The following is a 72089-nucleotide window of genomic DNA, read 5'->3' on the forward strand; positions in this document are numbered from 1 at the left end:
TAAAGACTTAAGGGTAAGATTTGAAACTGTAAAACTACTAGAACAAAACATAGGGGCAAAGCTCCATCAGATAAATCTGGGAAAATTATTTTATGTGAATCTCAAAGCATAGGGAACAAAAGTGAAAACAAACAAAGGGGTTACATCACACTAAAAGGTTTCTGCACAGCAAAGGAAACAATCACCAGAGTTAAGAAGCAAGTTACAGAATAGAAAAAAATGTTTGCAAGCCATACATCTGATAAAGAGTTAATATCCAAAATGTATAAGAAACCCAGACAACTCAGTAATAAGCAAACAACCTAATTAAAAGAAATGGGCAAAGCACCTAATAGATATTTCTCAAAAGAAAACACAAATGACCAACTGGTATATGAAAAAATGCTCAACATCACTAATTATCAGGGAAATGCAAATGAAAGCAACAATGAGATAGCACTTCGCACCTGTTGAAATGGCTATTATTAAACAGATAAAAGGTAACACGTGTTGTTGAGGATGTGGAGAAATGTAAATCCTTTTACACTGTTCTTGGGAATGAAAATTGGTACAGCCATCATGGAAAATGGTAGGAGGTTTTTCAAAAAAAATTAAAAATAACACTACCACAGGATCCAGATATCCCACTAATGTGTATTAACCTAGAGAAACTTAAATTACTATGTTAGAGGGTTTTGCATTCTTATGTTCATTGCAGCGAAAAGTTAAGATAAGTAATCAACCCAAGTATTCATTAGTGAATAAATGGATGAAGAAAATGTGGTACATATACACAATAGAAAAATTATAGCCTTAAAAAAGAAGGAAATTATGTCATTTACAACATGTATGAGCCTGTAGGACATTATTTTAATTGAAATGATTCAGGCACAGAAAGACAAATATGGCATGATCTCACTTATATGTGGAACCTAAAAATTTAAACTGGGAAACAGAGTATAATGGTTGTTCCCAGGGGTAGACTGTGGTATTAGGGAGATTAGTGAAAAAAACCCAGAAAATTTTAGTTAGATAGGAGGAATAAGTTTAAGAGCTATGTAATGCTTTAATATTTTTTAATCTTATCCATTTTATTTCAACATGCCAACTATATTTAATAACAATGTATTCTTGATAGTCACAGAGTATATTTTAAATGATCTTACTGAAAAAAGAAATATGTGAGGTGATACCTATGTTAATTAACTCAATCTAGCAATTCCACAATGTATACATATTTCAAAACATATTGTCCGCAATAAATGTGTAGAATTTTTATTAAATATAATTCTCAGTTCTTACATTCAATTCTTCAGTCCATTTGTGGTTAATTTTTCATGGTGCGAGATAAGGATCTAATTCTATATTTTTTGGCATTTGGATATCCAGTTTTCCTTAAACCATTTATTGAAGAAATTATTATTTCTCCATTATTTATTTGTGGCAACTTTATCAAAGATTAGTTTGCCAATATGGGGGGCTTATTTCTTGGCTTTCTATTGTGTTCCGTTGGTCTGTGTGTCCATTTTTATGCCAATACCATACTGATTTGATTACTATAGCTTTGTAATATAGTTTGAAATCAGAAAGCCATATTTCTCCAGCTTGGTTCTTCTTACTCAAGATTGCTTTAGTTATTTAGGGCTTCAGTTATTTAGTTATTCTGGTTCCATATAAATTTTAGGATTGATTTTTCTATTTCTGAGAAAACTATCATTGAAATTTTGATAGGAATTGCGTTCAATATGTAGACTGCTTTAGGTAATAGGGCTATTTTGATAATATTAATTCCTTTAATCCATGAACACAGAATATATTTCCACTTATTTATGCCATCTTCAATTTCTAAAATTAATGTTTTATAGTTTTCTGTTTATAAATTTTTCACCTCCTTGGGTAAATATATTTTCAAATATTTTATTTTATTTTTTCATGGCTGTTGTAAATGGAATTGTTTACTTCGTTTCTTTTTTTATTGTTCATTAATAGCATATAGATATATAACTAATTTTTACATGTTCATTTTGTATTCTGCTATCTTAATGAATTAGTTAATTAGTTCCAAGAGATTTTTTGGTGGAGTTTTCAGGGATTTCAATATAGCAGATCATGTCATCTGCAAACAGAGACAATTTAACTTTTCCTTTCAGATATGGACACCTTTTACTTATTTCTCTTGCCTAATTGCTCTGACTAGCACTACGAGTCATATGTCGAATAGAAGTACCAAGAGTTGCCCTCCTTGCCTTGTTCCCGATCACTGCCGAGTACATTAGCTATGGGTTTGATTCATATAACTTTTATTGGATTGGGATACATTTCTTTTATAGCTAGTTTTTGAAAGTTTTTTCTTTTATGAAAGAATGTTGATTTTTTCAAATGCTTTTTCTGATCTAATGCGATGACTATATGATTATTCTTCTTCATTTTTGTTTGTTTTTTGAGACAGGGTCTCACTTTGTTGCCCAGGCTGCAATGCAGTGTCCTCCCACTTCAGCCTCCTGAGTAGCTGGGATTACAGATGTAAGCCACTGTGCTCAGGCTATTCTTCTTTCTGTTTATGTGGTATAACACATTTATTGATTTATGTTGAACCATCCTTGCATTTCAGAGATAAATCACACTTAACTGTGGTAAATGATCCTTTTTCACATGCTTTGAATTTGGTTTGCTAGTATTTTGTTGGTTATTTTTGCATTTATGTTCATCTGGGATATTGGCTTATAGCTCTTTTTTTTCTTATAGTGTCTTTGTCTGGCTTTAGAATTAGGGTAATGCTGGTGTTATAAAATGAGTTTGAAAGTATTTTTTGCTAAAGTTTTTGGAAGACTTTCAAAAGATTTGTGTTAATTTTTAAATTTTTGGTCTGAGCTCTTCTTTGCTGGAATGTTTTTGATTAGTGGTTCAATATCCTTAATCATTATTTGTCTATTCAGATGATCAATTTCTTCATGCTTCAGTCTTGGTAAGTTGTTTGTATCTAGGAGTTTATTTATTTATCTTAGGTTATACAATTTTTTGGTGTATAATTGTTTATAATAATTTCTTATGATCCTTTGTATTTCTATGGTACTGTGGTAATATCTCCTCTTTCATTTCTGATTTTATTTATTTGAATCTTCTCTATTTTTTCTTAGCTGATCCATTTGATTTCAAAAAAATACTTAATTTTATCTCTTTTGTTGTTTTCCTAGTCTCTACTTCATTTACTTCTGCTTTAACTTTTGTTATTTCCTTTTTTTCTGCTAACATTAAGCTTAGTTTTTTTTCCTTTTCTAGTTCCTTGAGGTATGAATATAGGTTATTTATTTCAGGGGTCCCAAACACCTGGGCCATGGACCAGCATTAGAGTCTCATAGGAGGGCAAACTCTGTTGTGAACTCTGCATGCAAGGGATCTAGGTTGCACACTCCTATGAGAATCTAATGCCTGAGGTGGAACAGTTTCATCCCAAAACCATCCCTGCAGATCGTGGAATAACTGTCTTCCATGAAACTGGTCCCTGGTGCTAAAAGGGTTGGAGACTGCTGGTTTATTTGAGGTCTTATTTTTCTTAATGTAGGTGTTTATTGCTAGAACTTTCCTCCTATAATTGCTTTTGCTACATACCATAAGTTTAGGTATTATGTGTTTCCATTTTCATTTGCCTCAGAATATTCTGTAATTTCCCTTTTGATTTTCTTCTTGGCCTGTTGATTGTTTAGAAGTATGTTGCTTAATTTTCACATATTTATGATTTTTTCAACTTTCTTCCTGTTACTGATTTTTACTTTTATTTATTGTGATTGGAAAAAATACCTGATATGTTTTCAACATTCTTAAATTTGCTGAGACTACTTTTGTGGCCTAACATAAAACCCATCCATGAGAATGTTCCATGTGTGCTTGAGAAGAATGTATATTCTGCTGCTGTTGGATGGATTGTTCTATATGTGTTTTTTAGGTCCATTTGATTTAAAGTGTTTTTTAAGCCCAATGTTTTCTTACTGATTTTTGTTTTTAATGAAACTATCAAATTAGCTAGTAGCTACTGTTTGTTCCCAGCAGCCATCACAGGCCTGGATAAAAAAGCACCACTTGAGAACCCACCTGCATGAGTCCCTTCAAATATTCTAAATTTAATTATATATTTACCTTTATTAGTGAGTTTTTTTCTCATATATTTTCTTTTCTTTTTTTTTTTTTTTTGAGACAGAGTTTCACTCTTATTGCTCAGACTGGAGTGCAATGGCATGATCACAGCTCACTGCAACCTCTGCCTCCTGAGTTCAAGCGATTCTCCTGCCTCAGCCTCCTGAGTAGCTGGGATTACAAGTGTGTGCCACCATGCCTGTCTAATTTTTGTATTTTTAGTGGAGACGGGGTTTCACCACATTGGCCAGGCTAGTCTCAAACTCCTGACCTCAGGTGATCCACCCACCTCGGCTTCCCAAAGTACTGGGATTACAGGCATGAGCCTCCATGCCCGGCTCATCATATATCTTCATGTATAATCAGTGTCCTTTGGTTTCTACTTGAAGAATTGTCTTCATTATTTCTTGTAAGGTAGATCTGGTAGTAATGAATTGCCTCATCTTTTGTTTGCCTTGGAATATTTTTTCTCCTTCATTTCTGAAAAACAGCTTTGCTGGGTATAATGCTCTTGCCTGACAGTTTTGTTTTTTGTGTTCTTGGTTTTATAGAACATTGAATGTAGCATTTCATTTTCTCCTGGCCTGCAAAGTTTTTGTTGCATGGGTTTACTTTTTTTTCTTTTTTTTTTTTTTTGAGAGACAGAGTCTTGCTCTGTAGCCCAGGCTAGAGTACAGTGGAGTGCAGTGGCATGATCTCACTCACTGCTACCTCCGCCTCCCAGATCCTGGTTCAAGCAAATCTTCTGCCTCAGCCTCCCAAGTAGCTGGGATTACAGGCACACAACACTATGCCCAGCTAATTTTTGTATTTTTAGTAGAGAAGGGGTTTCACCATGTTGGCCAGGCTGCTGTTGAACTCCTGACCTCGTGATCCACCCGCCTTGGCCTCCCAAAATGCTGAGATTACAGGCATAAGCTACCGCGCCTGGCAACATGGGTTCACTTTTATGTGATGAATCACTGTTGAATTGCTGCTCTCAAAATTCTCTTTGACTTTGAATTTGATAATTTGATTATAATGTGTCTTAGTGAAAGCCACTTTTAGTTTGACCATTTAGAAACTTATAAGCTTTATGTAACTATATGTTCATATTTCTTCTCATATTTGGAAAGTTTCTTATTTATTAGTTTACATAAACTTTCTTGCCCTTTGATGTTCTCTGTTCCTTCTGAGATTCACATAATGCACATATTGGTTTGCTTGATGATATCTCATCATTTCTGCATGCTTGCTTCACTGCTTTTAGTCTCTTTTGGTTCCTCTCACTGGTTTATTTCACATGCTCTGTCTCTGATGTTATTCTTTCTTTTGCTTGGTCAAATCTAATGTTGAAGCTGTCTATTAAATTTTCTGTTGAAACATTGTATTATTTATCTATATAATATATGTTTCATTTTTTCTTATGGTTTCAATCTCTTTGTTGAGCATCTCTTTTTATCTCCTTTTTTTCTGATATATTTAGTTGTCTATATGAGTTTCCTTAAGACTACTATTTTAAATTCATTTTCAGGCAATTTGTAGACCTCCACCTACTTGAAACCAACCACTGGAGCTTTATGTTGTTCATTTGTTGGTGTAATATTTTCTTGATACTTCATGTTCCTTTCATTGCTGTCTTTGTATTTGAAAAAGCAGTCACATCCTCCAGTTTTTACTGACTGGCTTTGAGAGAGAAAGGTCTTCACTAGTGAGACCAGCAAGAGATTAATGACATCTCTTAGATCTTTTCTATGGTTGCACCCACTCTACTCTTCTTGTTTTCTTCTAGGGGAAAGTTTTAGGATTGTGCGGCTCTCTAGAACACACAAAATTAGGCCCAGTGCTGTCAGTCTTCCATTTATTTTTCCTGAATCAGTGCCCTGAAATGTTTAAGGTTGTGAATCTTCTCCTCTCTGCTCCTGATATTTATATGCTATCTGTGGAACTTCATATAAGTTATATATAGGATTATGTGGAGAACTGTCCACTGTAGGTGACACCACTTGGTGTCTGTGACCCAGTTAGCAGAATCTGTGGCCTGCTGTTTAGAACTGCACACTGCCTGCTGTGTACTCCCACCCATTCTCTCTCTTTCTATCATCAGGAAATTGCCATACCTGAGACATTCAGCTTTGCTGATTCTCTCAGTGTTCTATGTGAGGGAAGAGACAGAAGTGGGCCTCCTGGATGGTTTCCCAAAAGACTGGGTGAGCTGGGCGCTCATTTTGCACTCACCTTTCCCTGTGGGAGAAATTGCAGGCCAAAGGGGCCTCTCTCAGCATCAAACTGTACCACCTTGGGGGAGGAGTAATGTGAGTAAAATGAAACTGCTCTGTTAACTAATACCTTTTTTATGTATTTAATCAGATTTTTGGTGCCACTGTGGTACTTAAAACCTCTAAGCTAGACCCCGGAATCCACAAAGTTATTCTTCGCAATGACTGGTTGTCAAAATTGATGTTTCCTTTAGTGTATGAGGCTAAAACCTATTCAACCATACTGCCCATTTCCCATAAACTGGACATTTTAGATAATTCATTAAAGCAACTCCATATTTTAAATTGTTTTTTCGGTTATTTTTATTTTTTAAGCAATTTGCCTGGACTTAAACTGCAAAATCTTCCTCCTCTCAAAAAAAGATAGCCCCTGCTATTTACTATTATTATTATTGTTTTTTATTTTTATCTCTTAGGCCAACTTTTGAAGGAGCACCCAATGTATCATATTACTTAGTTGTCAGCTAATGCTTTGAGCGGAAGTTTTGTTCAAGCTCATCAAACCTGAGAGGCTTCTATCTAATGCTGATTGATCTATCTGTGGGTTGAGAAACATATTCAAAATTCATCCAGTTCTTTAAAACTTATTTGACTTCAGTGTTACTGTTCTCTTCAGTGTCTTCCCTTTGCAGCAGTATAGTTTTCAAAAAACCAGAGATGTCTTAGAGCTTATTTAATTCAGTATGTATTCGTTTTTTCAGGCTACCATAGAAAAATAACACACTGAGTGGCTTAAAGATCAAACATTTATTTTCTCATAGTTCTAGGGGCTAGAAGTCCAAAGTCAAAGTATTGTTATGTTTGTTTGTTTATTGTCTCCTGAGGCCTTTCTCCTTCGCTTGCAGATGGCTGCCTTCTTGCTGTGTGCTCACATGGCCCTTTCTCTGTGTGAATACATCCTCTATATCTCTCCTTCCTTTATATGGATATCAGTCTTATTGGATCACGGCCCACCTATATGACCTTATTTAACTGTGATCATCTCTTTAAAGACCTTATATTCAAATGCAATCACATTCTGAGATGTATTAAAAGTCAGGACTTTAAAATATAAATTTTGGGAGGATACAATTCAGTCTGATACACTATGACTCTTCCTTTTTTCCAGGATCTCTGTCTGTTCCTGGTTGGTCCACTATTTATCCTAATCAAGGTCATAACTCTGGATACTAGAAGCACGGTGTTTTCCCCATATACTTTCTACCACTTTTAGTTGACTAAACCTTGGGCTTTTGCCTGCAACCCTCACGCCAAATTGAATCTGCACACTCTGGCAGCACAGCTGCTTGCTTTTGCAGCCAAATCTGCTCTTGGTAAAACTGTAGTTCTTCACAGTTTGGTGTGAGGATCAAGAATAGTAACAGGCCCCAGCAATGAATGAGCAGATTCCCATTTTCTCTTACCCAAAGAATTATCAGTTTCTTTTAAAATACTTCTACGTTTATTGTATGACTTTCATTAATTTCTAGAAACTTGAAATTTTTGTTATCAGAAATTCTGTTCCATTTTACACTTTTGTTTTCTTTTGTGTGTATGTTTTTCTCTCCTTCCCCACCCCCAATTTTTTGTGTGTGATAGGATTTGCCAACTTCTTTATTCCTTCACATTTGGGAATTTAACCTCCTGAGTTTTGCTTTTGCTCTAACAAATTCCTCTTGGGTTTAATTTTGTCTTTACAAGCATACATCTTTTAGTTATGATCTAGGAGGCTTCTGTTAACAAATTTTCTGAGTTCTTGGAGATCTTAAAATGTCTTCATTCAATAAATTTTGACCGGATACAGAATTTAAGACTAAACATTTTTTCTCTAGATATGAAAACTTTTTAATAATATATATAGATAAAGACTCATTATATTTATTCACACACCTAGCTTTTAATTCATTAAAATATTTAGAAATTGTACTCACTCAAAAATATTTAAGACACTGTCATCTATGTGTGTGTATATATATATATATATATATATTTTTTTTTTTTTTTGAGACAGAATTTTGCTCTTGTTTCCCAGCTGGAGCACAATGGCACAATCTTGGCTCACTGCAACCTCCACCTCCCGGGTTCAAATGATTCTCCTGCCTCTGCCTCCCTAATAGCTGGGATTGAAGGCATGCACCACCATGCCCGGCTAATTTTGTATTTTTAGTAGAGATGGGGTTTCTCCATGTTGGGCAGTCTGGTCTCGAACTCCCGACCTCAGGTGATCCGCCTGCCTTGGCCTCCCAAAGTGCTGGGATTACAGGTGTGAGCCACCTTGCCTGGCTGTCCTATATATTTTTAAATGTTCTTAAGGTTCAATAAAAAATATGTATCTATGTGCTATTTTTGATGCATGTGAACCTAAAGGATATTTCAATCTTCTTATAGAATCTCTTGACCTAGCCCACTTGTTTCCTATGAAGCACCTACACGTAGCAGATATTCTGCGGAGAAAACTGCTCATGCTAATGATTTCTATTTACCCTTTCTAGACCAAATCCTCTCCCTAGTCTGAAGAGACAAAAGACAGTGTTCTTAAGGAAAAGTGACTTGCAATAAAAAGCTTATCTCAGGACAGTCCTTTTTTTCATTAAATTTACTTCTTTTCCTCATTTTTTTCACAGCTCTCTAATGCCTTTAAAGATACAATTTTTTTAGATAGCCTGCTAGGATTTGCTGTATATTTCTCAGAAATAGAACTTATCTACCACTTTTTATTTATTATTAATTTTTTATTTTACCTACATATATTAGCAATTATGTGATCATAGTATCACGAAAGGTGACATAATCAATGTTAAATATTTTTGCTTTGTCTGTTTTTAAAAAGCTCTCCAAACTGCCTATTCAACCCTTTTAAGCCTTTGAAATTACCATTTGTTGAAGTATTTTCCAACTAACAATGTTCTCTGAACCAAATAATAATCTGGTTATTTTGTTTTTTTGGTTCTTTTTTTTGAGTTCATAAGTAGGCATATATATTTATGGGTTATATGAGATACTTTAATACAGGCATCAGTATATAATAATTATATCAGGGTAAATCGGGTATCCATCACCTCAAGAAACTATCATTTCTTTGTGTTATGAACATTTCAATTATACTTTTAATTATTTTTAACCTTGTAATAAATCATTGTTGACTGTGGTCACCCTGTTGTGCTATCAAGTGCGAGATCTTATTCATTCTATCTAATTATATTCTTGTACACATTAATCATCACCACCTCCTTCCCCCTTCCCACTAGCCTTCTCACTATCCTTTTTTAATTCTCTATGGCCTTGAATTCAAATGTTTTAATTTTTAGTTCCTGTACATGACTGAGAACATGCAAAGTTTCTCTTTCAGTGCCTGGCTTATTTCGCTTAAGACAGGGTGCTCCATGTCTGTCTATGTTGTAAATGACGGGATCTCATTTTTTTTTTTTATTTTTTGGCTGCATAGAACTCTGTTGTGTATATATACCATATTTTCTTAATACGTGCATCTGTTGATGGGACACTTAGGTTTATTCCAAATATTGGTTTCCATGAATAGTTCTGCAATAAACATGGGAGTACAGCAAAGGATATACTGAATTTCTTTCTTCTGGATATATACCTAGCAGTAGGCTGCTGGATTGTATGTTAGTTTTATTTTTAGTTTTCTGAGAAACTTCCATAATCTTCTCCATAGTGGCTGTAGTAATTTACATTCCCACCAACAGTGTATGAGGGTTCCCTTTTCTCCACACTCTAACCAACATTCATTATTGCCTATCTTTAGGATAAGAGCCATTTTAACTGGAGTGAGATGATATCTCATTGTAGTTTCAATTTGCATTTCTCTGAGGATGAGTAATATTGACCACCTTTTCATATGTCTGGTTGCTGTTTGTATGTCTTTTTTCAGAAATGCCTATAAATTTGCCTTTTTTTTTTTTTTTTTTTTTTTCAGAGGGAGTCTCTCTCTCTCTGTCACCAGGCTGGAGTCAGTGGCATGATGTCAGCTCACTGCAACCTCTGCCTCCCGGGTTCAAGTGATTCCCCTGCCTCAGCCTCCTGAGTAGCTGGGACTACAGGTGTGCACCACCATGCCCAGCTGAGTTTTGTGTTTTTACTAGAGACGGAGTTTCACCATGTTGGCCAGGATGCTCTCAATCTCCTGACCTCATGATCTGCTTGCCTCGGCCTCCCAAAGTGCTGGTATTACAGGCATGAGCCACAGTGCCCAGCCTCATTTACATATTTCTTAGTCAGATTATTAGATGTTTCCCTATTGAGTTGAGTTCCTTATATATTCTGCGTATTAATCCCTTGTCAGATAGATAGTTTGCAAATATTTTCTTCCATTCCATGGGTTGTCTCTTCACTTTGTTAATTGCTTCCTTTTCTGTGCAGAGCTTTTTAATTTTACATGATGTTATTTGTCCATTTTCATTTGGTTGTCTGTGCTTTTGAGGTATTACTCAAGAAACCTGTGCCCAGACCAGTACCCTGAAGAGTTTCCTTGATATTTACTTGCAGTAGTTTCATAGTTTGAGGTCTAAGATTTATGTCTTCAATCCACTTTGATTTGATTTTTGTATGTGGTGAGAGATAGGGGCCTAGTTTTATTCTTCCACATATGTATACCCAATTTTCCCAGCACCATTTATTGAAGAGACTGTTTGCCAATGTATACTTTTGGCACCTTTATTGAAAATGAGTTCACTGTAGATGCATGGATTTATTTCTGAGTTCACTATTCTATTGTATGTATCTGTTTCTATGCCAGTACAATGCTGTTTTGTTTACTATAGCTCTGTAATACAAAGGCAAGAAATGTAATTTCTCCAGTTTTGTTCATTTTGTTCAGAATAGCTTCAGCTATTCCAAGTCTTTTTCAGTTTCATAGTAATTTTAGGATTTTTTTTCTATTTCTTTGAAGAATGTTATCAGTATTTTTATAGAGAGTGCATTGAATCTGTCAATTGCTTTCAGTAGTATGGGCATTTTAATAATATTGAGTCTTCCAAATGATGAACATGAAATATTTTTCCACTTTTTGTGTCCTTTTCAATTTTTTGAATTTATGTTTTTTAGTTTTTATTGTAGGGATCTTTCACTTCTTTGATTAAGTTTATTCCTTGGCCTTTCATTTTAACTGTAGCTGTTGTAAATGGGATTACTTTCTTGACTTTTTAAGATCGTTTGCTGTTCGCATATATAAATATTACTGATTTTTGTATATTGATTTTTTATTCCCCTTTACTAAATTTGTTTATCAGTTGTAATGGAGTTTTAGTGGAGTCGTTAGATGTTTCCAAATATAAAATAATATTATCTGCAAATAGGATAATTTGGCTTCCTTTCCAATTTGGACGACGTTTGTTTATTTCTCTTGTCTCATTGCTTTACCTAGGACTTCCAGCACTATGTTGAATAATGATGGTAAAAGTGGGCATCCTTTTTTGTTCTAGATCTTGGAAGAGGCTTTCATCAGTTTTTCCACAGTCAGTATGATACTAGCGCTGGGTCTGTCATATATGGCTTTTATTTTGTTGAGGTATGTTCCTTCTATACCCAGTTTTTTGAGGGTTTTTATTATGAAGGGATGTTAAATTTTATCAAATGGTTCTTAAGCATCAGTTGAAATGATCATATAATTTTTGTCCTTCATTCTTTTGATACGATGTATCACATTGATTGATTTGTGGAACCATCCTTGCATCCCTGGGATGAATCCCATTTGGTCATGATTAATGATTTTTTTAATGTGTTGATGAATTCAGTTTGCTAGGTTTTTGTTGAAGATTTTTACCACAATCTTCCTCAGAAATATTAGCCTGTAGTTTTGTTTTTTTTGTATGTCTTTGTCTGATTTTGGCTTCATAGAATGACTTTGGAAATATTCGCTCCTCTTCTGTTTGTTGGAATAGTTTGAATAGGATGGATATATATTTTTGTTAGTGTTTGGTAGCATGGAAGCCATCAAATTCTGGCTATTTTTGTTGGGAGCCTTTTCATTGTAATCTTCAATCACTTTGCTTGTTATTGGTCCATTCAGGTTTTAGATTTCTTAATGGTTCAATATTGGTAGGTTGTATGTATCATGGAATTCATTCATTTCTTATAGGTTTTTCAATTTATTGGCATATAATTGCTCATAGTAGTCTCTAATATTCCTTTGAATTTCTGTAATATCAATTGTGATGTCTCTTTTTTCACTTCTGATTATATGTATTTAGGTCTTCTCTCTTAGTCTGCTAAAGGTTTGTTGATTTTATTTATCTTTTCAAAAGAAAACCAACTTTTCATTTGTTGGTCTTTTATGTATATTAATTTTATTTATTTATTCTCTGATCTTTATTATTTATTTTCTTCTACTAATTTTGTGTTTGATTTGCTCTTGCTTTTTTAGTTCTTAAAGATGCATAATTAAGTTGTATATTTAAAGTCTTTCTACTTTTTTGTAAGTGCTTATTGCTATAAACTTTCCTGTTGGTACTGCTTTTGCTGTATCACTTAGGCTTTGGTATGCTGTGTTTCCATTTTTATTTTTTTCAAAAAACTTTTTCGTTTTCTTCTTATTTCCTTTATCCACTGATGATTTAGAAGCATATTGTTTAATTTCCATGTATCTGTATAGTTTTAAAATTCTTTGAGTTCTGGTTATATTGCATTATGATCAGAGGAGATATGTGAGATGATTTCAAATTTTTTGAATTTTTTTAAACTTTTATGTGGCATAACATAACGTCTCTCCTTAAGAATAATCCATGTGCTGAGGAGAAGAGTACACATTCAGCAGCCGTTGGATAAGACCTTCTGTAAATAGCTTAGGTCCATTTGATCTATAGTGCAGATTAAGTTCAATATTTCTTTGTTGATTTTCTATCTGGATGATCTTTCCAATGCTGAAAGTGTGGCATTGGAAACTCTGGCTTTGATTGTATGTGAGTCTATATCTCTCTTTAGCTCTAATAATATTTGCTTTATATATATATGGGTACTGCATTGTTGGATGCATATATATTTACAGTTGTTATATGCTCTTGTTGAATTGACTCCTTTATCATTATATAATGACCCTCCTTGTCTCTTTTTATAGTTTTCTTCTTGAAATCTATTTTATTTGATATAAATATATCTACTCCTTCCTTTTGTAGTTTCCATTTGCATGGAACGTATTTTCCATCCTTTTATGTTCAGTCTTTGTGTGTCTTTATTCATGAAGTGTGCTTCTTGAAGGAAGCAGATGGGTCTTGCTTTTTTATTCATCCTGCCACTCTGTATATTTTGATTAAAGAGTTCAGCACATTTACCTTCAATGATATTATTGATAATAAGGACTTACTCCTGCCATTGTGTTATTTGTTTTCTGGTTGTTTTGTGGTCTTCTCTTTCTTCCTTCTTTCCTGTATTCCTTTTTAGGAAAGTGATTTTCTCTGATGATATTATTGAATTTCTTGCTTTTCAGTTTTTGTGTATCTGTTGTAGGTTTTTATTTTTTTTAATTTGAGGTTACCACAAGACTTGCAAATACCATCTTATAATCCATTATTTTAAACTGATAACAACTAAACTCTGATGCAAAAATTAGCAAACAAACAAGAAGGAAAAACTAACAGAAACTCTACATATTAACTTCAGCTTCCTCCACTTTTAAACTGTCTTTGTTTCTGTTTAAATGTTATTATACTGTCTATGCCTTAAAAAGTTGTCATAGATATTATTTTTGATAGGTTTCTCTTTTTGTTTTCCTACTCAAGATATTAGTAGTTTAGTTTACACACTACAATTACAGTGTTATAATATGTTGTATTTTTCTGTGAGTCAAGATTTCACATTTCTACCACTTAATTTATGCTAAATAGTTTTTAATCAGTTAATAGAAGTTAGTTGTATACATAACTTATTTGTGTGGGGCTAGGGTATGGGAAATATGAAAAATAATAATTCATATAGTGAGAACAAAAGATGACAAAACCTGGAGGTGGAGATGCACATGAGCTAAACAAAACTAAGGAAACGAAAGTATGATGGTGTGAAGAATACAGGCTAATGGGAAGCATGGCATGATATAAGGCTGTGAAATAAATTGTAAATTACATTGAAACTTTGAAGTTGTTCTTGTAGACTATGGTATTTATTCTTAAAGAATGAGATTTTGTTTAATACATTGATTACCCATTACATAAAATCTATGTACATAATAACACACCATATGTTAATCATGGGATTGACTTAGGTAATTTGTAATGGTAAAATTATTCTTGCCACAGTATATAGAATATAGTGGAATTAAGAATAATTCATAAAGAAGTTAGCGCTGTATTACAGGTGATTGCTGAAGAGTATCAAATGGGAAAAGTATAAGTGTGGAAAAATGAATGGATTATAGAGATTTCGTGGCATAGCATGGACATAATATGGAATTGATTAGCTGTGGACTCAAAGGTAAAAGATAAAGAGATTAATTATTACATTCAGATTTCTGGTGTAAGAAAATATATTGATCAAGGTAGCACGCAGGATAAATGAAAAGAATCAGGTCTGTAGGGGGGAATAAATGAACTTAGTTCTGTTCACATTAGTTTTAAAGGGCTTATAAGACAACTAAATGGGGATATAAAATAGGCTCAGGATTTTATTTTTTTTGACAGTGTGAGGAAATGTCAGGGCTAGTGTAAATATAAAATAAAAGAGATTAACAACAAACCTATAAAAATGGTATGGTAATCTAGGAAAGGATATTCTTTGTAGAAAATACAATAATATAGGACATATCTTGTGGAAATTAAACATTTAAGGAGTGATGGGATGAGTAGCCATTGGCAAAGTGGCTGAAACAGAGCAGCTAGTGAAACAAAAAGAATGAGAAAAACCAAAGCAAATGAACAAATAAAGGGGAACGTGTGTTATAACAAAAGCCAGTGAACAAAGTGATTTAAAGAAGGAACAAGTGATGAGCAAAGGTAATTACTATAAACTAGTGATTCCTGACTGATTTTTCTCTTTCACACTGTTTCTCTCATCCATCCACATGTAAAGTTTATCCCCAGCATGAGTTCTCCTTGCATCATCCATTTGTTACCAATCTCCTGTAATCTTTTGTCTATCTTATGTAATCACTTCTCAACTGGTTTCACTGCTTCCACTCTGGGCCCTTACAGCAAATTCCTCAAATAAGAGCAATAATGATATTTCAAAAATGCAAGTTAAAAAATGTAAATCAAATCAGGTTAATACCCTACTCTCAACTTTCGACAGTTTCCTGTAACACTTGTAATAAAATCTAAACTGATTACAAGAGACTTTACATCCTCTGATATCCTCTCTGAACTTACACCTTAATCCACTTTGATTACTGTATCTAGTCACAGTGATCTCATTGATAGTTCCTGGACATGTGAATCATATTTTTGACTCAATAACTTTTCAGGTAGTTTTTTTTATAATAGATTGATTACAAAAATAACTATAATTCTTAACTCCTATCTGTATCCAGTCCTATCTGTATCATTTGTAAAATGATTCTGCCACTCATTCCAGCAAGACATAGTCTCCTTCCTTCAGCCCATGACTTTAGGCTGACCTTGTGATTTTCCTAGGCCAAAAGAATCTAATGAAAGTGATGGAAGATTAGTTAAAAATCTAGGCCTCAAGAACCTTTGAGTACCTTCCTCTCTTTCTTGAACCTCAATAATTAGCTAGCATGATAAAGAGTGAGGGAGCTGGAGGTGGAGTAGAGCTGATATATTCTTGCAAGCCAATCCTAGATTAGTCAACTCCCATCTACCTGGCAGCTGAAACCGGTGTATAGCTGAGCCAATCTAGATAGTATCATCCAAAGTTGGCCTAGACTAAAAGAGTGATCCAAAGACCCATGAACTCATGAATTAAACAAATGCTAATTGTTTTGAGTCAGCAAGTTCTGGGGTGGCTTTGTTACATAGCAATAGCTTAATGATACAATTCTCTTTGCTTGGTATAATAGTCTATAAGACATTTTCATTATAGCATCCTCACTTAATTTAAATGAGCACTTAATATGCTACTGCTTCAGAAAATACTTCTCTGACCATCTTTTCTAAAATCACTGTTTTCTTATCCTACATTATTCCTTCATTGTGCAAACAAACTAACAATTCTATCAATTCATTAGGTATTTGTTTTTATTTAACCTTATCATCTTTGTTTTAGTGTTAAATGTACAATAAAAATATAGTACTTCAGTATACCTGGCACAATGGAAGAGATGTATAATATTGTGTTTTATTTTACAGTTTGCACTACATAAATCCACACTTTTCATCTCTTTGATGAATTTCTTTATCAAGTTTTACAGTAACTCAAGCAAATTGTCCCTCTGAAGGTCCATTTCACATGGTTTATGACATATCAAAATTCTGGGGTGACTACAACTTAAGAAATCAAGCAACAGGTGCTGGACACGATGTGGAGAAATAGGAACACTTTTACACTGTTGGTGGGAATGTAAACTAGTTCAACCATTGTGGAAGTCAGTGTGGCGATTCCTCAGGGATCTAGAACTAGAAATACCGTTTGACCCAGCCATCTCATTACTGGGTATATACCCAAAGGATTATAAAACATGCTGCTATAAAGACACATGCACACGTATGTTTATTGCAGCACTATTCACAATAGCAAAGACTTGGAACCAACCCAGGTGTCCAACAATCATAGACTGGATTAAGAAAATGTGGCACATATACAGCATGGAATACTATGCAGCCATAAAAAAGGATGAGTTCATGTCCTTTGTAGGGTCATGGATGAAGCTGGAAACCATCATTCTCAGCAAACTATCACAAGGACAAAAAACCAAACACCGCATGTTCTCACTCATAGGTGGGAATTGAACAATGAGACCACATGGACACAGGAAGGGGAACATCACACACCGGGGCCTGTTGTGGGGTGGGGGGACTGGGGAGGGATAGCGTTAGAAGATATACCTAATGTTAAATGATGAGTTAATGGGTGCAGCACACCAACATGGCACATGTATAAATATGTAACAAACCTGCACGTTGTGCGCATGTACCCTAAAACTTAAAGTATAATAATAAAAAATAAAAAAATTTAAAAATTAAAAAAAAGTAATCAAGCTGAGCCATCTTCTCTTTTGATGAACTACGGAGGAAAATGTTCAATAGTCGATGTAAATATTACTTAAATATCTCATAGTAAAAAAAAGTCCTTCTGATAAGTAAGTAGCTGAATTAGATGAAGCCACCAAGGATTACTTGAGTTTCAAACTGGTTAGAATTGCATTCTGTTGAAGTTGTTCTCACTTAATTATATTACAGATCCAGCAACTGAGCAATGTTTGATAATTACACGTCTTGAGGTAATCTTATTTGGGTTAAATCTGCTTGGATTTACATTAGTCAACACTTCCCCTTTGTTTTTAATTTTTTACAAACAGCCTGAAGTGTCTGAAGTGCTCAATGCAGACTCAAAAACCAATAATTCTTTATTGCATTTGTGGAGCAAGTGTCATGTTAACACTCCAGCACTCTCACTATAGAGGAAAATGCCTGTTAAAGTACTCACTTATTTACATGTGCTAAATATTTCTCATTGTTGGTTCTTGAACAAAGTTTACTATTATTTTCCACAGTTATTACTACAAATTTTCTAAACAAAGTTAGTTATATCTACTTCCATACATCCTGGTAAGGAAATGATGGTTGGTGATAAATAGTCTGGAAAAAAATAAAGCTTGAGAACAACCTAAAAAAGACTTAAAAAGAGTATTTCATTTGGTTTCTAAAAAATAATGAATGAACAGGCTACATTACTAGTATATGACTTTTCAGCATAATAGTGAAGCATGTCTTAAAAGTGACATGAGACTGAAACAAAAAGGCTGTTTGAATTTATGAACATATAAACCAGTAAAACTCCTAGACAAGAGAGTATAACTCTTGATGGTGGCAAACTTTACCTTCTATATATAGTAAAAGAAACTCTATTTGTTGGAAAAACTACTTCTAATAAAGAACTCAGAGGATTCTAGCATGACAATGTGAGGACCTCTGCTGACTCACTCTACAATCAAACTGGTGAAAATACACACACACACGCACGCACACACACACTTCTCTAGAAATGGTCATTAAAACAAATAACAAATGAAGAAACACTGATTCATGAAAATTTTTGAAAACATGGTGTAAAAGAGATAGATTGGTATTTGAACCAAGACTACTGTCCCTACTCCACAACAATCCTGTGTTATGTTTCCTTAGGGCTTAGTTGGGAACCCAGCTCTCCTTATAAGTAAAATTAAATCATGCTATTATGGCTTGGTTATACAATCCAAGTAAGACTAACATTTTAACAAGGATTTTAAAAACAAAAAGCAAGGTATTATGTTGGAACTAGGAATATTCCTATAACTTTAACAGAATAAAAGTTTTAAAGAACCTGGGCATTGAGGATTCCTACAAATGCACTGCATAAAGTACATTTAACAATTTAAAGTAATTTAATTTTAGGTTGAAATCTGAATAAGCCCAAATATATGAATCTTTCTATTTTGTCTAAGCTGTACTATACTGAACCAGGGGAATAAAAGCAAGAAAAAAAATCTGATTCCAGTAAATTTTCAAATTTCCTTTAAAGCAGTATTAACTCTAAAGGACCTAGGAAAGACATTTGTATTATGGTTAACTTTAGATATATGGATAGTTGATAGCTTGATAGACCTTACCAACTCAGAATCAAGAGAGTTTTATTTTCATTTCTTATAGCTGACATCCTAAGGAACATTATCTTTTGAGGGCACAATCTTTCACTTGCATCCTCTATGGTAATGCATCTGAATCTGGATCCAAGGTAAGACCTAGTATATTACTGGTGTTCAATTATCTGTTTCAGTGAATTGTTAGCTCTAGTAGCTATCATAAAACAATTTTCTTGTACTTTTTTTATGCCTAATAATTGACTCAATTATTTTAAATAGTCATGTAAAGAAATAAGCAACCCACTACATTTGTCTGTGCTTGTTTGCTCCAGTAATCATCAACAGAGAAAATAAAAATTAAAATAATTTGTAGAACTTGCTTTTCTCTTGGTAGAAAAATATTCAATATGTAACTGATAATTGAAATGAGAGACATTTGTTTACTCCTAATATACTTTCAAGTATATTACAGCTGAAATGAACCCTGTAATCATTTACAAATATTTTAGTATTCATCAAAATGTGTTACATATACAGATAAAACTTTTTTCTCACTTGTAATAAATTCTCCTTGAATCCCAAAGCGCTGATATCCATGCTTTTGAGTTATTGTAAGGAAATTGAGTAGGAATTTAATTTGCCTGATAAGTGATCACTTCTTGCTGAAACAGCATTGTATCACCAAGGATAAAATGAATCCTATTAAAACAAGGCAAAACCAAGCTGTAAAAAAAAAAATCTGGGAGTTTTGAGATGAAAATACTCACTGTATTTTGCCAATGTATTGGCATCCATCATAAGTACATAATTTCTGCCAGTTAGTAATTTTGTATAAAACGGATGACAGAACAGTTCTCTTCATTGAAATGTAGGAAGTGTTTCATTGTTTGCATCTCTATGGTGTCAGATATTAGCTTTAGCTTATAACATATGCTCTCATTGCAGAGTTTATTAGATTCTCCTAGGTAGAATTACAAGAGCAAATATAACAGGCTTTGTTCTGATTTTCCTATATCCTTAAGGTCTATTATTTTGCAATATTTTGACATTTGAAAAAACATTCCTCTGGCAAATACTTAAATTGAATTTCTTAAGAATTTTTTATTCAAAATGTTTCTTAATGCTGTGAATGAAAAGCTTGGCTCTATGTGTGTGTGCGTGTGAGTCTGTGCATGCATATATATGTGTGCTTGCATATGTATATTGAAGGGCATATGTGATATATGTACTGAATTAGCCAACATTTTCCAGAGAAACAGAACCTATATATAGACAGATGATAGATGATAGATAGATAAATAGATGACAGATAGATATACATATAGATGTGGATATAGATATAGATAGATATATAATCTGAAGACAGAGGAAAGCCAGTGGCATGATTCAGTCAGTCTGAACATATGAGAACCAGGAGCAGCAATGTGCAAGGGTGGGCAAAAGAAGATGGATTTCTCAAGCACAAACAGGAAGCAAACTTGCCCTTTCTCCACCTTTTGTTCTATTCAGGCCCTCAAGGAATTGGAAGATGCATACTTCGAGTGACTTTCTTCACTCAATCCACTCAAGTGCTAATCTCATCCAGTAACATCCTCATTGACACACCCCAAAATAATGTTTTACCAGCTATCTGGGCATCCATTAGCCCAGTCAGGATGACACATACAATTAACCATGGCATGCATCCGTGCATATATGTTGGTGTAGATGAGTGGTTAGGAAACAAAAGTGTTGAAAAATTTATATTGTGGATATTCTCTTACATTTAGCACTATTTTATCTAAAATTTTTGGATAATCAATTGACTGAAAAAAGATAAAACTGGGAAAAAATAAATAAGCATATAAGAGAAAACAATAATGAATCAATTATATGTGAGTTTTTCAGATATCTCCCCTCATCTTTCATTTCCTTTTCAAATGAATAAATTAAAAGCTTCCAAAATAGCAGTTGAATAATTTTATGTGTAAATAAACTTGGAAGATTTCTGCAGTTCCATACAATTGTTTTACTAATACGTTAAAGGATTCACAGTGAAATAATTAAGACTAAATAACAAGGATAAAATTTTACCTTAAAGAAAATATTTTTGGCCCAAGTACAATGGGCCACAGCTCTTTACAAATTAGAATTTAAGAGTTAAAGTGCTAAATTTTGTTGGTGCAATTTATTAGGTACTAATGGAAATATTATGCTTATGTAAAAATAATGAATTAAGATTGTTATTTACAGGTACTTAAAAGTATATCTGTTTGATGATGTATTCTTAGACATATACAAATATTTATACAAATGCATGTATAACAAAAATTGTGATAAGTACAAGGATAAAAATATTGCTTAATTTGCATTGGGGATTAGGGAAGATTCCTCTGAGTGATAATATTTAAATTTTGATGAGAAACAAGTGTAGGAATTAGCTAGGTGAACAGTAAGAGAGAGTGTCTCAGAGAGAAACAATATTATGTACTCAGGCCTCAAAGCAGAAGGCAATATGTTGCTCTTGCCTTTTCCAGAATGTTGTAGAGTTGGAACAGTATGTAGGGTTTTTAAATTGTCCTCTTTTACTTAGTAATATGCATTTAAGTTTCTACCCTGTCTTTTCTTGTCATAACAGCGCATTTTTTTAGCACTGAATAATATTTTGTTGTCTGGATGTAGCACATTTTATTTATTCCTTCACCTATGGAAGGACATCTTGGTTGCAAGTTTTAGCAATTATGAAAAAGGAGCTATTAGTATCTGTGTATGGGTTTTATATGGACATATGAACTCAACTCCTTTGAGTAAATATCAAGGAACATGAATACTGGATCATACGGTTAGAGTATGTTTTGTTCTATATGAAACTGCCAAACTGTCTTTTTTTTTTTTAATTTTGCATTCCAACCAGCAATGACTGAGAGTTTCTGTTGCTCCACATGCTCGTCAGCAATTGTTATTGTCAGTATTCTAGAGTTTAGCCATTCCAGTGTCTCATCGTTTTACCTCTACTTTTTGTATACAGCTTTAATGCTCTCCCTAAGAAACACAATATAATACCTAATCTTTTCACAGTCTTCTAAATATTAATATTGTATCACGTCATAAAATGTAGAAAACTTCCATTTAAATCTTTCCTTATCATCTTTCATTTTATCACTGTCAGATGAATTGTATTTGCATACATCTAAACTCTACATGCCTGTGTTATAATTTTTGTTTTAAATAGTGATTTAAGTTTTTGCTTTCGCAATCATGACTATTTAATGTTGAATCTTTTCTACTTCTACTTAATATTTTCAATGTTTTTCTTGATATATTTCTCTGAAAAACTTTTCCCAGATATCTAATATTTCTGATATTTTTATGTTACCAACTCAAGTGTTGATTCATGTCCACAATCTTCCATTTTTGTTTACTTTTTAGAATCCTCATTTCCTTCCTTCCTTCCTTTCCTCCTCCTCCTCCTCCTCCCTCCTCCTCTCTCTCTCTTTGTCTTTCTTTCCAGAGTCTCTTGCTCTGTCACCCAGGCTGGAATACAGTGGCGCGATCTCTGCTCACTGCAACCTCCACCTCCCGGCCTCCCAAAGTGTAACATTACAGGCGTGAGCCATCGAGCCCAGCCTTTCCTTTCCTTTCTTCCCTAGAGGTTTTAGTTGTAATCAGCAAAGGAGAATGGCTTTATTTTATTTACACTACCATTCCCGAACTCAATTTCTACCTCACAAAGTTTTGATATATTTTCAGTATTATTTTGGTTCAACTATTTTCCCCAAGATTTCTTCTTTGACATGTGAGTTATTTAGGAATGTGTAACCTAATTAGCAAATTTGGGATGATATGAGAGTTTTATTTTGTTGGTATTTTCTAGTTTAATTCTATTGTACTCAGAGATACTACTCTGTGAAATTTCAATTATTTTACATTTTTAAGACATTTTATAAGCAGATTTATAGTCACTTTTGGTAATAGTTGTCAGTTCACTTGGAAAAATATATAATCTTGACTTGTTTAGTGGGACATTATATCATTTTATAGAAACACAGATACATATATTAAAAAGTCAATTAGTTCAAATTTGTTAATTTGTTTTCTAAATCTACTTCATTCTTAATGAATTACTTTCTCTTGTTCTATCATCTACTCAAAGAGGTAAGTTAAAAATATACAACCATGAATGTAGATGATTTCTCTTTCAAATGCTCAATCTGTTGAATTTAACTATATATAACTAGATTTGTATGGCTAGGGTTACCTTGTGAAATAGGAAAAGTTCCCTTTTTCCCCTAGCAGGGTGTGTGATGGGGGTGTGACTTGCTTCTTCAGTGCCCTGCTGCTCAAACCTCTAGGGGAGCATACAGATGGGCAGGCTATAGGGCTCTGACCCCAAGGCAGCGTCTAGGGGTGTGTTTACAGCTGAAACCGCAGCGGGCATGTGTCTTGTGTTAATCAGTTCAATTAGACCCCTGTCTAAAGGACAGTGGTCTTTCTGTATCCCTGGGTTCTTGCCTTGGTGTACCAAAAGAATTGGATCACATATGGGCTTGGAAAATGAGTGCAAGGTTTTATTGAATGGAAGTAGTTCTCAGTAGATGGGGGAGCAAGAAGGAAGATGGTTTTCCCCTGGAGTTGGGCTGCTTGGTGGCCTGGGCTCTCCTCCGACTGCCCTGGCCAAACTCTGCATCTTTCCGCCGCTTGGTGGCCTGCCAGCATGCTGGTGCCTATTGGTGCGTTCCTCTCAAAGTCCAGCTTCCGGTGTGTTCCTCCGCTGGTGTGGTCCTCTTGGCATCCAGATGCCTGTGTGTCTGCTTGCTAAGGTCTTGGGGTTTTTATAGGCACAGGATGGGGGTGTGGCAGGCCAGGGTGGTCTTGGGAAATGCAACATTTGGGTGGAAAACAAAAATTCCTGTTCTCACCTAGGTCCATGGGTACAGGCCCGGGAGTGGAGCCCTAGCCAGGGACCATGCCCTTTACCCCTTCCGCATCATTTAAAGGGACCATGCCCTTCCCTTCCCGGCAATTCCCTTCCTCCCTTCCATATCATTTTCCCCCTCTGAAGAAGTACAAGTAACTGCCTTTAAAATACGGATGATGACTGGTCTTAGCTGCTTCCTGCTGATGGGGTATTGTTTTGGGGAAAACAGTAGTCAGATTCCTCCCAGAGGTCTGTCTAAGGATTCCTTGCAAAGAGCAGCCAATGGCTTCTAGGCATGACAGGAAGAAAAAAAAAAAAAGAAACAAGTTTTATAAGGTTAAGTATGCATGGGTTAAACGTGTATTATACAAGGCAAGAATGTAGTGCCAAAGATTACAGAGAAAAACATGAAATATACTAACAACAACATTCTACCCCAAGCTGTTTCACCCTGGTGAAAGAAATTAAACCTTGTATGGGAGTGGATAAACTTTAGAAGAGAGATAACTCTTCTTGCCATATTTTAGCAGTTAACAGGTGTACCTTGGGAACTCTGGGGTTTGTGGGCTTGCACAGTGACCATTAAAACTTCTGCCTCTTTCCTGTATCTCCTCTTTCTTTCCTGGGCCTCCCCGTCTCTATTATAAAAGACCAAGGTGGCCATTTTCAGGAGGGTCCCCTAATGTACTGTCTGGTCCCAGGGCCCATTTCTGCAACTTCCTCCTGATATCAGGAGCTGCCTGAGTAATAAACTTTAGGATTAGCTATTCCTTGACTACATCAGGAGATAGAGAGGTGTGCTTTACCAAGGCCTCTCTTAGTCTTTTTTGAAAGGCAGTGGGATTTTCATGAAATACCTGGTCAAGCATCGACAGTTTAGTGTAATTGACAGACTTGGTCTTAGTCCTACATAAGCCCTCCATTATGCACACCTGAAAGTGTGTCCTCTTCCAGGCTTCCATCTCATCACTGGGATCCCATTTAGGGTCATTCCCTGGTACTGCTTCTCTTCCAGTTGGATACTATTCACCCCCTTTCCTCGTGCTATATGTGATACAAAGCTCATCCCCAAATCTCTCTGCTGCTTGCAGAGTGACCTGCTTCTCAGTGTCTGTTAGGGTCTGATTCAAAGGTAACATAATGTTTCTCCAGGAGAGTTCAAATATTTGAGTGAAATTCTGGAAAACCTCTATATATCTATGAGGGTCATCTGAAAACTTGCCAAGATCCCCCTAAATTTGCTTTAAGTCCTGTAGGGAGAAGGGGGCCTGAATCTTACTGGGCCCAAATTCAATAGGCATCTGATGGAGGGGCAAGAGTGAGACTGGGGCTTGTTCAGAGTGAGGATTTCTAGGAGGGGGCAAGTGAGAGTCTGAAGCTGTGTAGGGAGGTTGTGGTAGACCTGGAGGAGCAGGGCTTGAGGGAGCTGGCTCCCCCACTGGGAGTGCTTCTGGGATTCCTATTTTTAATTCCCTGGGCTTGCTCCTTGCATCCTTCCCTGAGAGGGCAAATAGGAGGGCTGGATCAATCCTACATTGCTAGCAAAGATCTAGATTGCCGAGCCCCAGCAACCTTGGCAGGTGCCGACTATAGGTACCGATGCGGTATGTACCCGTGAAGCAGGGAAAACCTGGAGAATAGGAATTAACTGCCCTCACTTATGCCTCCCTTTTTACTTGCTCTCAGCAAATTTTGAGTTCCCTGGGCCTGTTTATGCCATGGAGCATGGCCTTTTCCCATTGGGTGAGGTTCAGTCGGCAGGAATTGGTCCTTCCCGTTTACATTGTGCCTGTTGCCTGGCTTTGGATCCCTCGGAACTGGTCTTTTTTTTCTAGGGCCTCAGCCTGAAGGTTGGAATCGAGTTTGAGACTGAAAAGGTATTACAGAGGCTTTTTGTATCCATTTAGTGTCTCAGATAATCCCTGCCGAATTTGCAGTTATCAGCCATCAGGAGTCTCTCCTTCCTTAACTTCCCTATCAATAACAGAGCTGAGAGGGGGCGCCCTCTCACTTAGAAAAGAAAAAAGCAGAAAAACAGTTTATGGGGCCAAAGGGGGGAGATTCTGTGGGAAGAACCCCTTGCTTACTGCAAGTGGGCCCCTCTAATCCTTATAACTTTCCCATCCTTCCCGTGGTTCAGACCAGGTTGAATTCCTTGACCAGGGGAGGAAAGGTTCTGTTGGTGTGACCAGCAAGAAGCAACCTGTAGGGTCCCGGCTGCCACAGGTTTTCTCCTGTCCCTCTCATGGCTGTTGGGCTCAGCCTTTTGCCTGCGGTGGGCACACCTAGGCACCTTATCTGGGAGGGGAAAGGATAAGGAGAGGTGCCCTGAGCTGTGTGTGCCTGTGGCTGTCGAGGCGGAGGCATACATGGCACCTCCAGGAACAGTTGGTCTGATTTGCAACTTTGGCAGCTGAGCCAAATGCTTATTTTACTTAGTAACATTGCCGCAGCCTGTAGCAAAACTCTTAACATTATAAAGGAAAAGATAAGAGCCATTTCAAACCATGAGAGAGAGAAAAAAGGTGAAAGGAAAACAGAGCCTCTTGCTTGCTGGAAAAGAGCAAGGTGGCAGGGTTTTGGAAGAAAGGCAGACCCAGCAGTTTTGCATTGGCTCCCAATATCCCAAGTGAGCCCCCAGTTGAATGGGAGAAGCTCCTGTGTCCCCATAGCAGGGCATGCAATGAGGGTGTGACTCACTTCTTCAGTACCCCACTGCTCAAACCTCTAGGGGAGCATACAGACCAGTAGGTCGTGGGGCTCCAACCCGACGGCAGTGACTAGGGGTGAATGTTTACAGCTGAAGCCCCAGTGGGCATGTGTTACAGGGTGCTGTTTTAGTTTAGCCGTCCACAGGTGGCTTGTGTTAGTCAGCTCCATTAGACCTCTGTCTCATTGCAAGGACAGAGGGCTTTCTGTAACCTGGGATTCTTGCCTTGGTATACCAAAAGAATCAGATCACACATGGGCTTGGAGAATGAGTGCAAGGTTATACTGAGTGGAAGTAGCTCTCAGCAGATGGCGGAGCCAGAAGGGAGATGGATTTTCCCTGGAGTTGGGCTGCTCAGTGGCCCAGGCTCTCCTCTGACTGTCTCAGCCAAACTCCATGTTGTTCTGCTGGTTGATGGCCTACCAGCATGCCAGTGCCTGCTGATGTGCTCCTATCCGACATCCAGCTGCCCGTGTGTGCCTCTGCTGATGTGCTCCTCCCGAAGTCCAGCCGCCTCCCGAAGGCGCAGACGCCTGTTAAGGTCTAGGGGCTTTTATAGGCACAGGATGGGGGCATGGCAGGCGAGGGTGGTCTTGGGAAATGCAATCTTTGGGCAGAAAAACAAAAATGCCTGTACTCACCTAGGTTCGTGGGCACAGGCCCGGGGGTGGAGCCCTAGCCAGGGATCATCCCCTACCCAACTTCTGTTTCATTTAAAGGAAACATGCCCTTTCCTTCCCAGCACTTCCCTTCCCCACTTCTGTATCACTTATACTTCTATAGAATTTTGGCACAAGATTCTGATAGAGATACTTTTTGTTTATCACATGCTCTTATTAAGATTCTTTTTTTTCTCTGTTCTATACTTCTTGTCTTTATATATATGGTGGCTGGTATTAATATAGCTATGTTAGTTTTTTGTTGTTTGCTATTTGTATGGGATATATTTTTCTATCTTTTAAACATTTAGTATTCTTATATTTAAAAGTTGCCTCCTGTGTATAGCAGAAAATTTTTGCTTTATTTAACTATTCTGATAATCTTTGCATATTACTTGGAAATCTTATTCTGTATAAATGTAATGAATTCACTAACATTAATTCAGTTTAAGTCACAATCTTGTTTTTTGCTTTCCATTTTTGTTCATTGGTTTGTAATTTTTATCCCTCTTTCTTGTCTTTCAGTTTATCATAATTTTAATTATTTTCTTATATCTCCTAAATTTGTTTTGTAAAAGTTTATTCTTATATTTTTAGCATTTACCTAAAAAGTATAATATGCATTGCAACTTACTAAATTTTATGTTAAATCATGTTTTCAACATTTTCTGGAAAAAAAAGTTAATGACAATTTATCACATTTAATGAATCCCTCACCTGCACTGAGCTATGCTGTTTTCAAATACTCAGATTGAATGTTGGATATTTTATGTTTTCATCAATGGGACCTGGGTCTTAAAGAAGTTGTTTAAAGAGTGTTGGACTTGTTCTGGCTCACACTTAAGTTAATTGCAATTAGTTTGCTAAAATTGAGACTTGCTTGATTAGGGTAGATCCAGAGCAGCATTTATTATATATTTAATTTAGCTCCATACTATGGTGTGACCTTTCTGAGGAATCTACGCATTGCCTATGTATGATGAAGTCCCTTCAGTCTGGCTAGATGTGAATATAAAATACTTCCAGCTATGCATCAGCGACTAGAATTATTTAGTCTGTTGCTTTCCGGTGGTTCTCTCCCAGTAAGATGTAGTTTTTTCTCACACATGAGCAGATCAGTACATAAACAAAGCCTTTAAGGAAATATCGCTCCCTCACCCTCCATGAAGATCTTTAGAGCTCTCTCTGTGCAGTTCTCTATTCTGCAGTACTGTCATGAAAATTGTAGCTTCTTGGGCTCCTTAGGAAACAGTAGTAGGTTCCTAACGAGACTCAGTGAGACTTTTAGACTCTGTGGCTTTCCCTTCTTGCGGTGTGGCTTGCAAATGGCGTCCAGACAATGAACTTGGATAATCATAGTTTTTACTGTTTGCTTACTTTCCCTCTGTGACCACATCCCTATGTTGCATATTGTGATGTCCAATATATTAAAACAGTAGATTGTAGTTTTCTAGTTGTTTATAATGGGAGAGCAATTCCTGGACAATCATGGTTAAGGCAGAAGTTCCTCAATTGCGTTTTGAAAAGAGATAGAATAATAAGACATGAACAAAGACATTTCTATGAAACTGATATGGTTTAGATTTGTGTCCCCACCCAAATCTAATGTTGAATTGTAATCCCCAGTTTTGGAGGAGGGGCCTGGTGGAAGGTGACCGGATGATGGGGGCAGATGGGTCCCTTGCTGTTCTCATTATAGTGTGTGAGTTATCACAAGACCTGGTTATTTAAAACTGTGTAGCACTCCCTTTCTCTCTCTTTTCCTCCGTCTATGGCCATGTAAGACATGACTGCTTCCCCTTCACCTTCCACTACATTTGTAAGTTTCCTGAGGCCTCCCCAGCCATACTTTTGTACAGACTACAGAACCGTGAGTCAATTTGTTATATAAATTACCCAGTCTCAGGTAGTTGTTTTTTTTTTTAAGACGGAGTTTCACTCTTGTGCCCCAGGCTTGAGTGCAATGGCTCAATCTCAGCTCACTGCAGCCTCTGCCTCCCGGGTTCAAACGATTCTCCTGCCTCAGCCTCCCGAGTAGCTGTGATTACAAGTATGTGCCACCATGCCTGGCTAATTTTTGGTATTTAGTAGAGATGGGGTTTCACCATGTTGTTCAGGCTGGACTCGAACTCCTGATCGCAGGTGATCCACCTGCCTTGACCTTCCAAAGTGCTGGGATTGCAGGTGTGAGCCACCTCGCTCAGGTAGTTCTTTATTGCAGTGTGAGAGACTAATACGTGGACACAAGTGATGTATACCACTCACAGCTCTGGCTTCTCAAATCTTTGGGGTTATACTCTGCACTCTCTATCTATTCTTATTGGCCAGTTAGATGCAGAGAATCTGGTGAAAATCTAAAGACTAATAATGCAGCCACTACGTGGAAAACCCCTGCTTCTGTGATTGCTACAGAACCTTATTTTTGCCTCCCAACCTTATGTGTCCTTTGGCATATTCACATAATGAATTATGGGATGAGTGACAAATAAATATGCATTTTGTTAAATGGCTGACATTGTGGGTTGTGTGGGTACATGTTATCCCCTTTGATGCATGTGGTGCTGGCATCAGCCTTAATATTCATGTTGGTTCACTTAACGGAATTCACTGAACCATTGTTATTAGACATAACATATAGTAGGTGATTCTGTGATAAATTAGGTATTTTTAATTCTTTCAAAGAACTCACACTTAGAAAGACAGACATGTTAAAATGAAATGTGGAATGATAAGTATGATAATGAATATCTTTGCAAGCTCTGGTAAAAAGCTGGTTAAAAAAATGAAAGAAAAACAGAATTAACTGCTTTTCAAGGATGATAAGAAAGACTTAAATGAGGGGAACAGAAGTAAGCTGGATGTGAGGAATTAGGAGCTATTAAGGAAGGACAGTACAGAAGAGAAAAATTTCAGTGCAGGACAAAAGTTTGTGCAGAAATGGATTAAATGGTGGGGGTACTGTAAGTCTTTAGCACATCTTAATTAAAACTGCTGAAAACGAAAGATAAAAGAGAAATTTTGAAGGCATTCAGAGAAATATGATACATTACATTCAGGAAAACAACTACTTGAACAACCTAACTTTTGAACAGAAAACATTGAGGCCAGAAGAAAGTGGAGAAAATTTTAAAGTGCTGAAAGAAAAAAAAAGTCAATCAAAGACTTGTGTAACTAGTGAAAATATTCTCTAGGAATGATGATGAAGAAAAGAAATTTTCAGGTGAAGGAAATCTAAAATAATTTATCACTTACAGATGAATTTAAAGAAAATGCTAAAATATTTTTAGGCTAAAGGAAAATTAAAAGATAAAGATCTTCATGAATGACATGAATTTTTGAAAATGTAAAACAAATGATAACTGAATAAATATAAAACTTTACCTTTTGCTTTAAGTTTTTAAAAATACAAATGTGACTGTTGAACATTTTATAATTATATGTATTAAAGTTGTTAAAATCTAAATAGCTAATGAGTACTTGAAATATATCTTATTTCCAGTGAGACTGAGGGATTACTTTTTAATTTTGTTTAACTATATTACCTTAAATTTAAATAGCCACATTTAGTTAATAAGCTAATATACTGGACATCCTAGATCTATGCACTCCAATAAAACAGAGATTGATGAATGGTTACAAAAGAAAGATTCTACTATGCCTCCTTCAAGAGATACCATTAAATATAGAGACACAAGGTAAAAGTAAAAGTCTTTGCCACGCTAGCAGTAAATACAAAAAGGCTAGAGTGAGATGTATTCAACATTTTAATACCAGAATAATTTCAGATAAACATAAATTTACAAAAATAGTAGCGAGTTCTTATATACCCCATACCATTTCTATTATTAACTTATTAACATCTTCTATTGGTATCACATATTTGTTATAATTAATTAACCAAAATTAATGACTTTTTTTTTTTTTTTTTTTTGGAGCTAGAGTCTTGTTCTGTTGCCCAGGCTAGAGTGCAGTGGTGCAATCTCAGCTCACTGCAACCTCCACCTCCTGGGTTCAAGCGATTCTCCTGCCTCAGCCTCCCGAGTAGCTTCCAAGATACCAACTAAGAATATCACATTACATCTAATCATCATATCTCTTTGGGCTCTCTTTGCTGTGAAAATTTCTCAAACTTTTCTCATTCTTGATGATCTTGACTATTTTGAGTACTTTTGAGAAGTACTGGTCAGGTGTTTTGTAGAATGTCTCTCATTTATAATTTGCTTGATGTCTTTCTCATAATATGGCTGTGGTTTCCATTTCTCTCAAAAATTTATGTGTTGAAACTTAATTGCCAATGTGATCGTATTAAGAAGTGAGGTCTTTCGGAGGAGATTAAATCATGAGGGCAGTGCCTTCACGGATGGGATGAGGGCCCTTAAAAATAATGTGAAGGAGCGGGTTCACTCCCTTCTGCACTTCTGCTATGTGAATACAGAGTTTGTCTCTTTTTTACCTTTTTACTCTTTCCACCTTGTGGTATGTAATAAGAAGACCCTCGCTAGAGGCCGGGCGCGGTGGCTCACGCCTGTAATCCCAGCACTTTGGGAGGCCGAGGCGGGTGGATCACGAGGTCAGGAGATCGAGACCATCCTGGCTAACACGGTGAAACCCCGTCTCTACTAAAAATACTAAAAATTAGCCGGGCGTGGTAGTGGGCGCCTGTAGTCCCAGCTACTCGGGAGGCTGAGGCAGGAGAATGGCGTGAACCCGGGAGGTGGAGCTTGCAGTGAGCCGAGATCGTGCCACTGCACTCCAGCCTGGGCGACAAAGCAAGACTCCGTCTCAAAAAAAAAAAAAAAAAAAAAAAAAAGAAGACCCTCGCTAGAAACCAATGCCATTGCCTTAATCTGGGATTTATTCTGCCCTCCAGAATCTCAAAAAATTAATTGCTGTTTTTTTATAAATTACACAGGATCAGGTATTTGGTTATAGTAGTGTAAATGGACTAAGACAGATATTGGTACCAAGGAGTGGGAATGTTGCTACAACATTCCTGAAAATGTAGAAGCATCATTAGTATTACATAATGGGTAGAGGCTGGAATAGTTTTGAAGTGAATGCTGGGAAAACATGTATTACCCTGAACAGATCCATAAAGGTGATTCTGATGAGAGGTCCAAAAAAGATGAGAGCTGTAGAGAAAGCCTCAGCCTTAGAGATTGTTGAAGTGGTCATGGACAAAATATTGGTAGAAATATAGATAGTAAAGGTCATTCCAATGAGGTCCTAGGTGGAAGTGAGGAATATCTTATTGGAAACTGGAGAGAAGGCCATTCTTGCTACAAAGTTGCAAAGAACTTGGCTAAATTGTGTCCATGCCCTAAGGATTTGTGAAGGCAGAATTTAACAGCAATGAATTAGAATATTTGTTGTTAACAAATCTCTAAGCAAAATGTTCAGGGTGCTACATGGCTTCTCTTTACTGCTTATAAAAAAAAAGGAGAGAAATAATATAGAGATGAAACTTACAATCAAAAGGAAAGAAGAACAAAAAGATTTTGAAAAATTCTCAGCCTGGTCGTATGAAGAATAAAAAGTGTGTTTAGGACAGAAAAACAAAAGTGGGGCCAAACAACCATGGGATAAGGAAATTAGGATGTGTAGAAGGAAGCCAGAAGCTATTCATCAAGACAATGGGAGAATGACCCTAAACGCATTTTGGAGATCTACCCTTCTATGTCCATCACAGCCTCAGATTTCCAGGGCCTTAAGCAGAATGGTATCCAGGGAGCAGCCCAGAGCACCAGTGGCCAGGGCGTCCCTGGGACCTCAGAGCTTGTTGCCCAGTACCACCTTAAGTCTCTGCTCCCTGCATTCTGGTGCAGGGTTCCTTGGCCACTCCAGCTATGGCTCAAGAGGACTCAGCTGGAGCTCAGGCTACCCCACAATGGGCACATATGGCAAGCTCTAGCAACATCCACATGGCACTCTGCAGGCATGCAGGGTACAAGAGCTGTGGAGACATAGCTTCCTCTAACTAGATTGCAAGGGATTTCTTTGTGAGTACTGGGGCTGAGGCAGAGGCAGTGCTGCAGGGGCACCTGCTGCATGGGGCAGTGATATTGTCTAGATCCCCAACTATGGCAATGCCCAGCAGAGCTGTGGGATCAGAGTGCCTGCACAGAGGCCCCTCTAAGGCAATGCTTAATGAAGCCATGGGGGCAGGGCCCTCGCTAAGACCCCAGACCTATAGAGCCACCAGCATACAACACCAGCCTAGCAGAGCTGCAGGTACTGGACTTTAACCCGTGAGTGCTGTCGCATGGACTGTACCCACTGAAGCCAGGGAGGCAGGGCTGCTAAGGGTCTTAGGGGTCCAACCCCCACTCCAGTGTGTCTAGAAGGCAGAATATGGAGTCAAAGAAGATTATTCTCAAACCTTAAAGCTTAATGTTTCTTGCCCTGTTGAGCTTTTATCTTACTTGCTACCTATTACTGCTTTCTTCTTGCCTACCTCCCTCTTGGAATGGGAATGTTTATCCTATGGTTGATCCACTGTTGTATTTTGAAAGTGTCTATCTTGTTTGATTTAACTTGTTCACATCTGAAGAGCAATTTATCTCAGATAAATCATACCTTCAGTCTCATCCATATCCAAATTTTTTTTTTTTCAGAGATGGGTTTCACTATGTTGCCAAGGCTGGTCTTGAACAAGTGATCCTCCTGCCTTGGTCTCCATAAAAGCTAGGATTACAGATGTGAGCCACTATGCCTGGCCCATATCTGATTTAGATGAGACTCTGGACATCAGACTTTCGAGTTAATACTAGAACAAGTTAAGACTTTCAAGGATATTGGGATGGAATAATGTACGTCATGCCAGAGTGACATAAAGTGGGGACAATGGGTGGAATGCTATGGTCTGAATGTCCTTCAAAATTCATGTGCCTTGTTCTCACTCATAAGTGGTGGGAGTTGAACAATGAGAACACATGGACACAGGGAAGGGGACATCACACACTGGGGCCTGTTGGGGGATGGGGGGCAGGAGAGGGAGAACATTAGGACAAATACCTAATGTATGCAGGGCTTAAAACCTAGATGATGGGTTGATGGGTGCAGCAAACCCACCATGGCACATGTATACCTATGTAACAAATCTGCAAATACAAACCATGTATTTGCAGAACAAATACATGTGTTCTGCATATGTATCCCAGAACTTAAAGCAAAATTAAAAAAAATGCTTTTAAAATCATGTGCTTTAAGTTAATTTCCAATGTGATAGTGTTCAGAGGTGAGGTCTTTAGTAGGTGATTAAATCATAAATGTGGAGGGCTCATGGATAGGATAAGAGCTGTTACAAAAGAGCTGGAAGGAGTGGGATCAGTCTCTTCTGTTCTGTTATGTGAGGAAACGGAGTTCATCCCTTTTACCCTTTTCATCTTTTCTGCCATGTGAGGATGTAATGTGAAGGCCCTTATCACACATCCAAATGCCAGCACCTTGATCATGGATTTCCCAACCTCTAAAACTGTCATAAATACACTTCTGTTCTTTATAAATTACCACGTCTCCAGAATTTTGTTATAGCAGCACAAATGAGTGAAGACAAATAGACTTAAAAACAATGTTTTAGGAAAAACACCATAGAGGTAAAGTGGTAGATATTATTAACATGACTTACCTCTGTTTATGTTTACCTTAATTATTTGGCTGAGGTAAGATTGTTGGTTAGTTTTATCCACTCTGAAGTCATTCTTAATCCCACCACTCTCCATACTGTGCACATTCAGAGAAAGTCACTCTATGCATTTAAGGAGTGAGATTATAGTCCAACTTCTTGAGGAAGGAATATGTGTATAAATTAAATTTTCCTGCATGGGAAATTTATTTTCTCTCAACCATGTACTTATTGATATAATTTGCTTATATCAGTATAGACTAAAATATACTAATGTTGTTCTGAGCTATAATCTAGTATCATTATTTTGTTGCCCAAATTATTACAGGTATTGTCATTGAGAGTTCTTTCCATTGGATCCTGTGTCCCTTTGACATACACTCATCAGTGGTGATTTTGTTATTGTATTTTGTATTTGTTATTGTTTAGTACAACTTTCTAGTACCATAAAATGCTTCTGCATATATCCTGCCCCAGTCTTAGAATCGGCCATTTCTCCATGGATCTCTAGTTTCTTTTATTGGACAGTAGTATTAGAAAACATGATCTGACCACTAGCTGTGCTGCTTGCTACTGGATGTCATTGCTTCTAGCTGACAGATCTAGACACTCAGCTGGCAGAGTAAGAAAATGTATATATGAATACCAACCCATATTTGTGTACGTATATGTTATGCAAATATAAATACACACATATCTATAAGTATTTCTATACATAATAATATGTATCTCTGTTAAACTAAAGATTAGTTTATTTCCATCTCTAATTCGTTACCACCTGGACCAGTCCAGCTCTTATGTTATTTGCATATTTTGACTTTCTGTGGTTTTAATTGTGCATGTTATAAGATTATATTTTATCTCTTAGGAAATTGACTATTGTTAAAATGTTTCATTAATTGTCATAGTGTTTTTAATATGCATTTTAAACTAATCTTAGGTAAATTTAAAAAGCACTATAAAATTTCATGTGTAGTGTGGGTAGGTTATAACAACTTACACCTAATTCATCTCTCTAATCCGTTACAATTTGTTGTTATTCATTCCATTCATCCATATGCTACCATCACCCAATACATTGTTATTATTATTACATCTTTTGCATCAATAACAAAAATATTTTTTAAACTTGACCCTCATGTATACCTTCTTCTATATTTCTCCTTCTTTATGTAGATCTGAGTTGCCAGTTTGTATTATTTTCCTTCTCCATGAAAGAATTTTTAAAACATTTTTTGCATAGTGAGTCTATTGATAATAATTGAATGCCGTAACTTTTTGATTATCTGAGAATGTATTTGTTTCTCCTTCATTTTTGAAAGATAATTTTATTGGATACAGAATGTTAGCCTGGTAGGTTTTTCTTTTAACACTTTGAATATTTTATTTGTTTTTTTTTCTTACTTATATGGTTTCTGATGATAAGTCCATTGTAATTTTTACCTTTCAACTGTATGAGTTAGATGTTTTCACTTCTGAGTTCTGACAAGACATTCTCTTTATTATTGGTTTTCTGAAGTTTGCATATGATATTCCTAAGTGAAGACATTGTAGTGTTTATCCTGATTGCTGTTCTGTAAGCTTCCTTCATTTGTTGTTTGGTGTCAGATTAATTTTCAAACAACCTTAGACAATATTACTTCAAATTTTACTTCTATTCCATTATCCTTTTCTTTCTTGAGTTCTAATTATACGTATGATACATCTTTTAAAATGGTTTCCCAGTTCTCAAATATATTGTTCTCTTCTGTTCATTTTTTTTTCTCTTTGCATTTCAGTTGGGGAAGTTTCTTTTCATCTATTTTTGTTTGTTTGTTTGTTTTTGTTTTTTTGAGACGGAGTCTCACTCTGTCACCCAGGCTGGAGTGCAGTGGCGCGATCTCAGCTCATTGTAACCTCCGCCTCCCAGGTTCAAGTGATTCTCCTCCCTCAACCTCCTCAGTAGCTGGTACTACAGGTGCCTGCCACCATGCCTGGCTAATTTTTTGTATGTTTAGTAGAGATGGGGTTTCACCATCTTAGCCAGGATTGTCTTGATCTCCTGATCTTATGATCTGTCTGCCTCAGCCTCCCAAAGTGCTGCGATTACAGGCCTTTTTATCTATCTTTAAGTTCACTGATTGTTTCCACAGCTGTGTTAAGTCTAGTGAAGATCTCATCAAAAGTGTTTTTCATTTCTGCTACAGAGTTTTTTATTTTTATTATTTTATTTTGATTCTTAGGACTTCCACCTCTCTGCTTTCATTACCCATATTTTCTTGCATGACTTTTTCTTTTCCATTAAAGATCTTAACATATTAAGATATATAATAGTCATATTAATATAATAGTTATATTAAATTTTCTGTTTGATAATGATAGATGCAGGAGGCAGATTAGGAGGAGTGTCCCTGGAGAATCTCCCACTGGCCTGGGAAGTGGGAGAACTGGGTGGAGCCATGGGAAGTTCTCGCCTTTGCCAGGAGGAGAAGCCTGGTCTCTTCAGTTCCTATTTGGTGATCTGCAATCATTCTGTGAGATGGGAGCCCCCTGGCAGGAACCCCTCTAGCTTTGCTAAGAGTTTTGTGTGTTTTTTCCCCTTTTTTCCCAATAAATTCCACTCCCCTCACCCTTCAATGTGTCTGCATGCCTAAGTTATTCTGGTTGTGACACAATAACCCAGATTTAGCCTACTAAGGAGCATAAATTCTGCAACAATAATTCCAACATCTGTGTCACCTGAGTCTTGTTCTTATGCTTGTTTTAGCTTTTCATACTTTATTTTTTATTGTCTTTTAGCATGACTCATATTTTGTTGAAAGCCCAAATGATGTAGTAGGTAACGGAAACTGAGGTAATAGGCTTTTATTTTGTAGTTCCATGTTAACTTGTCTAAGAGTTGGCCCGTTTCTACTATTTGCTATAGATTTACATGCCTTTGGTTTTTAATTTCTCTAATGTCTTTTTAAAAAATTTTTTTTATTTTATTTTATTTTATTGTATTTTTTGGTCTACCTTGTTGACTTTAGGCCTCCTTAAGCACACCCCTTGAGAGAGTATCTGTGTTTTATAGCTCATTCAGCTGCAACCCACTGTCATGCTGAAGCTTTCTTTGTGTAGCAGAGAGATGTGAGAAAGGGAAACTGTTGTATTATCTCATGATTAAATCTCAGACTTTTGGTAGAACTGTGCCCCTGGCATATGATCCTCACAACTTTCTTAAGTTTCTGTTTACCTCCTTGGTTGAGGCAGGAAAAGCAGAAGAAGCTGGAGTGGGAAAATTGTCCTACCCTCAGGTAGAATAAGACTGCAGTAAAGTATTTTTCCTTGGTGAATAAATGTCTGCCTTGGAGAACACTCCGGGCATGTTTTACAGTGGTTACTTTTCAACTTCCAATCCCAGGAGAAAATATTTCTTAGCTCTTTACTGTGAGACCCTGATAAGATTACTGAAGATAAAACCCATGAAAATGTAGGGTACTCTCAGATTACCTCTCCCAGGAGTTTCTCACCTCAAGTTAGTCCACTTGTGGCCTCCAGCTATTCCTCAAAATTGCCTTTTTACATGTTCCTGGAAGCTTATATTTCTAGTCTTTTCACCTCCAGATAAGTTCTGACTCTGGATTTTCTTGTCTCTCCAGATTTCAGGGTGGTGATTTGTCATAAACCTCAGTTCTATAACTGGTCCAAAAATGTCACTGATTTACAATTCGTTTAGTTTTAATTTTAGTTTTTTGTAATAAAGATATATTGACTTCCCAGCACTTCATACATTGGAACTGCAACCAGGTTTCCTGATGTGGTATTTTAATATAAGATAAAATAAAATAGATTCTAGACAAAAATTTTAAAAATTACCAAAACTAGAGGGACTTTTACAATAAAAACATAAAAACATGTAAAGAAGACATACAGCTAATTGAAAAAGTATATGCACTAACAACTAAGATTTGAAATACATGACGCAAAAAATTAACAGAATTAAAGGGGAAACAAATAGTTCTACATTCGTGGTAGAAGTCATTAATACCTTCTCTCAGTAATTGATAGAAAAACTACATGAAATTAGTAGAGACAGAAAATATGTGAACACTGCTGCTATGGACTGAATTTTTGCACCCCTCCAGATTTATATATTGATGCCTAAATTCCCAATGTGATGGCATTTGGAGCTGGGGCCTTTGAGAGGTCATTAGGTCATGCAGGTGGACCCCTCATTAATGGGATTATTTTCCTACTGGAAGAAACATGGGAGAGATGTTCTCTGCTCTCCACCACATGAGGATCCAATGATAGTATGGTTGTCTGCAAACCAGGAAGTGTGCTTTTACCAGAACCCACCATGTTGGCACTCATGTGTCAGATTTCCCAGCCTCCAAACCAGTGAGAAATAAATTTCTGTTGTTTAAGCCACCCAGCCTCTGCTGAGTTACAGCAGGACAACCTTACTAAGACAAATACTATCAGCCACTTTGATCCAATAATATTCATAGAAAACTGCATATAATTATGACAGAATACGCACTTCTTTCAAGTGTACATGTACATTCATTGAGGAATTGCATGTGCTAGACTACAAAAAGGTCAATATATATAAAATTATCTACACCGAACCCAAATGAAATTAAATTAGAAATAATAAGAAAATATCTAGGAAAACGCTAAATTACAGAAGACACTTGAAATAATTTGTGAAGGTAAAAACATAAGGGCATTTTAAAAAATTAACTCAATGGTAAAAATAGGTGTGAAATCTGTAAGATAAAATTAATGTTGTTCTAGGAGCAGAAATTATAGCTCTAAATACTTATATTAGGAACTAAAATAAAAATCTAAACCGAGAACATAAGGTTCAACCTTATTAAGCTAGAAAAGTAAATGCAAAATAAACCCAAGTACAGAAAGCAATCAAATTAGAATAAGAGCTGAAATTTAATGAAATCAAAATAATAAGACAATAGAAAAAATTAGCAAAGCCAGAAGCTTATATTTTGATAGATCCACAAAATTAATAAAATCTAGCTCTGCTGATCACATAAAAAAGAGAAGAAACACAAATCACCCATTCAGCATTGGGAGAGTTATCACCAATAGTTCTGGAGAAAGTAACTTTGAAATAATAAAAGTTGTAAACAATTTTATGCCAACAAATTTGATGTCTTCAATAAAATCGACATTTTTCTTAAAATATATTATTTATACAAATTAATGTAGAAAAACAAAAAATATCTGAACATCACCTTAATTATTAAGGAAATTAATGTGTTACTGGACTGGCCAATTAGTACATGTAAAAAGGATCAAGCTCTGGCTGTGCGCAGTGGCTCACGCCTGTAATCCCAGCACTTTGGGAGGCCGAGGCGGGTGGATCACGAGGTCAGGAGATCGAGACCATCCTGGCTAACATGGTGAAACCCTGTCTCTACTAAAAATACAAAAAAAAAATTAGCTGGGCGTGGTGGCGGGCGCCTGTAGTCCCAACTACTTGGGAGGCTGAGGCAGGAGAATGTCATGAACCCGGAAGGCGGAGCTTGCAGTGAGCCGAGATGGCGTCACTGCACTCCAGCCTGGGTGACAAGGTGAGACTCTGTCTCAAAAAAAAAAAAAAAAAGGATCAAGCTCACAAAAAAATTTAAAACTATACCCTATAGAATGACTAAAATTTCTTCATTTACAAAATATGTTGATCGAGGAAGATAATCTCTAAAATTCTTGTTCACTTTACGTTTTAAGAAAATAATATTGTAGACAAAATTAAATGTTTATAGGGATGATGCTAGAATAATGAACATAGCTTTTTAAATATTGAAATCTAATTAATGCTTTATGTCTCAAAGTCTATCTTGATTCTTCCTCTTAAAGGTCAACAGTTTTGGAAAATAACAAGCATAGTTTAATTCAAAATGTATACTAAGCACTAAAGGAACATTAGTATACACATTAGTATGTGTGTTAGTATGTCACATACTTTTTGTGAGATAACATGTATGTTGTATTACAAAAATTTAAAAATGTGTTACAGATAAAATCATTATATCAATTGTATAATATTTTAGCTAATATATTCAAAACACATTTGTTGTTGTTAGTGGTAAATATACGTGCATATACATTTATATTACTATATTGGTTAGAACCTCCAAATGAATGTCCTTCTTTCCTCAATCCTGACCTTAGCAGGAAATAATTCAGTTTTTTTTTAACCATTAAATGTGAGATATATATATATATATATATATACATATATATTTTTTTTTTTTTAAACGGAGTCTTGCTTTGTCACCCAGGCTGGAATGCAGTGGCATGATAGCTCACTGCAACCTCCGCCTCCCGGGTTCAAGTGATTCTCCTGCCCCAGCCTCCAGAGTAACTGGGATTACAGGTGCCCACCACCACACCTGGCTAACTTTTGTATGTTTTATTTATTTAATTTTTCTATTTTATTTTATTTTTATTTTTATTTATTTATTTTTTGGAGATGGAGTCTCACTCTGTTGCCAGGCAGGAGTGCAGTGGCATGATCTCGGCTCACTGCAATCTCTGCCTCCCGGGTTCAAGAGATTCTCCTTCCTCAGCCTCCTGAGTATCTGGGATAACAGGCTCCTGCCACCACACCTGGCTAATTTTTTTGTATTTTTAGTAGAGACGGGGTTTAACTGTGTTAGCCAGGATGGTCTCGATCTCCTGACCACGTGATCTGCCTGCCTCAGCCTCCAAAAGTGCTGGAATTACAGGCGTGAGCCACTGCACCCAGCCTATCTTTAGTTTTGAAGGAGTTACTGAATGTTTGTGAAGTCATAGAAAGCACATATAACTTTATTTAAAAATCTTTCATTAAGTATTTTTTTCTCAAGGCCCTTCTAGTTCCTGTCTTTGGGCCTTTCTATATCTTCCTCCAAGTGGTCTTTGGACCCACTTCTCCTGTTTTCTGAATTATTTAGCAGGATAGCTTTGATATGCTTTGTAGAACCTCAAGGCAGACCTGCTCAAGGGGCCCTGGAGGCTCCCTTAAAACTTGCTGACACCTAAAGCATGTACTAAACAAACCATATACAATGAAAAATAATGGACATCTCAGCTGCTAAGAAAATAAAAATACACCACATATTAATTAATTTGGAAAATTTGACTACTACCTCTATTGATTTGGAAATTCATGATGGAACTACTTAATTGTTTTAATGAATATCTCTACTGCTCCTCACCTTCTGAGCTCTTTTGAGTAGCAGCAAGGGGCATTTCTGACATTACTTCTGATTATAGTAAACATGTTATATTAGCTATCCATTGCTGTGTAACAATCTTATCACAAACTTAGCAGTTTAAATCAATACGCATTTATCAACTCAGTTTCTGTGGGTCAGGAATTTGAACATAGCTTGGTTCTTTCCGTTTCTGAGGTTTTTATAAACCTATAACCCAGGTCCTGGCCTGGACTGTGGTAATGTCTGATATGTAATGTAATTACATATATTCCATCACCTTTATCATATGGTATTTTTTGTAAGGAAGCTACAGGTCTCACTTCAATCAAAAGAAGAGGATCATACAAGGACATGAATACCACGAACTTGGGACAAGGGAACCACCAAATATCTGCCATGTTTAGGCTACAGACACTAATCTTAGAAGTAAGTGCTTCTATGAAGCAAATGTTTTCCAAGAGAGATTTGATCAATACTATTTCTGACAGAGCTAATTAGCCCCAAATATTGTAAATATAATAAATAAACAAATATCTGTGGAAAGCATGAAGTATTTTAGAAAAATGAAAAAAATAAACAATATCCAGAAAGCAAGCAAAATTAGGGCAGTTATAAATAGAAATGGGCGGGGTGTGGTGGCTCATGTCTGTAATCCCAACATTTTGGGAGGCTGAGGCAGGAGGATCGCTTGAGCCTAAGAGTTCAAGACCTGCCAGGGCAATGTAGTGAGACCCCGACTCTACAATTTTTTTTAAAAAATCGCTGGGTGTGGTGGCATGCACCTCTAGTCCCAGCTATTCAGGAGGCTGAGGTGGGAAGATTGTTTGAGCCCAAAAGGCTGAGGCTACAGTAAGCCATGACCACACCACTGCGCTCCAGGCTGGGCAAGACCCTTTGATATGGCTTGGCTCTGTCCCCAACCCAAATCTCATCTCAAACTGTAATCCCATGTCTCGAGGGAGGGACCTGGTGCTAGGTGATTGCATAATGGGGGCACTTTCCCCCACACTGTTCTCATGATAGTGAGTTCTCATGAGATCTGATGGCTTCATAAGGGGCTCTTCTCCCTTTTGCTTGCTCTCTTTTTCCTGCCACCCTGTGAAGAACATACTTGCCTCTCCTCACCTTCTGCCAAGATTGTATTTTTTATAGTAGGATGAAATGGACTAATAACCCTATCTCAAAAAATAAGTAAATAAAATGGAAATAGAAACCCCTATTATTCTACCAAATTCTGACTTCATAAATATTAGCATCATGGATGCAGAAAAGGAAATAATATAAATATATTGATTTCCTGTTATTGCCATACCAAATGACCACAAATTCAGCAGTTTAAACTGACATCCATTATTGTCTCACATTATGTAGGTCAGAAGTCTGGGCACAGCATAACTTTCCTGGTTATCCGCTCTAGGTTTCACAAAGCAGAAATTAAGGTGTCACTATGGCTATGCTTCTTTTTGGATGCTCTGGGGATGAATCCCTTTCAAATTTATTTAGGTGGTTGGCAGACTTCAGTTTATGTTATGTAAGAATTAAGTTTCCATTTGCTGGCTGTTGGCAAGGGAGGGTTCAAAGCTTTTAGATGCCACCCACATTCTATGGCTTATGTTTACCTTCCTCCATCATCAAAGCCAGCAGCGTGGGTCAAGTCCTTCACATGCTTCATATCTCTCTGATCTTCCTTCTTACTCCCTGCTTCAGTGGTTTGAGTTAAAAAAGAAAGCTCTTGGATTTTTAAGGGCTCCCTACTATTAGATTGGGCACACTAGGATAATTTCCATACACCTAGTCCACAACCTTAACCCATTTATGCCTGAGGTTGCAATTTTTTTGAGTTTTTGCATGAGTGAAAAATCCGACCTTGGTGATGGCCTCGAGCAGTAGGATATAAATAACTCCCATATGCTAAACATTCCAATAAGGGAACACTAGGCATATGAATTGTATCCACAAATTTCCTTCGGTAGTATAACCTACTCAAAGGTTGTGAGGATTAGGTAATGGACATCTTTGTTGGGACATTCTTCTGCCTGTCACAGTAAGCTACAAAATGACAATAAGACATAATGAAATTTATTTTTCTGTAAAAAAAAATAAAGTTGTATTGTGTATTTTCCTAAAGTATAAATTGATAACCCAAATACATGAAATACATTGCAGAGATTTAAGAGCTTTTAGTTGTAATCTTTTATACGGCAAGAAACAACTTCTCCTGAATCCTATTTCATTGTTACTAATCTCAGTAACAGCATTATTTTTAGGAGAGTGAAATCAAAGCTGATTACAAAGTATTTTGGCACCTACTATACAATCTTTGAGCAGTTCTTGGATTTAGAAGAAAAATGCTAAGGAGGCAAAAAATTTTTATGCAAAATTATCTGTTGGATTGGCAACATTATAACTGTCTGTATTTTACAAAACCAGTGCCAAAACATTTGCTTAAAGGAATTGAGAGTTGTTTGTTTATTTTCAGCAGTTGTTTTTTTATTTGAATCCTTAAGGGCATCAAGTGGTCCTAAAGAAATTGGTATATTTTATGTGTTTGTATTTGGTGAACTCTTAAGTGTGCTCAGCAACTTTATGCTCCTTCAGGATATGCTTCATGGAATAAAGGTGAGAATTAACTGATCTTAGGAAGGATGATAAACAGCAATAATCATGGTACGTTATTTAAATAATTCCTGTAGAAAATACTGTGCTAAACATTTTTTTAAAGCACCACACTTAATTCTGATTGAATAGCAGGCACTATTGTTGTCTCAAGTTCAAATATGACAAAACTGAGGCTAACATGTTAATATTTATACTGCTAATACCTAATAAAGGTGCATGTAAAGCCATGAATGTCTATTGTTGACACATAGGAACGTTTTGTCTTCCATCCTCTACACACACACACACACACACACACACACACACACACGTACATACACAGACACATATATGTCCAAAATCTAAAAACATCCACACAACTGGTATACATTTTTAAGACTTCAGTGTTTGTACCTACCTCAGACCATGGTGTTAAGTGCCGATGGTGAAGATCAGCAATATGTTGGAACCATTAAATATGACTGGATTTGTAAATTATACACCTTTATTTTATTTTATGAGACCATATTAGTCCATTCTCATGCTGTGAATAAAGACATACCCAAGACTGGGTAATTTATAAAGAAAAAGAGGTTTAATGGACTCACAGTTCCACATGGCTGGGGAGGCCTCACAATCATGGCAGAAGGTGAAGGAGGAGCAAAGGTATGTCTTACATGGCAGCAGGCAAGAGAGTGTATTCAGGGGAACTGCCCTTTATAAAACCATGAGAATTTGTGAGACTTATTCACTGTCATGAGAACAGCATGGGAAAAATCTACCCCCATGATTCAATTACTTCCCATCACGTCCCTCCCACCACACATGGCGATTATGGGAGCTACAGTTCAAGATGAGATTTGGCTGGGGACACAGCCAAATCACATTACAGACAGTCATGTTCATGATTTTCATTGCATTATATTCTAGTTTTAATGTGAAGTTGTACTGCTACTTTAGGCAGGACCTCCGATTATATCAATTTAGCCAAAAGTGAAGCCATAATTAAGATATGTTGACAAGGCAAAACACAGTAAATTACAAATTACGTTATATCACCAGTGCTATAAATTCTAGGTGCCGTAAGGGGCATTTTGTTAAAAGACACCTTAAATGAGTTCCTGAAGGTTTGAAATATTTGGGACAAAACACACTGGCTGAACTCCAAAATACCAGATAATTGAACTTAGATCCTTTAGTGAGAATAATTAGGCATCATTTGCATAGGTAAGGTCATTTGGACAACTTCCTGGTGGAAAATAAAGCTAATCGAGATTAATGATTCTTAAATATATTGCTTCTCTACTTAGCATATCAAGGCAGTATTTTCTGGAGAATAGAAAATGCTTATTAATTCTAGTAGGAAAATAGGAGTTATAGGCTTTTTATTTTCACTAATTTTATCAGAAAACATTTTTGTAGGTGACTATAATATGTTAAAATATACATTATATATTTATATATGTACACATTATATATAATGTATATGTGTGTGTAGTATCTATTTTATATAATTATATATAACATGTTAAATTACAACATATCATGTATGTTAAATTATTTTACAAAACAATTTTAAAATGGATATTCAGAGAAATAAAGCTACTTGCTAAAGACTATACAATTAATAAATAATCAAGTCGGGATCAGACACCCAGTATCTTCAACCCCCAAACCATTTCAAAGCCTAAATAGAAATAAGTAGAAAGGGATACATATATATATATATATAATTTACCTATAAATATACAGCAATACAATTTTTCTTCTTGGTTTATGTTCTTCTTATGTGTTTTCTACCAAGTAAACACAGGACATAGAATGGATATATTTATTTTAAGTAGCTATGTATAGACATATGAAGCTACAAACAAATTAGCATATCAAAAACACTGCATCAGCAACTTGATTTTGTCAAAATATCCAGTAACAATTGTTTAAAAAGAGAGAGTAATATATTTGCTCTAGCTCTAATGCTTGAGTAAGTATGCGTTTTGAACAAACTTGGTTCTCGACAAATGTTGTTAATTAATTGACCTGCCACTCATTCATCATACTGTAAAGATAATTGACAAGACTAAGTGTGGATCTGAATTAAGACTACAAATTGCCCTCTTTCATAGAACAGATATAGGGAAGCATATGAACTGAATGGCTCAGTATGGCCTAATGATTAAAAACAAAAAGAAACCTGAACATTTGTCTGCTACTTTCTTATGGGCTCCAGTGTGCCCCTTCAAAATTCATATGTTGAAACCCTAAACTTCAGTACCTCAAAATATGACTGTATTTGTAAATAGGACCTTTACAGAGGTAATTAATATACAGTGAGGTTATTAGGGTAGGCCTGAATCCAATATGATGAGTGTCTTCATAAGCAGAGATCAGGACACTGAGAGAGAGACATCAGATACGTGCACACTCAGGGAGGCTGAGTCAGGAGAATTATCTGAATCTGGGAGGTGGAGGCTACAGTGAGCTGAGATCGTACCACTGCACTCCAGCCTGGGCAACAGAGTGAGACTCCGTCTCAAAAAAAAAAAAAAAAAAAAAAAGAATTTATGAAAAATCACATCATAATGTTTTTAGAAGGAAAAAAGCATTCAGTTTCCAAATTGGCAAGGTTTTCAGTCCTTTGTTTCTCTATGGCCTCCTGAGTTTGTCATTGCCCAAAGCCATTCCTACTGTATGTATCCAAATGTTTATTACCACACGCTGATTATGGATTTGGTACTTTATTTGGCTAAGTGATGACCATTTCTAGTCCTTGGCCAAGAGCAAATGAATAAACTCACAGAGATTGTAGGGGGGAAAAAAGCAATGAAAGTCATTATTAGCATCTCATAAGAAAGGCATTTTCATTATCTGTTGGTACATAAAAACCAACAATATCTAGCAGCTTAAAAACAACAAGCATTTATTGTTTCATAGTTTCTGTTGGTCAGGCATTTAGGTGCTGCTAGGCTAGGTTCACCTAGCTCAAGGCCTCTCAGAAAGCCACAGTTTAGGTTTTCGCCAGGAGTGCAGTCATCTCGAAGCTCAACTAAGGGAGGATTCACATTCAAACTTACTGAAGTGGCTTTTGGGAAGACTATTGGCAGAAGACATCAGTTCCTTACCATGTGGTTCTCTGTCTCTCTCACGTTACACAAAACATGGTAGCTGGCTTTTCTCAGAACAAATAATGGGAAATGGAGATAGTAAGCAAAGCAGAAGTCACCCATTTTATTGTAACCCAATCTCAGAAGTAACTTCTCACACCTTTTATCATGTTGAGTTCATTATAATTAAGTCACTAATTCCAGCCCACACTCAAGGGTGGAGGATTACTTAAATGTGTAAAAAGCAGGAGGCATGGATTATAGGGGACCTTTTGGAGGCTGCTTTCTACAAGGATAGTATCTTAGATATTTTGGAATCTGCCTGTATTCTTTCTCACGCTGCTATGAAAAAATACCAAAGACTGGGTGATTTATAAAGGAGAGGGGTTTAATTGACTCACAGTTCTGCATGGCTGGGGAGGCCTCAGAAAACTTACAATCATGGCAGAAGAGGAAGCAAACCCATGTTTCTTCACAAGGTGGCAGGAGAAAGAAGTGCCAAGAAAAGAGAGAAAAGCCCCCTATCAAACTACCAGATCTCATGAGAACGAACTCTCTATCATGAGAACAGCATGAGGGTTACCACTCCTGTGATTAAATTACCTCCCACTGGTTTCCTCCTATGACGTTTGAGGATAATGGTAACTAAAATTTAAGATGAGATTTGGGTGGAAACACAGAGCCAAACCATATCAATGCCTGATCTTCTTACCATGCAGTGACTCTCACATTATTAACTTGGTAGGTATTTATAAGTTTTATGATATTATTTCACATATAAACAATTTCTACATTATTCATACTGGTTAAAAATGCTAATACCTAAATTCTCCAGGTTATAATTAATTGGTCTGCAATGCATTAAGGTGGTTAAGGGAAAATAAGGGCTGGGGTTTCCAAAGTAATATTAACTTGACATTCATTCTGACACTTTCTATAGGCATTTCAGTAAATAAAAGCTTTTTGTCCCACATATAAAGGCAGAAATTCCACTTCAAATTACAAGTAATTTGAATAAATAAAATAATAGTATCAGTATTTTGTGAATCTACTTTTCCTTCCTTCATTTTCTTCCTTCTTTTTTCTTTTTGCTTTCTTTTCTTCCTCTCACTTCTCCACTTTTTCTTTCTTATCTATCTTTTCAATAAAAACTTTAAAAAAAACAACAAGTCCCAGTCATATCCTTTAGTTTGTCTTGTAACTGTCTAGAAATAGTATCCCTATTTCAAAACTCATTAACAACAACAAAAAATTACTAAGACCTCCAGCAAGCTACTAGCTTCCACCTGTAGATCCAATCTCACCTCCTGCTGCACCCTCCTTTTTATTTATGGTAGAATATTGTCTAAGAAGTCATAAAATCTTGATCTCAAGGCATTTGTTTATGTTATTTGTTCTTCTTAAATTCTATTCTCTTCATTCTGACATAATTAAAACAAATACAATAAACAAATACTTAGTTTTCAAGGTTTAGCTCAAAATTCCACACCACTGTGAAGCATTTATAAAATTAACTGATTCTTTCTTTGTTAACTGAAAGCATTTTTACCACAGTACTAGTATAGTACTTACTATATTACAACTATGATTGTTTTTAGTTTTTGTAGTTGTTTTAGTTGTTAGTTTTTCAAGGCTAGAATGTGAAAAAGTACTGAGCCCATATTGAAGAACGCAGCTAACATAGTGAACGGCCCTGTGTATTTCAAGGGGTTTTCAAGGGTTTGTCTGCTCAGATTTATAACTGAGAGAAAAGGGTAGATTCCAAAGGAACTATAACATATATATATATATATATATATATATATATATATATATATATATATATAATTGTTTTTTTGAGACAGAGTCTTGCTCTGTGGCCCAAGCTGGAGTGCAGTGGTACCATCTCGGCTCGCTGCCACATCTGCCTCTGGGTTCAAGTTATTCTCATGCCTCAGCCTCCTGAGTAACTGGGATTATAGGTGCACACGACCATACCTGTGTAATTTTTTGTATTTTTAGTATAGATGGGGTTTTACCATGTTGACCAACTTGGTCTCGAACTCCTGGCCTCTATGATCTGCCCACCTTGGCCTCCCAAAGTGCTGGGATTACGTGCTTGAGCCACTGTGCCCAGCCTAGGAACAAAATATTTTATGTCATACATCTTTTTCAAACTAACTTTTTCACATTGTTTATTAACATAAGGTTTTGTTTTCTGGTCACCATCTTTGGAAAACAACCCTCTCTCATTCACATCATTAATTTCAGGTGATGGGATGAGGAGTTTTACTTGAAAAAAACTCTCTTTTCATGGGTCATTGATAAGAAATTGATGTGATGCTTTCCCCAGGAACTTTATTGGAATTGTAGGCAGGAGGCACTAATTCCATCTTATATTTCTGGTGAAAAGAGCCTTTGTAGCTTACAGCTGCTGGGGACTTATTTTAAGAACATAGAGAGGCATCTAATAATGAATATATCAGAATAGAAACCAGAGTGAGGAAGTGAGGAGATTAGAGACTGATTTGTGTAATTGTTTTATGAAATGATTGAGTACATAGATTTTTTTAAAAAACAAAATTGTCTTTTTTAAAAGTTTTGTAAGCCTATTTATTATATTGTATTTTATTAAACTAGCATAAGGTGAGATTCTGTCATTTCCAATGAAAAGAATGACAATGACAGGAGGTAATGCAATTTTAATGTATTATGAATGAATGTTTAAAAGCATTTCAACAGGGCAGTCATATAATGTAAAACAAAGAACATGCACTTCAGAGGTAAACTGCTCAAGTCTGTATCTCCCAGGCTGCCATTTATAGTAGCAGCATGTCTATAGGAAAGTTATGTATTCTCTGTGTTCTTTGTGTGCCTTTGTTTTTTCATCTGGAATATAGGAATAATCATACAACAGAAATATACAGGAATATAACATTGTTACAGTATGTGTGTGTGTGTGTGTGTGTTTGTGTATGCATGCACATGTGTGCTTGTGCAGCTTTTAGAAGATTATCTGGTACATTGAAACATAACTGTTGGCAATGAAATACCTTACAAAGTTTGCTTGAACCCATTGATTAATCAGAGGGTGTCTACTATATGCCAAACAACTATGCTACATATTTTAGTTAATAATAATAAATAGGATGTGTTCATTGCCCTAAAATTATTTATGACCAAATGGAGGGAAAGGACCTGAAACTAAGTTATTAAAATAGAGTAACATGTAACAGATCTGTAAAACATTCCTCTGGTCTATGTGAAACTTTTTACCTATTGGTAAACATTTCCCCATTCCACACCCCAAACCCCAGCCTCTGGCAACCAACATTCTACTCTCTACATCTATAAATTTGACTTTTTAAGATTCTGTATATAAGTGAAATCATGTGGTATTTTTTTTTTGCCTGGCTATTTCACGATTATTATTTGTCAATTAACAATAACATTTTAAATAAATCTTTTAAAAAACTAAACACTCCCCCCCAAAAATAGACCAAGACAATTATTAATTCATAAGTACACACAAATGACAATAGGATAACTGATGGTGTCATGAATAACTGAGACCAGAAGTAACAGAGAAGGGTTCGTAAAAGACACAGGTTTGAGTAGGCATAAAGGAAAACCATGAGTTTAACAAATGGGGTAGACTAGAGGATATAAGTATTTTAAAAAGGTAAAGAAATATAGAAACTTATCTAGTTATTGGATAACATACAATAGCATTTACATCATAAAGTAGTTTTGAAGGTTTCTTGTACTTCAAAGCAATTCTGACCTGTAGTATTTAATTGTGAGTTAATCATTTTCTAAAAAACCAAGGATAATGTTTTCTACATAGATATTAAAGATATATGCTATTTCTATTTACATACTTTATATTCTTACATTAAACCTGTTTTCTAGGAAGAAATTAATCCAGTAATTCTAACTCAATCAAAGCACTAAAATGAACATAATAGGTCAAAAACTAGTTCATAGAAACAATTTCAATTAAGCTATGGAATTTTATTTTCATTAAGTTCTTTATTACTGTTCTTAAAATAACTTCTCCAATACAATTTTAATTCTGTAACACCAATATTTTGATTAGATTAGATAAATTGTTATCTACTCTGAAATTTGATATGTCCTTCAAAATTTCTCTCTAATTAAATATATTTACCTATTTAATAGATTAATTTGTTAATTAATTTAATTATAATCCACCTCTTTGGTTGCTGGAACTTTTTCAATTATTTATTGGATTATTTTCAAACAACTCTGTATTCAAATCTCTCAAGCATTTCTTTTTCTTTCATAATTTTTAGTGAAGTCGTCCACTGGAGATCAGAGTATGTAACATGTTTTGTTTTTAAAAAAAACACCTGTCTTCTGAAAACCTAGAATTTATGTTCTGGGCTTCTGGAACTTAAAATGGTAACATTTTATTGACCCCATGATTACTTTATATACCTTGTTGTACTGTGTTTTAATTTATGACAATTGAGAAGCTCTTTGCAGCGTTTCATTTGTCAGGCTTAGTGGTGTCAGATGTTTGAAGTAAACAACATTTTGAAGATATGTGGTTATCCTACGTGTATATAAGAATCGGGATTAAACTTTTCCTTTCTTAAGCACCTTGTATTCATAGGAGTGGTTTAATAGTTACTATCTTCTCTCACTCACAATATGGAAGGATAAGTAGCAAAATAAACCCACATGTTAAACTAATTAAAACACATTTTGCTTTAATTTTCTCAGTGTGAAACTATCGTGCAAAAGGTGATGATAAAAAGGGACAGATTAAGTTTATTATAACTTTAGCATAAATGTATGAGTGGGGCTAATAGATCATTTTCGTGTTTTAAAATATTTCATAATGCATAAAGTGTGAAGTTAGTGAAAAAGAAAGATAGAGCTAGTGCATGAATGTATCTCTGTACCCCCTGCAAGTTACTTTACCGATGTAAGGTTTAGTTTTCTCATCAGCAATTTAGGAACAATAATAGAATGGAAGTAAAAGCTGTTGTAATGATAAAATAGCACACATAATCATTTAACCCAATGTTCTCCAAAATAACTTCTTTGGTCAGACACACTGGGAGAAGTTGTCAAATTAAATGGCGATTTAGAAGAAAATATATGAATTTAGGTGAAAAAATTCTCTCTCTACACTTATATAAAATTTGTGTATAACAAATTATGTGTATTTATTTATGTATTTATAGTTTATCTTTCCAAGCTCTAGGAGACAATGTGTTACTTTAACTTGAACAAGTAAACCTTAACTTCCCCAGTTGAATGTCAGAATTATACAGACCATTATACAGACCCTACATGGTAATAAGATAAAAGTTAAAAACATTATCAAATGAGAAGAGTAGAGGGTAGTCTTCTAAGCTGTTCCTCTTTAATACATATTAAGGCTGTAAGTCAGTCAATAACAAATAATATATCACCTAACACTGGAGGAACTTTGACTTCTAATACCTCACAGTAAAGTGAGAGCCCAAGATGGACATTAAACTCTCTATGAAGACTCCTATCAGGTCACCCAACACAGAATTCAGCACAGATATAACTATTGAATAGTTATATGCTCAGAAGCGTAGGGTGTGAGTGATAAAATGATGTAACTTCTGAGCATGTATTTTAATTTTTTTGTAAATACACAAATGTTTCAACTCAAAACTGTGCATATCTGCTAATATAAAAATGTAAAAGTGGATCCTTAATCATAACACATGTCCCACACACTTAAATTAAGACCAACTTAGGCCAATTACTAAGTTAAATAATATAAGACCAATAATAAAAATTAGAATGTTTATTTTCTTGTAAGTTATATAATAACTAATTTTGAATGCTCTTATGTCTGAAGTCCATTTTCTCTGAGCTTTATGTCTAACAAATTTTATACATTTTAAGTGAAAAATTAATGCTATATTATTTCTGAGCTTTCACAATTGTTTACATAGCTAGATAAAGCAAATCATTTAGAATGAAATCATTTGCATTTACTTGTAAGTGAAAATTATTTAGAATGAAATCATTTGCATTTACTTATAAGTAGAAATTTACATTTTGTTATATATTTTAACTATAAAAACATATAGAATCAATTGGATGCTGAAACTGATTGAAAAGAACAAATTTGTCATTGTAAATATTGTCATTGTAACATTTTAGAAATGTTATTTCTAAAAGAAAATGTTATTTACCTGAGAATAGGCACTGCAATTGGATGGCAGGTGCCATAGTAAACTATGCGCATTTCAGGGAGGTAAAGAAAGACAAACGTTTTAGAGGAAAAACAAGGAGGATTATATAATTGTTTTGAGATTATCCTTGCCCACAAGAATCAGTAGCAAGTTTCGTGTCAGTCAAAGGTTGAACAGGCAGTTGCTGAGCAGATGTCCTCACAGACAAATGATTTTTTGGTGTAAGGTTGACATGGCCTTTGTGCAAGGTTGTGGTTTTTCCAGAATTTTTTGTGATTTTTTTTTTTTTCATGATAGTTTTTGCTGCAGACATTTGTGTCTGAGAACCTTCCATTTGTGGCCTTCCTGGGGTTCATTTTCATTTTTCAAGGTTTTGTTTGCTTATTTGGTTGGGGTTTTTTTGTTTTTGTTTTCTTTTGAGACAGGGTCTTACTCTGTTACCCAGGCTAAAGTCTGTGGCTATACATAGGTATGACCAAGCTCACTGCAGCCTCCAACTCCTAGGCTCAAGTGATCCTCCTATCTCAGCCTACCAAGTAGCTGGGACTACAAGCATGTGCCACCACGCCAGGCTAACTTTTTGAAAATTTTTATTAGAGATGAGGTCTCACTTTGTTGCCCACACTGGTCTCGAAGTCCTGGCTTCAAGCAGTCCTCCAGCCTCAGCCTCCCAAAGATCTGTGATTACAGGTGTAAGCCACCATGCCTAGCTTTGTTTCGTTTTGTTTTTAACAGAAGTGACTCCATTTTGATTTTCGCAAAGTAAAACAATAACAAGAAAAAAACCTGTTCATTAATCAAGATGTAAATAATTTAAATTTGTTAAAGTATTCTCATAGTTATATTAAATCACTGATCGTATTAAGTCAGAGTTCTACAGAGAAATAGATCCAATAGGATATATATAGATGTACAGAAAAACATTTATTCTGAGGGTTTGGCTCACAGGATTATGGAGACTGAGGATTACCATAATCTGCTATCTGCAAGCTGGAGGACTAGGAAAGCCAAGAGGTATAGTTCCAGTCCAAGCCTGAAGGTCGGAGAACTATAGGAGCCAATAGTGTTAAGTCTCATTCCAAGTCCGAGGGCCTGAGAGTGAAGGGGCTGATGGTTTTGGTCTAAGTCTGAGTCTGAAGATCCATTAACCAGAAGTGCCAATGACCTGGCCAAAGGCATAAAAGGATGAAAGAACAGAAATTCACCCTTTGTCTTTTTATTCTGTTTAGGCCATCAAAGGATTGAATGGTGCCCATGCACATTGGTGAGGGTGATCTTATTTACTCAGTCTTCCAATTCAAATGCTAATCTCTTCTAAAAATATTTTCACAGATCTTATCAATACACCAGGGATTCAGTCTAGGTTCTGATGCTCACTTCACCATCGTTGAGATGAAGAATATTGCCAGGTAAGAAGCCTTTATTCGGGTGCCACAGCTGAGGAGAATGGGAGATCAGTCTCAAATCCATCTCCCTGACCAATTAAAATGGGGACTTCCAGTTCCTTGATATTATCTGGTAGACCTGATGATTGGTTTCCTGAAAAAGGAACTCAGATAAGACAAATGTAACTTTAAGTTTTAAGTCTGGGCTGGTCAATTTCTATGTTTGTTCAAAAGAAACCATAATTGCTAGTTCTATGAGACAATTGGGCTGGTTTCACAGACACACCCAGGAATACCAACTAAACAGACATCACTTGGGCTAGTCAAGTTGACACATAAAAGTAACAGTCCCACTCATTAAGTAAATGCTATTAACTCAAATTATAAACTACTGACAACAAAAAACCCTAAATGATCCTTTTTTTTTTTTTTTTTTTGAGACAGAGTCTTGCTCTGTCACCCAGGCTGGAGTGCAGTGGCATGATCTCGGCTCACTGCAACCTCTGCCTCCTGGTTTCAAGCAGTTCTCCTGCCTCAGCCTCCTGAGTAGCTGGGATTACACCACACCAGGCTAATTTTTGTATTTTTAGTAGAGACAGGGTTTCACCATGTTGGCCAGGCTTGTCTCGAACTCCTCACCTCAGGTGATCCACCCACCTTGACCTCCCAAAGTGCTGGGATTACAGGAATCAGCCACCGTGCCCGGCCCATGATCCAATATTTTTACTCAAATATAAATTGATGATTTTGAAGATAGTTGTAATTATTGTGATGGTTAATATTAAGTGTCAACTTGATTGGACTGAAGGATGTCAAGTTTTGTTCATGGATGTGTCTGTGAGGGTACTGCCAAAAGAGATTAACATTTGAATCAGTGAAGTGGGAGAGGCAGACCTACCCTCAATCTGGGTGGGCACCATCTAGTAACTGACAGCACAGCTAGAATAAAGCAGACTTGCTGAGTCTTCTGACCAACATCTTTCTCCAGTGATGGATGCTTCCTGCACTGGAACATCAGACTCTAAGTTCTTCAGCTCTTGGACTCTTGGATTTACACCATTGATTTGCCAGGGGATCTCCAGCCTTCAGCCAGACTTAAGACTGCACTGTCGGCTTCCCTACTTTTGAGGTTCTGGGACTCAGACTGGCTTCCTTGCTCCTCAGTTTGCAGATGGCCTACTGTGGGACTTCAGCTTGTGATCATATGAGCCAATACTCCTTAATAAACTCTTCTTCCTATATTTATCTAACCTATTAGTTCTGTCCCTCTAGAGCACCCTGACTAATGCAATCACAAACTAAATATTATGTTTCCTTTAAATGGTGTGCCATTAAAATAACACTATTTCATCATTTCCATTAGCCCTCTGTATCTATGGGTGCTGCATCCATGGATTCAACCAACCGTGGACTAAATACATACTTCTGATCAGCATTTGCTTGAATTTGCAGATGTGGAACCTGCAGATGCAGGGGGCTGACTTAAGAGACGAGGATCCACAGACACTGACATCCATGGTGGGTATTGGTTCAAATTCCTGGTGAATGCTAAGAGATAACTGTATTTGTTTTGTAAAAGAGTTAAAAATTTTAGAAAAACGTTAATTAAAAACCTATCTAATAAGTGAGAAACTTTTGATTTGCATAGTAATTATTGTATATGTCATAGCATTAATTATTAACAGTACATATCTCAATATGTTTGTATTTTTAAAACAATTTTGCCACTAGGCAAGATAGCAAGATGACAATGAATGTGATGTAGATATCTAGAACAGCAGTTCACTGGCACTTTAGTAAAAGGGCTTAGAAGAACGTGGAAATTGAATTATATGAGTTACTTCTTCATTAGTATCCCCAACAAAGGCCACTCTGTCCTCATATATTGGTAAAAACGTGGAGGCAAGGCATAGAGAATGATGGTGCATTAAGGAGCCCATCTGTATATGGGAAAACAGTTCATTTTCAATGTTGGAATTAAATTCTATGCATAAGATGGACAACTTTAGGAAAATAACTTGGCAAGAAATCATCAAGTCAGTATTATTTTGGCGTCATTACTACTTTGGATGATATGGGCTCCTAGCCTTGTTTATACCACACTTGTTCTCTTCTTCACCCTCAGTTACTGGCTTCCTGTCTTCCTGCATCCACCCACATGCTTAAGTGTCTGCTCTTGCCCCTGCCTTAGCACTAACGATTTATTTAAAAACATGCTAAAAGAGTAAACTAAACTAATTCATCTAAGAGACCATTCAGACCATCATATTTTGCACGTGCTTTTTTATATCTTACCATTAGAATTATAAACCTTCTAGGTCATTCATCATGATCTAATCTCATATAACTATACATTTTTGTTTATTGTCTTACCAGACTCTATCATTTATGTATCTGGGAGATACATATATCCAAAAAAATTACAGTATGCCTTCAGGAAGTCATAATATACTAGCTATAATATCTCCTATATTCATTCTTCAAAGTTCTTTTTGTTTTTAATAAAACTGAATTCAGGCTGCCAAGTGAAGACACTGGGTGCCAGCTTCTGAAGGTGATACTTCTATTTTTCTCCTCCACATTATGTGCCACATAACCCAAAGATGTGCTGCTTGCTCTCTGTGTCTCCTCCCCCTTTTCATTACCCACTTACATACTGTATTCCTCTCTTCTCACTTAAAATGTCCAATTAGGTTGAAGTCATTCATTATGACTTCAATATCGATGGAGACGATAGAGCAAACACCTGGTGTCTGTGTTCTTTTTACTTCCTCATTTCTAGAGACCTTTTCCTTCTCTTAACCTCAGCCTCTTACTCTTCATTTGGTGATTTGCTATTTAATGACAACAAAATATAGGTATACCACCTCTGAAATTCATAATTTAAGTATCTCACTCTGTTAATAACACCACTTAACTTTCAAGCTATCTTTTAATCTTTCTCCCATGTCAATTTTTTTCAAACTTCTGGCGACTTTCAGTCATTATCTACCATTACCTATGTCCTCTCTTCTATCTTTAAACTGCTTGATTTTGTAGTCTATTACTATAGCCATTTAATTAATTGAAAGTATTCTTACTTCAGTGGCCTTTTTTACTTATACAAACAACTCTATTTAAACTATTTTTTTTTTTTTTTTGAGATGGATTTTCACTCTTTCACCCAGGCTGGAGTGCAGTGGCACAATCTTGGCTCACTGCACCCCCCGCCCTCCGGTTTGAAGTGATTCTCCTGCCTCAGCCTCCCGAGTAGCTGGGATTACAGGTGCCTGCCACCACGCCCAGCTAATTTTTGTAATTTTACTAGAGATGGGGTTTCACCATGTTCGACAGGCTGGTCTCGAACTCCTGACCTTGTGATCCACCCACCTCGGCCTCCCAAAGTGCTGGGATTACAGACATGAGCCACCTCACCCAGCCTAAACTAAAATTTCAGTGTAAACTGTAGAATACAGCAACAAGGCCTACACCAACCTTGATGAATGCTTTTGTAAAAAACACACAACGATGGTGACTGAAATTTTAAAGCCATAGCTTTTAAGTAGGCTTTCTAAACTATAACTATTATCCTGGTGGGTTTACTTTCTCACTCTGATAAAGGTGTAATATTTTTAAAAAACCCCTACCCCTGCTCAGTATTTAACTCTTAGTCAATTAACTTACTTCTTACTTCTCTAAGAAAACAAAAGCAACCCGATTGTTCATAAAAAAGCTATCTCCATTTTGATAGATCTCTATATAGTTGATTTTTCCTCTTTTTTTCAAAGGTAAAACTTTTCTGCTTCCTAAGTTCACACTTTAAATTGTTCCTTATATCCCATTGCATCTGGTTACTCAAGGATTTCATTCTTGCCATTATACCCTTTCCTTTTAAATCTCTAGTTTTCGTTTCTACCACACACATTAAATTTAGCGTAAACAAAATAATTCTTTAGTTTTGTAAAACACTCCTGTTAACAGTAGAGGGTGTCCAGGTTCTTGGCGTCTTGAAGAAAGAATTGTACAAAAGGCACAAACAAAGCAAGGAAAGGCTGGGCATGGTGGCTCACGCCTGTAATCCCAGCACTTTGGGAGGCCGAGGCAGGTGGATCACCCGAGGTCAGGAGTTCAAGACCATCCAGCCTGATCAACATGGTGAAACTAAAATACAAAAATACATGTCTCTACTAAAAATACAAAAAGTATCCAGGCGTGGTGGTGCATGCCTGTAATCCCAGCTACTTGGGAGGCTCAGGCAAGAGAATCACTTGAACCTGAGAGGCAGAAGTTGCAGTGAGCCAAGATGGCGCCATTGCACTCCAGCTGGAGCAACAAGAGCAAAACTCCATCTAAAAGAAAAAAAGCAAGAAAGGAATTAAGGGATTTATTCGAAATGAAAGTACACTCCACAGTCACAGTGTGGGAACGGGCCTGAGCATAGGGGCTCAAAGGCTCCGTTACAGAATGTTGGGGAGTTTAAATACCCCCTAGAGGATTCCATTGGTTACTTGAGGTACACTCTATGTAAATGGAGAGGATGAGGTAAACTTACAAAGTCATTTACTTGGCCTATGCCCTATGGAGAGGATATCTCCTGTCATAGCCAAAGTGTGAATCAGCTTTATGTTCCCTGCCTCCAGACCTCATTTTGCTGCCTCATTTCCCCCCTGAGAGATGTGATCCCCATAAATCTTTATGAGAGACAGAGGGGCCGATGGTCTTTTTTCTGTAACTGCTTCATACTGGCTTGGGGTTTTAGTCCCTACCTATTGGGGATCATGGAACTCTTACCCCGCTGTGTCTAGTGGAGGCAGGGTAGCTCCTTGATGGCCAGGGGTGGTGTCTTCACTTGGAACTTGCTGGAGCCTTTGTTGAGTGATCGTCTGAAGCTCGATGGTCTCTAGGTGAGAGGAAATGAATTTGGTTAAAAGATTTCATGGGAACTTCAGGGAGTGGATACCTATGATGCCAGAGAAGTTTGTTATAGAGATTTACAGAAGAAAAACAAACCCTGGTCTCTTCTGGAATCCATGTGTTTCCTTAAAGTCTTAGCATGAGCAACTCCATTTTGGTTTGGTTTGGTTTGGTTTGTTGGGGCCTAGTGCATGAGCTCAGTCCAAAACAATGGCCTCTCATAATTTTGTTTAAAAAAAAAAATCCCCTTTTTTGGTCAGGTTTTCACTTAGATGAGAGTGTGACTAAAACTTACGGCCTTAGCCCCACTCTCAGTTACCATCATTTTGGGTTTCTGGTCTCAGCATGTCATTCATAGGTTACAGTGTCCTCATAGTTGCACATTTCTTTCAGCACTTGTTATTCCAGTTGAAGAGAGACCATATGACATTCTAGAGATGGCTGCATGCAAACATTTAAAACCTTTGAGAGAATACAGCACACCAGGGAGACTATTACTATGACTATTGGGAGGATGATACCAAGCGTTTGGTGTGTGCTCCTTACCCAAGGTCCCATAAACCAAACCTCCTAAAATTAAACAAATCAAAGAATGAACTAAAGAGTTTACTCACTTGACTAAGCAATTTCTTCATCAATCCCCTACCACTAGTTTCTATAATCTTTACTTGATGTATTTCCTCATAGGCTACAAGTGCCAGCAGCTGCATAGGTAACTTTTCTGTTTAGCTAATTCTATTATTTAGCATAGCTTTCACAAGAGAATTTAAAGTCTGTTGTGTGACTGTAGCCTCTACAGTAGAATTTGCTATAGAACCTATCATGAGGGGTACATTTCTAATCATTGCTTCTTTTAATTTAAACCATGGGAAAAGGACCTAACAAATGAGGCCCTTTTAGAAGAAGGGTGAAGGAAGGCCTTCTGGCAATGTTCCCTTTAACCCATGACGTGGGTTAAGAGGAGTGAACCAGTGTTTTGTTTTTGACTGATTATGAGGCAACACATGTACCATTAAAGTGTCTTACCTACACTGGGCCTTTATCCTTTATCTATCAAAGTATACGTTTATCCATGTATAAGGCAGGCTGCAAACTCCTTCACAAATAAAAGTACACCCCATAAGTGCACAAAACCGACACCTTTTCCACTTCTATTGTTCACAGAGGCACAAGCAAGAAAAAACATTCAAAGATAAGAGTTTCATGACAGTAGAAGTCTTAATCTGTGAACTTGGGAAAAACTGTTCACATTAAGGATGCTGTCTTCTCTTTGGGAGAAATTTCCCTGGTTAGCTTTACCTCAAAGGTACCAATGGGTGCACAGTTCCAAAAGTGTGGAGGGACCCTTCTCAGTTGCAAGACCATGAACCGAAAGCCCAAGGTCCTGAAGTTTTGTTATAGTGTGGATGGCAAGGATAGTCTTTCTCCAGTGTTCTCAGAAGATCCAAGCCATAAGAAGCTTTTTTACCTGGCGAAAATACACTATAGCATAATAATCTGCTTTTATAACATCAGCCCTCTTCCATGGGAAAGCTTTTAGACAAGCAGAAAACATGCATTGAAAATAACAATGGAATGAAATCCCTTTACAAAATGTTTAAATGTCCCACCGGGTGACCAAATGTACCTGAAGTTTGTTTTTCCAGGAATATGGGATCAAGCATTGGTTATAAACTATTTTTGTAAGTTGTAAGTCACTACACCAAAGAATTCAATTTGGATCATTATATCTTTTCCATAATGAGTCATGGAATGCAGAACTTTTAATAATAAAAGCTTTAAGGACTCAGGAAGGACAAAGTGGCCATCCGTTTCTCCGTGAATCCATGCTTAATTAACATTTGGCTTATATCGTCTTGGATACCAGTTGTTTTTCCAAATTAGGTGCATAGCACTGACAAGGAAATTTGGTTATTTTTGTGGTTTACAATAACTTAACATAGTAACCATAATTATAATTGATAGCATATTCTTGGACATTAGAATTTTAGAAATCCCATAAAATTTGGGAATATGTATTAGTATTATTCACAAAAATATAACCTAAAGAAGATTGAACATCATTTTGGCAACTCCATGTACCTAAACACATAAAATAATCCTGTTTACTTTTCTTCTGGATGTTTTCAGGGGGCCTCATCCAGAAAGCCAGGCCTTATGAAAGACAATTTTGAAACTGAAGTTTGATTTTGGAATTCTAGATTACCATAAATTATTTATTTTGCCAAAATGATGACTCAAATTTTTAAGAAGCAAAAACCTTTTATAACCTTAAAAAGAAACCACATTCTACTGTTCTTACACACTTTGCATGTAAAACTGTTTTTAGTAGTCTTAATTGCATGTTATAATGGCGAATTTTAATGGAAGGCCTAGTAAGTAATGTTCTGATAAGGCTTGACTGTTTCCAACATAGCTAGGGGCGTGGCCAGCTCCACATGTCCCCAAGTCTTACCTAGCTGGAAAGCAGACAAGTAAAACAAATTTTAAAAGCCAAAAAAGCAGTTTATGACCTTAAAGCATTTAGCAAACCTAATATTTGAACATAATTTAGACCACATGTTTACATTTTGAAGACATTTTTATTTTACCAATAATTTTGAAAACCATCTTTATTTCCCAAAGATTGCTAAAGCCACATGAACTAAAAGGCATTACACTTTATGCTTTTCTGACAAAATATTTGATGTAATCTCTTATTATTATTAAACCATTAATTTAAAACTTTGCAGAGGAGGTTAACCAGTTTGCACAGAGAGAAATAGGCCAGAGACTGACTGGTAAGAAATTCTTACCCTTTTGCCAGCATGCCAGGTTTGTGGGTTTTCTCTCCCTGAGCGGCCCTGGAGACCCTGCTTGACAATATGCAAACAAACACATTGCCATGAATTAAGAATACACATAGATAGTTTACAAATTTTGGAGAAGCTAGGCGGAAAGAGAGATATGACTTAAATTCTATTTGTAACAGTATACTAAACACACTTAAAGTATCAGGAAGCCTAAAATCCAAAAAGTTAGTTTAAGGATAAAAAGCTGGTGTGCTCCATTAATTCCTGCAGCCTGACAAAGGTAGCTTAGGAATTCCAGATAAATGGAATGGATGATGACTTGCTAGAAATGCATATGAAACAAAATAACTATTCACAGAACGAAATAAAAGGCTTCCACTAGAAACTAAAAAGGATCATGGTTTTATATATATGGATACACAAGCAAAGCCAGAGGATAATAAACAGCAAATGAATTAAAAATGGAAGCAAAAACAAATAAACAGAAAACCGGCCCTCAATTTTCCTACGCAATTTATCCTGGAGGGTACAGTGTTATCTAAGGCCTCCAAAACCCCACATATTGAATCTTTTATTCCTGATATACAATTTAATATTCTTAAGTTTACTGGTATCATCATACATCCTGTGTAATCAAGAAATTCACTTTGGGAACATGACCAATTAGTACTCTAGCACTATCCATGCAAAAGAGTACACATAGTGTGAAGCAATGCAAGCATGTATGTGAAATTTGGCTCCACACTAAATTCAGCTTCATGCTTAACTGTATCAAAAAAAAAAAATTGCCGAACTTTCAATGCCTTTCTTTACAATACTTCTTATTTTACTTTAAGACTAAGAGCTTTAACTATGAAAATATTTGTTAGTCAAATGTCTCTAATTCTCTATCAGGATTTAAATAATATTTTATTATTTAAACTCTTTCCACATCTTTCTCCCCTACTTAATGATTCCTTACTAGTTTCATAAATAATCTTTTCAAATCTGTAATTTGAGCTAACTTTTAGATAACTTCTGAATTAGACAAAATTATTCTTTTTCCACTAATAACACTTTTGGTACATTTTATATACAGAATTACATGTTAACTAAAATTTTTATCCTTAGTAACCTAAAACTTTAGTGAAACCCTAAAAAGCAAGAAATCCTGAACTGTCAGATATGGGCATTTATACATAAGTACAATCCCACAATTTTAGAAACATATTTCCCCTATCACAACCCTTTCTTAATTGGAAATGACTCAGATATTAAATGAGTATCAAAAATAACTTTAAGATTTTAATTGACCCAAAATGTTTACCTAAAACATTTATCCCATTCACTGTACTTAATTTTTACTTTTAACAAGGGAGACATGAGACATCAATCCACATACGTAAAACATTACAAATTAGTTTGGTCTGGAAAGGCGAGGAGGGGGATTGGGGGCTTTCAGATCATACGTGAGAGACAAATGGTTGAATTATTTTGAGTTTCTGATTAGTCTTTTTAAAGGAAGCAGTCATACATGGATTTATCTCAGTGAGACTGTGAGTAAAATGGGAGGCAGGCTCACCCCATGCATCTCCCAGCTTAAATTAACACTGACATTTTAAAATATCTAGCAAAGACAAACATAAAATTCAGAAAAAAATGTATGCTGACAATTCTGAAGGCCTTTGTATTTTTATTCCACCAATAATGTGAAAGCTAGCTTGTTTAGTAAAGTTATACTTAGGTCACATGAACTCAAAAATTGCTTATTTACTTAATTTATGAATGCTCTCTTATTTAGAAGCCAATTTGGTAGACACAACATATAACAATAAGTGTACATACAAGTAAACACATCTAGATGTGTATACACACATATATACAAAGATCCAATAGCTTGGAACGTTAGCCATGAGATAGCAATACAAGCTTGCCGGTTTTACTTTGCCCCAATGGATAATTTAAGGAAGGCTGTGAACCAAAATTTCAGGTAAAGCAGTCTCTGTGACAGTTAGATGTTTAAAGGCTAAACCTCCCCAGACTCTCAGGAGCACTGGGGCCAAAGAATACCAAAGAAGGTTAGAACAGCAGCACAAAAGCTTGGATACATGCAATGCCATCCCACTTTCCCATTAGACAGTAAACTTCAGATTCTAAACAATTTTGGGGCCAAGCAGCATTGCAACTGCGAGAGAAAATTCTAAGGAGGGCTCATTACTGTACCTCACCTCTGCAGAGAGCATCTTCTTTGGAAAGTTTGAGTTCCGGATGATCCCCTCCCAGTGTCCTCCTGTGGGGTTCAATCTTAGGAGTTCCAGACGTCTCTTGGCCTTAGGTGGGCACCGGTGCCACTTTGCATGCATTCCCTCCAGAGCCTACTGTGAGCTGTTTCCTGGGTGTAAAACTCGACTTTTAGCATCTTTATAATTTGATAAGGCCACGCTTATCAAATCCCATTCCATAACTTATCCCATTCCATAAACTTTAATGACAGGAACTGGAGGCTTCTGGGTTTCCTTTGCCCTTAGCCAGTTGAATAGGGGAAGTGAAGAATTTAGCATAAGAAAAGAAAGTTTGAGTCACCTGAAACAGGTAGTTTGCTCCAAACTGCACCACACGTAGGAATCAGGGACCAGGTGTGGAAAAGATTTTTAAAAAGTCCTTTCCCCTTCTGGGTAGGGCGATTATTCCCATTTGTTCCTAGACCTTCAGGCAACACTGGGGAGTGACCTCAGCCAATTGTCCTCAGTTTCCAAGGAGCTACTAGGAAACAGCCATTGAAAGACGGAAAAAAAAAAAAAAAAAAAAGAGGAGTAAAAAAATGAAAAAGACCCAGATTCCTTAAGCAAATTGGGCAATGGTGGTTGGGCTTTGCCTGTGGAAACCGCTTAGTTTCACTGACCATGGCCAGAAACCTGCAGTTGCTTCCATGTTTAGGTGCTGCCCACCAAGGGTCCCAGGTTGGAAAGGAAAAGAGAGAGAAAGAGATTCGCCTGTTTGGAGCAGAAAGGAAAAGGAGAAAGGAGAAGAATAAATCCCAAACTTTGGGCTTATCTCTTCCTCCTGGCTAGCTCGCCAAAATATGTTAACAGTGAAGGGTGTCTATGTTCTTGGCGTCTTGAACAAAGAATTGGACAAAATGCACAAACAAATCGAGGAAGGAATGAAGAGATTTAGTAAAAATGAAACTACATTCCACAGTGTGGGAGTGGGCCCGAGCATGGGAGTTCAAAGTCCCTGTTACAGAATTTTTGGGAGTTTAAATACCTGCTAGGATTCCATTGGTTACTTCAGGTATGCCCTATGTAAATGGAGAGGAAGAAGTAAAGTTACAAAGTCGTTTACTTGGCCTATACCCTATGGAGAGGATATTTCCTGTTACAGGTGAAGTGTGAATTGGCCTTATGTTCCCTGCCTCCAGACTTTGTTTTCCTTCCTCACTCCCTTGCACTATTATTTAGACAATTGATAGATTATCTATTCCATCTTATAGGCAATTGCCAGGAAAGTTGTTTATACTTACTGCTTTTAATTCTCTGTGTCCTATTCTGTTGTTAATTATCTCCAATTAGGTATTTATTCCCTACTGAAGCCATTCTATTTAAGTACATGAATAACTACTATCCTGACTCTAAATGTACCATTCTTAGAAAGTTCACCAATGATTGACTCTACCAACACCATCTTTTCAGCTTTATCAGTGAATACCATTTTTCCAAATTTAATCATTTATATGTTTTACTCTTACTTGAACTCTCAGCAGCTTTGACAAAATCATTACTTCCACCTTATTGAAACACTTTAATGTCTTAGTGAAATGACCTCGTTAAAGTCAGAGCCTTAGTTTCACATTTATAAATGAGGGTGATTATCTTGCAGGATTGTTATGATGATTCAATGAGGTAATACGTGTAAGAATTACCAGTGGCTGGCTTTTAGGATGGACTCAATGAAGAGAAGCAAATGTAATAATAATTAATTCCTTAAGTATGCTAATCTTGTCTGTAGGTCATTTCTTTATGAATTGCAAATGATCAGAAAGCATTCCTATATTATATACTACTTCAAACTCAATTTCGATCATAAATATAGCAAAATGTCTGAAACATAACAAAGGTCCAGTAAATAATTGTTACAATTTATGAATTCCACTATTGATTCAACTTCTTTTTTAACAAGGAAGCATCAAACTAAATAATTCGCATGCTTATTTTTCAGCAGGAAAGGTAGAAAATTGCCTGTGTTGTCACCCTATGCTGACTACAGCTCAATTTTTGTCAACATGGTTCAAAAGATATTTTAGCATTTACCTGATACATGATATTGAAGACTTAATTTCTTCAGACAGTGGAGCCACAACCTAGTGCTGAAGTCCCAGATTCCTTTAATAAGCCTCTGCACTTAAACTGTGTGAATTCACAAACAGTATTTTTTTCTTGTTGTAAAACTTGTTATATTAGAGCTTTAATTACAGATAAATTATTAAATTTGTTGTTCCTATATAGATGTACTTTTCCTAAGAGGAAAAATACTAAGACTAATTTCAATACGTTTTTAAATTGACATCATCTAACACAAATTGTCGAATATAACCAAAGCTGTACATTTATCGTGGTTTATATTACCCATATGTAGCACAAATTCTAATCCCCGAGTGTCTGAGTTATGGATGCTTGGAATCTTCTGTGAACTTTCATTTCAGGCTTTATTATTTCTTATGAGAGGTAGCCTCTCTAGACTCAACCCATTACAAAAAAATTATGCCTGTATTTCCTCCATCCCTTTCAGTCAACTAAATACGTTCACATCAATGCTGAAATAGGAAATTAGTTTTATAGTAGCAAGATCATTATATGATAATTGTTTCTTATAAGGCTATAACCTTGGACAAGGGGATAATAGAAAGCAACTTTATTCGTTTAAAATACAGCACATGTATCTTTTTTTTCAGTCACCAATCTGTGTCTTATTTCATCTCTAACCCAGCTCCTCACTTCTTTTTATAAACTTTCCTTTTATTCACTTGGCTTCATATATAACACATTCTCGAATTTTCTTTTTACTTCAGTGGTAGCACCTTCTCAATCATCTTTGCTTACTTTGTTTTTTCCCATTTCCTCAACCTGAAGCAGTGGAAAGCCTTAGGACTGGGTCACGTTCTTATTTAGAAACATTCACTCCCTAGGTAAGCTCATTACCTACTTCCTCTACTTTAAATACTAGTCATATAATGGTGAGTGGTAAATTTTAATCTCCAGCTCTGACCTCCTACCTACCTTTCAGAACCTTATACTGTATTCAGCTGACTACTTGACATCTCCACTTGGATTTCTGATCAGTGTATCTAACTTAAAAGATCCCAAAGGTATACAATTGATTCCCTGTTTTGTCAATTATACCTCCTATGCTAGGGATTCCTATCTCATTAAGCTGCAACACCATTCATCCAATTGCTCAGGCTAAGACATTGTATTTCTCCTTTTTCTACTAGTGTGCTTTATCTGAATAAATAGTACCACCATTTACCCAGTAAATTGATCACCCTTAAGCCTTAATTTTGAAGCTTCCTCAATTAGTCTCTTGCTTCCATTTTTGTTTATCCAAATTAGTCCTAGCGATTATTAAGAGGAAGAGTTGCCTTCAGTTTTTCCCTCTATTATTATGTTCTAGCCACAGTGATTTTACTGTTTCTTGACTACATAAATACGTGCTTAATTCAGAGTATTTATTATCTATCGTGTCCAAAATACTGGTTGACTGGGCTCAGTGCAATCTCATCTAATGGCACTTTATGTTGTTTGATGACAACAGATAAAGTTTTATCCTTTGAGTTGGAAATGTAATATTGTCATCCTTTGAGTTGGAAATGTAATATTGAATAAACATGTAATTCACTACTTACTTGATACCCCAAATGACACTCACTAAATAGGTTCCTGTACCTCTCAATTCTAAGAAACACTGGGGCCCTGATTTCCAAAACTGCTGAAAAGAAGATGCTCTTTTCGTTTGTGTCTCTTCTTTCCAACCCTAAATCACTTAACTAGTTTGAAAGATTCACAAAGGCCTGCAGGACGGAGAATCAAGTTAATTTAATGTTTTACTAGCAAGCTTCTGCTTAAAAAAAAAAAAAGATCTAAATCATACCCTTTGCTCGATGCCACTACTTGATTTCTGTTATTCATTTACAGCCCAGCAAGAACTATTACCAATATTATTTCTAATATAGAAGAGCTATAGTCACTCATAATAAAAGAAAAAAACCTCATATTATAATTCACAAAATATTAATAAGCATTCATATAATTAAATACTCAAAATACCCAAAATGGATTATAAATCATCTTATAGTGATTTTTATCCTAATAGTTTGATTTCAATTCTGAGTAGACCTGAAATTTTTCTTAAATGTAGAACAGTGGTTCTCAGACAAGAACAATTTTCTCTTCCAGAGGACAAATGTCTGGAGACATTTTTAATTATCACAACTTGGGGTTGGTGGAGGATGTTACTGACATCAAGTGGATAAAGGTCAGGGATGCTGCTAATCATTACATACATCCCTAAGTGCATCCTACATTGTCTTCTGCACACGAAGAATTATCTGGCCCTAAATGCCAAAAATGCCAAGGTTCAGGCATGTTAATCTGCAGTAAGTAAATATAATAGCAGAAATTTCACCAGTAATACTCTTTTAGAAAATTACATACTTTTTTTAACTTGTGTAAGCTATATACAGTAAAGTATAAAAATTAATTTGTTTTAAAGAAAGAAATCATAATAAAACACAATTGAAGTTTATTTTTAAAATTACCATAATACAAAATTAAACTTTCTATATTTTACAAAAAAGAAAGCATGAAAGATAATATGTAGGGTTCCCCCTCCTCTCACCCCTTAGTTTTCTTATTTATGATTTCTTCATGAATTTGTCTCTGTTTATAGAAATTGTGTTGTAAATGTATGGTAATTATAAATTTACTTTTATTAGGCATTTCTCTAAAAGAATGCCATGTACTTTAAAAATTCATAAATATTCATGTTTTCTATAAAACAGTAGTCATTTTCTAAGATGTTTATGAAAACGTGTGGCATTTAAGAGGTTATCTGAAAATGTGACTAAATTTAAAGCCAAAGAGAAGTTTAAAGTTAAGAGTTGTGAGCAGCAGATCCAATAAAAAGACCATAAGGCCAGAGGAGGAATATTTTACTCTACACAAAATTGATTTTTCTAGAAACCATCAGGGTGAAATGAATTATGTTGTTCTTAGGATTCTTCTTTAGATTGTTTTCTGTTCTTTATCTACCAAATACTTTCCAAGGAAATTTTATTTGTTCTCCTAGCTTTAACTCTTGCTTGTATACTGATTTCACTGAAATGTATGATCCTCCTTAGTTCTCTTTCCTGAGTTCTAGGCGTAACTATACAACTGGATGCTTAACAAAACACCAGAGAGAATTCAAAGTGTTGGTCTAGGTTGGTTTCGTAGACAAATGAACTTTGCAGTCACACAGGGAGCCACAGCCACAAGGGCATTTTTATTTTGCACAAGGTCACAAAGATTATGCCGCCTTTCTCCTGTATGTCAGAGTCTGAATTCATCCTTCCCACTAGACCATTTTCTCCTAATAATCAGTAATCTCCAGTCCATTTCCTCTGGGTTTCTCGCTCTATGTAGGCAATAGCATTCCACACTTTTAACTACTTTTTAGATGTTTATTTCCATGTTTTCAATAGTATCTTTGTATTGTCATTACTTGACTATTCTGTTTTAGAATTCCTTTGGCTCTCCCTTATACAAGGTGAATAGTCAGTTCCCTAACACCCATTCCAAAAACAAAACAAAACAAAAAACTTCCCTTTTTCTGTGCACAGATAGGGATTATATCAGATATTTTGGTCAATCAACCCCTAGGTTATATATTATTGTGACTATGTAAATATTATTCACATATCAGCTACATTTGACACTTTGGGTATATTTATTTTCTTATGCTTCCTTTTATTTTCTCTGAGATAATATCTGAATCATATTAAAACACTTCTTTGAGACATCTCTTCTTGGGTCTTTGTCTTCCCACTTAAATCTGGCTGTTTCCTCTCTATGTTTAATAGGATCTCCCTTCAGCATAATCATGGGAATTTCCTTATCATTTCTCCTATGTTAATTTTTTTGTCTTATAACTCCATGAATATTTCTCTTTATTTCTCATTTGATAAAGTATATCCCAGAGTATTTTCCAGGAAGGGATGAATATAAGATTATTTTTGAGATTTTGGGCAGTGGATATTGTAAATTGGCACTATTCAGTGTCTGTTTTCAGTACCCTCTAATGTAGCTACCATTACTTCATTTCTGCCTGAAAAGCTGTAAACATTTCACAGATCCCCTTTGTAGAGAGGGTGCTGGATATAGTTTTTATTTCACCAATCTTACTCACTTTTTTTTTTTGTTTTGTAAAATTTAGACAGCAGGAGGCTCCACTTCAACTATTCTTTCTGTTTTTACTGCTAAGCACGGTCTTAGAAGGCTTTGGACTTTCTATAGCATTGTCAGGTATATCCTTGTCCAGTCATGAGTTTTCTTATTGTAAGACATATGGCCCAAGGCATCTATTTTGTTGATGTACATCACAGTGGGCCCAATGTAATAGTAGATCTAGGTAAAATAACAGTAGTCACAGTCACAGCTGAATATTATACTTCACACACACACAATCTGCCAGTAGCGGAATTCAATGTTCTGTGTCCAATACACCACTAGCTACTGGTGTCAGTCCAATATATTAGAACTTATATTTCATTTGTTTCTTTATTTAAGTCTTTTAATTCTCTCCTCCCTATGTTCATAATTTCCTTTAAATCTTTAAGCATATTTCTAAGGGCTACTGGAAACTGTTAGCTAATTTCATTATCTCATTCATGTGAATATTATGTTTCTAGTATGTAAATAATGCCATTCTGAATTAAGAATGTTAAAATTTGTATTGAAAAGCATTTAATTTGATTGAGGACCAGCTTGATCATTTTATCGGCAGCAGTTGAATAA

At 36.1% G+C, this 72089-nt stretch overlaps 1 long non-coding RNA gene across 1 annotated transcript; it reads left to right on the top strand.

Annotated features, from left to right (window-relative positions):
- The first annotated feature begins 19096 nt into the window (after positions 1–19096).
- Positions 19097–56853, top strand: LOC129525471 (uncharacterized). Its single transcript, XR_008669788.1, has 3 exons — positions 19097–19181; positions 55323–55399; positions 56828–56853. It is a non-coding gene; the product is annotated as an uncharacterized lncRNA (long non-coding RNA).
- The last annotated feature ends 15236 nt before the right edge of the window (positions 56854–72089 follow it).

Source organism: Gorilla gorilla, chromosome 9, assembly GCF_029281585.2.
Source record: "Gorilla gorilla gorilla isolate KB3781 chromosome 9, NHGRI_mGorGor1-v2.1_pri, whole genome shotgun sequence".
Classification (NCBI taxonomy): domain Eukaryota; kingdom Metazoa; phylum Chordata; class Mammalia; order Primates; family Hominidae; genus Gorilla; species Gorilla gorilla.